Source organism: Protomyctophum bolini, assembly GCF_963924005.1.
Source record: "Protomyctophum bolini genome assembly, chromosome: 1".
Taxonomy (NCBI): Eukaryota; Metazoa; Chordata; class Actinopteri; order Myctophiformes; family Myctophidae; genus Protomyctophum; species Protomyctophum bolini.
The window spans coordinates 28871973-28944061 of record NC_137862.1 but is presented as its reverse complement, the minus strand read 5'-3'; positions in this window follow the sequence as shown (position 1 = coordinate 28944061).

Below are 72089 nucleotides of genomic sequence, written 5' to 3'. Positions count from 1 at the left end.
ACCTAGGATCTTGATTCTGGTGACTAATCATACATTTTCAAGGATGTGGGATACATTGGTACTATTTAGATTTGTCCTGTGACCATGGTAGACATTTTTCAAAATGGCCGCCAACTTTCTGTTATTTCCCAATAACTCAAGTTCTACACCACCTAGGATCTTGATTCTGGTGACTAATCATACATTTTCAAGGGTAAGGAATACAGTTGTACTATTTAGATTTATCCTGTGACCATGGATGGTAGACATTTTCAAAAATGGTGGACCTGCTATTATTTTACCAATTTACTCAGGGAATATTATCAGAATAATATAAAATCTGTGAATACATTTCTTACCAAGAATTTTCTTCACCAATGTTTGTAAAGGTGTCTACTAACATATCCCACATTGGTTTCTATTTGACCACCCTAGGGGCATGTTTGACAGCTGCTGAAAGTTGGGTACCATCAACAACCAATATAAGGCTAAATGTTCTAAATTTCATTATGCTTTAAGTAGCATGTGGCATGTCAAACTAGGGGCTTTTCATGATTCTGGATCCATTCCAAGCATTAGTTTTGCACAAAAAACACTACGTTGGCTAAAAACGGCCATAGCCATCATCACAGATGTGATGAGGTCAGCACATGTCGGCACATTTGGGCAAGTGGCTATGGCCAAACTAGGGGGTCTATGGCCAAACTAGGGGTCAAACTCCTTGGGCTAAATTCGGTGAGGTGAACAGTGAGCAGTGAACAGTGAGCGAAAGACTGAAGACAGAAGATTTGGCTTCAGGACCATCAGGCAGGATGTGCAGACACTGAAGGCATCAGTGTCTTTCTCTGTGTCCCCAGCATGTCAACCAAAGCAATGTTACCAAATCAAAGGAGCCTTCACCTCATGTCACCTGGGGCTGGGTGAGCAATCGTATCCTGTATCTAAACTCACAACTAAATACAGACACTTGGCCAGACTGCCGTTTGAAAGGGTCAAACCCCTCATCCTGATTGGGGAAGACCACCCCACCTAATCACACCAACCGAACAAGTGAGGTTGGGGCCTCCAGGTGGGCCAGCAGCCATCTGCACAAGACTGGGCTGGACCCTGCAGGAAAGCAATCTCCAGCCAAGACAATGTAAGTTGACTATAACAGAGCCCCAGAACACAGAGCTCAGGAGAAGGATGGAGAAACACTGGCAGGAGGCCACCAAGATACAATGCCCCAGAGACCCAGAGTGTGCCACCACTGGCAGTAAGGAGATCAACTGCTGCAGCAAAGATGTCATGAAAGGCAAGTCTCCACCAAAAAAAACCCTGAACCTAATCGGGGTGTCAAGAGACCAAAGTTTCTCCCCCACAGTTCCCTGCAGTGGCCAGTGAAGTCAAACTGTGCATCTGTACCTGAAAGGGGCAAGTCAAAGGCCAGAAAGCCCACCTCCTTTTAATGTCCTGTCAGTAGAAACTCAACCTGCACCTGAAATAAGCCCTTACCTCTCCCAGAGAAAGTTCATCCTTGAAAATGTAATGATTAGTCGCCAGAATCAAGATCCTTGGTGGTCTAAAACTTGAGTTATTGGTAAAATAACAGCAGGTTGGTGGTCATTTTGAAAAACAATGGCTGCCATGGTCACAGGACAAATCTAAATAGTACCACTGTATTTCTCATCTTTTAAAATGTATGATTAGTCGCCAAAATCAAGATCCTATGTGGTCTAAAACTTGAGTTATTGTAAAATAACAGCAGGTGGCGGCCATTTTGAAAAAAAAAATGGCTGCTATGGTCACAGGACAAATCTAAATATTACCAATGTACCCCACATCCTTGAAAATGTATGATTAGTCACCAGAATCAAGATCCTAGGTGGTGTAGAACTTGAGTTATTGTAAAATAACAGCAGGTGGCGGCCATTTTGAAAAATGGCTGCCATGGTCACAGGGAAAGTCTAAATTGTACCACTGTATCCCTCATCCTTGAAAATGAGGTCTTAGTCACCAGAATCAAGATCCTAGGTGGTGTAGAACTTGAGTTATTGTAAAATAACATCAGGTGGCGGCTCTTTTGTAATATGGCTGCCATGGTCACCACGAGACAAATCTGTGATGGCCCCATAGCCAAAAATGTTCCTTAAGGCATGCTCTAACTGTGTGCCAAATTAGAATACTGCCCATTATTCAAAAACAATAATTTTATAGTTTTAGGAACACTTTTGTCAACTCCGTCAGATACACGTCAACTCCGTCAGACACAAAATCTGACGGAGTTGACGTCTGACGGAGTTGACAAAATGGCATTTGTTTTCATCTTAACCCTCTTTAGTACAATGTAGCCATTTTGTTTTTGCTTAATTTTGTTAGCTAAACCTAACCCCTAAACTAAAATAATAAACATTATTTTGGAATTCTTAACAAAGATCATAAAAATGTGCAGACGGAGTTGACATGTAAAAGCTGTGACCACATTGTTATCAACATTGTTTGTTTAAAATATCAAACAATTGAATGCTTGTCAGACCAGGTACTCCACTGTTGCAACAAATATAAATGGGACTTGGAAAAGGAGTCTTCAGGCTAAATCTGTCGACAATATTTTCTGATTAATTTAAGACTTTTAAAAAAACCTGACGGAGTTGACGGAGACGTGGGACGAACATTTGATATGAGATATTTAATAGAAAATATAAATTAAAATTAACTGTGTATATTATTTGCTATGTTGTTGACAATCTACTTTAATTTAGTATGTATATTTATGTGATTGTGACAGTATTAGACACTTTTTTGGCAGTTTGAAATTGTGGCCACTTGCTGGGGACAGGCTAAATACAGGCCTTTTTGGGTACAGGGCCTGCTTTTAACTAATTCAGATGGAATATGAAAACAATTATAATGAAATTAAGGGCATAATAATACACAACTGTATTACACTTAACTTTGCAAGTGCTTTTATTTTTATGAATTAATTTATTTTTTACATAAAATAAGGCTCTTATGTGTGGGACATGTTTTTTCCACTTTTGTCCCTCATCTCAAGAATGAGTGATATATACAGTATATAGCTAAGCCCCGCCCTCTCCCACTTAGACACTCCCACTTGGACACTTTCCAGCCAGGCTCATTCATTTCAATGTAAATATCATGGATTTTACGCATTAAATACTCATTCATTCTTGGAACCAGACCTTCAAAATCTCTTCCAAATCCGTCAACAAGGCCCGTTTTTATCATATAGGAAAACTATTGGTGGAGAGGTTTGTCTAACCGGCAGGTTACAACACTTTTTTGTTGTTTTTCTTCTTTGTAATTTGACATAATGCAATTAATATTATTTTTAATAAATTATTATAATTTTTTTGACATATTAAGCTTTAGATGTCTTGATGTCAAATTCGACCGTAGGCCTATACTATTGCCTATTATGTCGTTAAATCCCTCTAGCGTCTCACATTTTATTTTAAAATGGGTCATGGGTGGTACTGTAAAGTATGTTCAACTTGGTACTGTAGCCTATTACTCATGTTATTTTAACAGGCTATAAAAACACATCTTGCAGACAGAGAGAGCTTTACAATGAGAGAGCTTTACAACATGAAGCCAACTATTAGGGGACTCACTCATTTGAGCCATTCAGTGTCACACAGTGACTGGCAGGCTGAGGCTATACACTGTCAAGCTACACTGGCAGGCTATACACTGACACTGGCAGGCTGCACTGTCAGGCTACACTTGCAGGCTGCACTGTGAGGCTATACACTGACACTGGCAGGCGACAGGCTACACTGGCAGGCTGCACTGTCAGGCTATACACTGACACTGTCAGGCGACAGGCTACACTGGCAGGCTGCACTGTCAGGCTATACACTGACACTGGCAGGCTATACACTGACACTGGCAGGCTATACACTGACACTGGCAGGCTATACACTGGCAGGCTACACTGGCAGGCTATACACTGGCAGGCTATACACTGGCAGGCTATACACTGGCAGGCTACACTGGCAGGCTGCACTGGCAGGCTACACTGGCAGGCTACACTGGCAGGCTGCACTGGCAGGCTGCACTGGCAGGCTATACACTGGCAGGCTACACTGGCAGGCTGCACTGGCAGGCTATACACTGGCAGGCTACACTGGCAGGCTGCACTGGCAGGCTGCACTGGCAGGCTATACACTGACACTGGCAGGCTATACACTGACACTGGCAGGCTATACACTGACACTGGCAGGCTATACACTGGCAGGCTACACTGGCAGGCTATACACTGGCAGGCTATACACTGGCAGGCTATACACTGGCAGGCTACACTGGCAGGCTGCACTGGCAGGCTGCACTGGCAGGCTACACTGGCAGGCTACACTGGCAGGCTACACTGGCAGGCTGCACTGGCAGGCTATACACTGGCAGGCTACACTGGCAGGCTGCACTGGCAGGCTGCACTGGCAGGCTGCACTGGCAGGCTATACACTGGCAGGCTGCACTGGCAGGCTACACCAGGGACATGCAGAGAGTGTTAGAGAGGCAGGGGCTGAAATCACAACGTGTCGCAACACGTTGAGAGCTTGTAGATCAGCGCAAAATACTGTGTTCAAGTTCAGGAGACAGGAGAAAAAAAGCAATTCTCCTGAATGCTGCCTTCCGGCATGGCATGGAAAGGAGAGGAGTGGCATTTGCATTTCTTTCACAATAGTAAATGCTGCATTCGTGGTCTGGAAATGGCAGTTGACTTGTTTTACAGACGGGTAATAAAAGGGCAGGGGCTGAAGCCCCCTTTGATGTCTATGCGTGCACGTCCCTGGGCTACACTGTCATGTGGGACAGGCTCTCATGTGTGGGACCTTAGAGTATATATTAATAGAGACGGAACCCGGAGGAAACCCTGAGGCGAAATGGACATAGTGGCTGAATTTGGTATTGCAGCGCTGGGCCAAACACATGAATGTGCTGGTCCGTTGACTATCATTGCGCACGTTCAATGATAGTCAACAGCCTGCAGCGCGTTCATGTGTTTGGCCCAATCAATCCCAGAATGCACTCTGTTCCTACCCGGAAGGAGTGAAATCGCCTCATGCACTTTTGAGCAACTTAATGCAAGTGGATGGGAGGAGAAACCGGTGCCGTCTCTATTAATATACACCCCCGGAAAGTATTGGAAATGAGGGACTATATGTCCCACGCAAAGGGGTTCATCTCGTCACCCAACCTGGGGGACCCCGGACAACTATAGTGGATCCCAACACTTAAACCCTCTACTCGTAGTACAATAATGAACATTAGTAAACAACATCACCAAAAAGAACCACTCAATAAAAAAAAAAGGTCCCATAGGCTATACTATCGGATAGCAACCACACTGATTTAATACGCATTAAAGAAATCTGAAATGCTCTCTTCTCTGCCGCTATGAACCCCACACAGTTGGGAGGGGGGGGAGGGGGGGTGCACCATTAAGCTAGCCTCCATGACTGTGAGGTAATTTGCATAATGCAATAATTCAATGCCCTAAAGTGCAATTACATTGCTCATACCACCATGCACGAGGAAATGATTTCCCCTAACTGTAGTGTCACAAAGCATCATGTCTCTGGCGCATCACAGAGCAGGACAACGAGAGGGAGCGCATTATGTGCCCTAGCTGGTGGACAGTGGTGGACTGGAAACAAGTACTCGCATTTTGTTACTTAAGTAAAAGTATCCTTTATCAATAGTGCAATGCAGAGTGTATACTCCGTTACAAGTAGTAAACGTCCGGAATTCAATTTGTACTCAAGTAAAAGTGCAAAAATATCGGCATTGAAATGTACTTAAACAAGCAAAAGTACTGTAGAAAGTATGCAGAATGTTACAAATAGCTTGTATATTATATAACATCAGTTACAAATGATTTAATAATCATTTACAGATGTAATATACATGGCTTATTCATGAATAGTTTTACTTCTTACTAATACCTTATAAATGATTTGTAAATTTGTTATAAAGGTTTTAGTAATCATTTACAAATGTAAACAAACAGGTTGTTAATGATTTGTTAAATGTCTACAAACTGCATATAAACGTTTATAAATGCTTTATAACATGGGTCATTACAAATGATTTAATAATCATTTACAGATGTATATAAATGGCTTATTAATGAATAGTTTAATACTTACTAATACTAATTTATTGTTATAAAGGTATGATTTGTTAATAGTCTACAAACTGCTTATAAACGTTTTTAAATGCTTTATAACGGGTCATTATTGTAAAGTGCTACCTATCTGTACAGAGTTACAAACCTGCATGGGTCCATTTTGGAACCCTCTCAAGTAATGCATGTCCTGAGGGTTACTGGACCTCCCTTTGAGAACCACCGGGTGAAACCAACCGGCAGAGGGAAAAAAATACATACCTTCCGTACATTTCTGCACTTTTTTTTGCCTTTGTTTTGCAATTTGTTTTGCCTTTATTGATAGTACAGTATACAGTATCTCCCTTAGAGGTAGGGTGAGAAGTTCAGTCACGTGAGAGAAACTCGGAGTAGAGTCGCTGCTTCTTTGCCTGGAAAGGAGCCAGCTTAGGTGGTTCCTGCATCTGGTTAGGATACCTCTCGGGGGTCTCCCTATAGGGAGGTCCTCGAGGCACGTCCCACTGGGAGGAGACCAATTGGGCGCAGTTGGAGGAAACACATCTACTCACTGGCCTTGGAACGCCTCGGGATCCCCCAGGAGGACGCCACTAATGTTGCTCTGGAGAGGGATGTGTGGAGCTCTCTGGTGGAGCTGTTGCCCCCACAACCCAACTACGGATAAGCGGTTGAAGATATGGATGGATGATAGTACAGTAAGTAGGCTGTAAATGTGCTGTCTGGCTACATTGGAGCCTATGCGTAGGTGCCACCACTGATGTGTTGAATCTCAGTGCCCCGAGGCAGGCATGTCGTCAGCGGTTGGCTAAAGGTCCTGAGGTGCCCCAGAGCGAGGTGTTGTTATTATTATTAGCTCAATGAATGTTCGCATGAGCGCATGCATGTGAAGGCCGCTGCTGAGGACTGCGGAGGATACAGCATATAAGGTGACATGGTCTGCATCTACACACGCACCATGCAATGTTTTGGGGATGTCTGCCAGGCCTTAGCTTGTGGCGCATTACAATCAGGACAATATTTAGTTGGGGGCAGTGTTGTTTTTGGCAGCACATTTTTATTTTAGTTTTAGTCATAGTCTTTTGAATAGTTTTCATTTAGTTTTAGTCACATTTTACTTTTACTCACCTGGATTGTGTTAGTGTTAGTCTAGTTTTAGTCGACTAAATGTCATGAAATTTTAGTCGACTAAAGCTACACAGTGTTACAGTCGAGTAAAATGTATTTTGTCAGGCCTTGATGCTGTCGAAATGACTGATTTTACACTTGCTGAAAATATCAGTATGCACCAAAGTGTAAAATGACTTATATTGATCAATTTACAATTTAGGCATTTAGCAGACGCTCTTAATCCAGAGCGATTTACATTAAGCAAGAGCAAAAAAGCATGGGAATACATCACATAAAAAGCATTTATCATGAATCTTCTCCACTAGTCCCTTACTAACATTTTAGTCTAGTTTAGTCTAGTTTTTATTTGTAGACAAAATTGTCAATAAATGTTGTTAATTGTCAATAAATGTAGTGAAAAAAGGTAGTCGACAAAAATGTTTCGTCATCGTTTTAGTGTGGGCAGAAGTCAAGTTTGAAGGTGCACTCTAATAGAGGCCCTTCAACATGCAATTCCTATTGGGTATGATTGGATGAAAAAATATATAAATAAACAACGGACAACAATACAAAAATCTCTTCTGGTATGTTGGACATGATTGCGTAGGGGTAGTAGTGCATTTCTTTCAACAAGGCAATTCAAAGTGCTTCAAACAAAACACAGAAAGCTTTCATATGAAGTGCAAATGAAACACATTATAGAGGGACATAAACAAAAACATAAAGTAAGCTCAAATAAATACAGATAAATACAAGAATAAGGTACGGTGTGATGGGGCTATAAGATATGACCAAAAAAAACTCAATAAAAGGTATTTTTTGTGGTGCATAAAAACGGAGCACTATATACTACTACCACGTTTTCAACTGTGGAGACATAACGTTGATCTGGCCCAGACCACCCGAGAGGTCTGGATGGTTCACTGCTTTCAAAACCCATTTAGACCTGAGATCAGATTCTACAAAATGTCTTCTAAATCATGACAGTTTTCTGAAAAACCTCTGTTTCTATATCAGTGGTTTTCAAACTATTTCATGTCAAGGACCCCAGAAATAATATGCAATTGGCCGCCGACCCCCCCCCCCCCCCCCAAAGATTTGAGTTAAACACGTTTGCTCTGAAAGAATATATAATAAGAATTGCGCTACATTTTCAAGATTTTTCAAAAATAGATCTTGTAGATCTTAAGCTTGTAGATCTGCTAATTTTCACAGAAGGAGTGAGTGCATTCTCCCTCAGTATGTGGATGTGTGTGTCATCTGCATAATTATGGTAACATCATTCTTTGTTGTTTTCCATAATCTGAGCCATTAAGTACTGTATGTTGAACAGAAGAGGAGCAGACGAGGAGGAAGCTGAATGCTATCCTGGAGGACCCCTCCCGTCCCTGCTACGATGAAGATGAACATATCCACAAACTCATCTCACCTCCACACAACAAAAAAGGCACTTTAGCAGTCCTTTGTGCCAACAGCCATCAGGCTCGATCTCAACAAACCTTGGCCATATGACATATGATGCGAGCAGTTACATCCCATAATTGGTCCTCGATCTCTACACTGGAAATAGCCGGTGTGCAAGTTTGTATTGGCAGATCTGCCAATTTGGCCGAATCCTCGTCTGGTTTTGGCGAAAAACCTGCACTGACTTGCATTGACTTTTGCAGTCTCCCAGACTCCCTCCACAGTCAGAGTTAAGAGATTGAATGTAGAATTGTGTGTAATTTGTAAGATGTGAGGGGACTTAATTAACTGACTAAACTTGTTTTTAAAATTTTAAAGAAAAATCTCTGTGTGCCAGTGATTACCCTCCCCTGGGCCAATGTTGGCACCCGTGCATAAGGTGGCCTATACCCCTGTCCTGGAACATCCGTTACAAACAGCCAGGGAGAGCTTCCACTTAGACACATACTGTATGTAAATAGAGGCTTACCCCACAGAGAGAGAAAGGGACTCTGAGATAATTGTTTGGAGACCCTGTGGGTTTTGAGGGGAGACCTCGAGGGATTAGGGAGACCCCCCCCTGTTGGAATCCCTCTAGGTCACAGTCTGAAGCCTCCATCCCATCAGGGACACATTTTAGAGAGAGTTTGTGTGTGTGTGTGTGTGTGTGTGTGTGTGTGTGTGTGTGTGTGTGTGTGTGTGCGTGCTTGTGTGCGTGCGTGCCTGCGACGTGTGAGCGTGTGTGTGTGTGTGTGTGTGTCTGTGCATGTGTGCGCATGTATGTGACATGCATATATGCAAGAGTCTGTATAAAGCGAAATGTATCACGCACCGGAAATAGCAGATGCACACAGATGCGCTTCAGGTCTGCTATATTTTGCGACACACCATCAAATACGAAGAAGCATGAATGGGCTCTATGCACAGGTGTTACCCATGATACTAATTAAAGCTCTGTTCCATTAGTGTGCAGTACGTCACATAACTCTGAGAGTGTATGGTGTATACAAATGGAACCAAATGGACCTGTATAAGTACTCTCAGAGTTACACACCCGTACAGGGCCATTGGGAACCCACTCAAGGACACGTTGAGACCCACTGGTGTAGCATAGTGTTTCCAGTGAGCCAACATGCACTATAGGGTATGCACATGATTAATGATTGGATGGCACATCGAGTGCAGGCAAATCGAGTGGCAAAGTGAGTTTAACATTGTTTAATGTTGTTTAATGCAATCAGATAGGACTCAGATAGGCCAGAAAGTCGTTTTTTGCCACTCAGTAGGCATTCTTGCATAACTTACGGGTTTGCTGATGATGTCACGCGCATACCCTCTATAGCAGCACCCTGACTCTGTTTGACCATGGGTCAAATAGATCAGCGGTAACACCTGTGAATGCAGTATAGAAAACCGGCCCAAGTTCTTTCCAAAATGGCGTGTACGTGTGCATACAGAGCTCCATTAGACTCTGTGAGAGTTTACGGCGGTATACTAGAGACAGTGCATGCTGTGCTATAGCTAGGGGGTAATTGGAATTAGCAGTGAAGACGCTGACCGCAGCCGGCCCTGCAGGTTATCACCTACACCTCGCCGCTAATCGGCTGGCGCTCCCCGTGAAGGCGTCCTCGAAGCTCCGCCGACCAGAGCAGAGGCCTCCTAGTCCATTAACCAAAGGCCAGCGCTGTCGTACCTCCTCTAGCCCGAGGGAGACTGCAGAGCTCAGCTCAGCTCCAGCTATTACGTGAAAGAGGATAGTAGTTCAGCCTTAATGGATCTATTACGGATATGATGTGTTCCATCGTGTGCTTCTGGCTGCGAAGAGTGTATGTATCCATGCCTCTGCTTTTGATTACCCCGGCCACCCCCCCATACAACCCCACACTATATACTGTACCTGCTTCTGCTCACACATATTAGAACAGTAAACACGGGTGATTTCTTTTTCACTCTGACAATTATATTTTTGTAATTTTCATAATGTTGCTGATGTCTGAGGTTGGTGCGTCTTTCAGTATATCTCTGCTGTCCAGAGGAAACCTCATAACTCCAAAATGTTCATTTTTCAGAAAATTTATAAAACCTTGTATTTTTTAAATGATGCAATACTGCCTCATCAAAGTTGGTGTTGTGACATTATAGATATTGTCAATGACTTGCATGAGAAGGAGAGAGGTGGTGGAGTTAGTTGTTTTAGCAGACAGTTTGAGGGTCCAATGGAGTTAAGAGGTTTTGTCCGAAGCACTTTTTACTACTTTCCATTGGTTAAATATTTTCGAAACAATACACAGGCGTAAAGGGTGTTTATAGCACTGATTTATGGAGTAAAATGAATTATGGAATATTTTACATTGGGTAAAATAGTGACAAAATGTATGTTTAGTGTTCTAGGGTTAAATGCATGCATTTCCTTTCAGGAAACATGAGCAGGCAACTATTTGTGTTTGATAACCTCACAATTTAACCAAGTTAGCCACTATTTAGCATGTGTAGGTTGTAGGTAGAGATGTCCCGATACTTTATCGGTATCAGAAAAGTATCAGTATCGGCACTTATTTGGTGATATCGGGTCATATCGGTATTGGAGAATATGCACAGGGCCGCGGCGTTGACACTATGACAGGTAAATACAATGTTGGGACATGTGGAGTTTGCTTTTGAGTTGTCAAAACTGCAAGTGCACATTTGAGTGAGGAGTCTGCTATAAACACACCACGAGATATATAGCTAGATAGCTATAAACACAACACGAGATCACAACACTGGTATCGGTATTCTGTATCGGTATCGGCTAACACAACAATTGTGGTATCCGGATCGGATCGGGAACGAAAAAAGTCAGGACATCCCTATTTGTAGAGCTGTCAAACGATAAAAAATGTAATCAGATTAATCAGCTTAAAAAGTTATTGATCATGATTAATCACCATTCGAACTATGTCCAAAATATGCCATGTTTGTCTGTATATTGTTGTGGGAATGGAAAGATAAATGACAGAAAAGGCATTGTAAACATTTAACATACGTGTATGTATGTTTACATTCTTTATAACAAAGAATGTGTGATATGGTGTCCCTCTGTCTCTCACCCCGGTGTCGTGCTCTGTGAGTTGAGCCTCTGATGTGCATTGTGCAGCCTTTTATGGCAATAACCAACTTGTGTTTTTAAGGCTGGATAGTGCAGAGTGGATGGAATTATGGGATGTATGGAGCGGGTCATCCAGGCATGGATTAATTGCGTTAATTGTTTTGATCTGATTCATTTCACAATGTAATTAACTCAGTTAACTCAATCATTTTGACAGCTCCCTAGTATGTTGTCGAGGCAATCTGTGCAGATCCAGGTGCAGACAACATGCTTGCGGCACCACTAAAAGGTGAGGGCGGTCCGGTAGACTTTTTTCTTACATACTGTATGATGAGGCTTTTGTTCCTCGAGGAGACTCAGATTTCAGCTGACTTAAAGCCACACGGAAGGAACTGCCAATCAGTCGTTCACTTTCTACTATAAATACACCTATTCAGCTGAACAAAGACGACGTTAGAGTGGTCACTGCGGAAACACTGCAGGATAAATGCTGTATCACTGGGATTTTTAACATGGCTGACATTTTGAGTGCCTGCGTAGGTGTGTACGCGTGCGTGCGTGCATGCGTGCGTGAATTGTCTGTGCATGTGTTGTGCATATTTGAGCGTGTTTGTGCGTGTGTGCGGCGCGCCCGCGCCTTGAGTAGCAACAGGGGCCTTGCATGGCGGGGAACCCGAATGCGTGACAGCCACTTTCAGACCACAGGGGGAGGGGAGGGAGAGGGAGGGGGGGGGGGGGGGGGGGAGGGGAGAGGAGGAGGGACGGCTGCTCACAGCTTGAAATATTGAGCCGCAGTGCAGGCATGTAAGCAGCTCCTATAGTCATGACCCCTCTCTCAGCCCCAAGGCAATTACAATGGATGGAAACCAGGAGCCCCAGCCAGCCAGCAGGGGATGCTTCTGCAGCAACCATACAAATACAGAGGGATTTCCAATTCCACCTCTATCCGCGTGTGTTGGAAAAACACATTAACGCATTCTCCGTAACAATATATGTTCATTAAGGGAGGTGGGGAGCCTCTGTCAGTAATAAGAATGTGTTTCTACAGCTGAGCGCACAATGCAGTGTCAGTGTGCGGCATGCTGAACAACCTTTTACACACAAGGAGAACAGGACAAAGGGGTAGAGAGGGTATAGGGGGGGGCACTGACTAACCGAGGGGTATATACGGATATAAAGGGGTGCAGAGTTACAGAGAGTAACATAGGGGGTATTACAATTTACAATGTATACATTAATAAATTGTAATACCTATACCTTTAGTAGACGCCATTTAGCAGACGCTGTCTTGATCCAGAGTGACTTACAGTGAGCAAGAACAACACATGGTAATACATGATAAAATACATATAAATAGTCATCACGAATCATACGTAAGCTATCATCCATCTAACAGTGGGATATATTGAAACTATACTATACGATTGGGAGTGAGCTTCTGCAGTTCTGATTGCAGTGGGAAGTGCATTCCATAGTTTTGGAGCCAGAAGGTAGAAGAGTTTGGGACGTGTGGAGCGTCCAGTGGGGCAGCGACCAGTAGCCAATGGAGGGAGCGGAGAAAGGGGGGAGACGTGTGAGAATTTTGTCTGGTTGAAGACCAATTAAGCGAGCTGCGCCATTCTGGATCAATTGGAGAGGCTTACATGTCCATGCCGGTATAGCCAGTAAGGAGAGAGTTACAATAGTGAAGTTATGATATGACTGATGTCTGGATAAGGAGCTGGGGTGACTCCTGGGTGAGGAAGGGAGGGAGTAGGGAGGGGTGCAGAGAGGTAAGGGTTATATAGAGAGAGGGGCATAATAGAAATACACTTCATAGAAGGGTACAATGGGGTTGGGTACATGATAGCAGGGGTACAGACGGCGAGTAGGATTAGGAGTACGAGCAACACGAGTACAACGAGTAACCCGTAACGTTGCAGGTTGAGGGGTAAAGAGATGAACAGTGAGGTAATGGGTAGGTATGAGGGCTACAAAGGGCTACAGAGCGCTGTAGCACATTGTGAGCTTCAGAGATGTGCAGAGAATGCTAGAGAGCCTGCCTCTCTAGCATTCTCTGCACGGCTGAACATCTTTAAAAAGGCTACTGAAGGCATACAGTATGACATGGATTTCCACACAGAGGACACATTCATTCAACGTAAAAGTTCGAGTCCAGGAGAGTTTGGAAAAAGGCAACTCTCCTGAATGCTATGCGTTCAGATAAGGCATGGAAATGTGGGAATTTGCATTTATTTCGCCATAGTAAATGCTGCATTCATGCTCTGGAGAGGGCAGTTGTTTTACAGACGGGTAAAAGGGCAGGGGCCTGTAGGCTGGCTATGTCCGGGGAACGACACCTGCACGCAACTAAGTTCATATAACTCAGGCTTAAACTTTGCTTCGGAGAGAGAGAGAGAGAGAGAGAGAGAGAGAGAGAGAGAGAGAGAGAGAGAGTGCTAGAGACGGTGGGAGAGCGACGGATTTTAATTTGAGCCAGCTAGGTTTTCATTTGAGGACGACTGAAAATGTAATTTTGCATCCAATATCAATATTCGGATCCCTTGACCAATTATCATATGACATTGGCAAACATGAATTCCTTCCCTTTCATTTGATTTCAAAGACATTATTAGCATAGCCAACACGCTCAGTGTGAACAAATTATCTCGGTTGACTTCATAGCATTATGTGAATCACACAATGGAGGGCTGCCCATTTGTATTTGGCTCTTGCAGGTATAGCGTATATACAGTAGATTAATTGCTGACTGTGACCTTCTAATGATGTCGCGCCTCAAGCGGTGGATAACTTCAGTGGGAAACATAACAGTTTATGCAGTTTATTGTTTGATACGGTGAAATAAAGCTCTGTCTTGTTGTTGGCTGAACCTCTGCATCATCCACCGTCCTGGACACAACAACTTTAACTGTGGTCATCAACAAAAGGCATATTGTATTGCTGATCTGCTCCGATTTACCACATCTTATGTCTTACGTGAAAATAATGTTGATAATTTTATTGTCTCCACCAGGCAGAAGGCATGGGGAGAGAGTATGTTTTGCACTCCGTCCGTCCGTTCATGTGTCTGTCCGTCTGTGAACAGCTAATCTCCGGCACCGTTAACCCAGTCAATGCCACATTTTGCACACACACTCCCTGGATGCCAACAATGAACCGCTGCCCCAACATTTCCAGAACGGCCTGTTATAGCGCAACCAGGAGGCCGACTTTCGAAAAACACAAGTTAAAGTCCGTTGTTCTCCCAATGTCCCCCAACAAAGGGGGACTAGGTTGGCGGAGGGTGTGTAGAGCCCATTAGATAATTGACACAGGGGTGAAAAATGGGTTACACAATCGTGAAAAAAAAAGAAGATGGATGGATGGATGTTCAGTTGCTGGCATCAATGGAGCAGAAGGTGGCAGACAGACCCTTTGCACAGATGACCTCTATAGCCTCTGTCTTACCAGGGGATGGCTCACCTGGTAGGAGTGCATATACCACATAAATAAGGCTATTGCCCTTCCTATAAAAAAGGCTATTGTCTTCCCTAAAGCTGGCCTGAGTTCAAATATGACCCAAAGCACCTCTCTCTCTTGCGAGCTCGCGCAAATGAAGCAAAAACGCTGAGAATAAATAAATAAATAAAAAGTGTATACAGTATATGTTTTAATTGTTGCTGTAACGTCTGAATAGAGCTGCAGGGAAAAGGAGGGGTAAAAAGTCAGCGCAGGCTGAGGAGGGTGAAAGTCAATATATAGACAGTACACAGAACAGTAGGAGTAATTAAACAACAATGCTGTGTAATCACTATGATTTACAATGAACAAAGCTACACTAAGGGAGGAGGTCATATACATGCATGCTGAATGGGTAGGATTTTTGTTGCTCTCCATGGTGCTGAAAAGCAGCAGCCTAGCTGCCTCATAACTCATTTAGGCCTGACGTCGACATTTAAAAACAAATTCTTCTAAATCATGACAATCTTCTGGAAAAAAAAAACCTCAGTGGTTCTCAATATTTCATGTCAAAGACCCCAATATTGTTGTATGTAATTGGCCGCCGATCCCCATCTGAACATATGGTGTTCCAGGGACGTTTTTTATTTATTTGTTTGTTCTTTTGTGGCTTTTGCCTTTTTTTTATAGAGGGACAGACAGTATAGGCTGACAGGAAATGGGGAGAGAGATGGGGGGAGGTGACATGCAGTGAAGGCCGTCGGGATCGGGAGTCGAACCTGTGGCCCACTGCCAGACTTGGACTACGGGCCAAGGTGCCTGGACCGCTGAGCCACGGCCTAGGCCCAGAAGTAAAGATTTGAGTTAAAAACTTTCGCTCTGAAAGAATATATATTTCAAATTTACGACAGATTTTCAAGATTTTTCAAAAATAGCAGACCTACAAGCTCGTAGCGTGGCACTGATGAGCTTGTAGATCTGCTATTTTTCAGTTGATAAAGCATAACATAATGCTTAAAACACCAACAGGGATTCCCGTCCAGAATGGGATAACATATAAAGCCTTGTGTATGTGGATCAGTAGCAGGCATGATTAGGTCATCACGACTATGCTATACTTATGCGTAAACAAGCAGAGGTATTAAGGCGGGGGAGAGAACAAACAAAACAAGTGATCCGAGGTACAGGGGAAAATAAATAAAACATAATGAAATAATGGATTTGTGAGGGAAAACATTAAGGATCTAGGCCTACGCTTGTAAAATAATCCGTGTCAATTTAACGCTGAGAGACTCTGTACACATGGAACCAAAGGGTGAATGTTTTGATTCCATTTGAACAATATTGGTGTCACTCCAAAAACAGACATTAAGAAACAGTGCTGTATAGTCTCTAAATCTTCCCAATACAAAATACCTCAAATTATTGCCTCTTGAGTGCTGTTAGTGATCAATAAGGAGTCAAGGACACAACAATAAGGGCCTTTCTCTGCCCCACCCCTCTCCCATTTGTTTATATTGTGTTTAGGATCCAAGATGGCTGCAGCACCAGGAGGGGGTGGGGCTGATGTGAGCGGGCGGGGTCGACATATGCCCTTACTGGGCTGCATTCAAGACACTTGCCTTGTGTCTGACACCTGACTTGTGTCTGAACACAGCTTTGATGGATGTGTTCTGCCCCCCATCCCCCCCATCAAACACAATGTTTGGTCAAACTATATGGGCTTCCATTGGAAATGCATTGGAGCAGCCATTAAACACAGACACAAGACAGGTGTCAGGTGTGAACACAGCCCAGTAAGGGCATATGTCGACCCCACCCGCTCACCTCCACCCCACCCCCTCCTGGTGCTGCAACTTGGATCCTTACCACAAACAAATGGGAGAGGGTTGAGCCGAGAAAGGCCCTCATTGTGTTTTATTCTAATTCATAATTGCAGGTGTTGTTTAACAGTAATAAATAATATAATTATTTTGCTGGCCATTAAGACCATACCATTCAACTTATAACTTTCTTTCTTTCTTTCTGTTTGATTTGGCCATTCTTCTGGCACCATAGTTGAGTTGGAGAACCCATGCTGTGTTTTTAAAGCGGGGAGTGGGCAGTCCTTGTCGCTTTGCATTCTGTTTGCATGTATTGAGATAGGAAAGCTGAGAGGGAAGGCATAGGAGTAACCTCATGTTGTTCCTGTTTGAAATTGCCTTAAAATACATAATTTCTATCTCTGGGGGCCTCCTGGGGGCACTGGGGAGCACTCTGTAACTATTATTCAAAATAGTGCTTTAAAATGAAAGTTCTAAAGCTGCTCGTCAGGAGCATGTAGGGCTTCAGAGTCTTTCTCAAGGACATTTCAACACTAACTCTGGGGGAGCCGGGCCGGGATTGAACTGGGGCGCTCTACCCCTAATGGCTATATGTGTATCCTCCCCCTCCCCCTGCTTTTAAAGCTTATTGATACAGGCTCGCAGTGCACTCACCCACCACCCACACTTGCCAGCACTGCGTACGTGCATGCATGAGTGCATCTTTTTCACCTGACAGGGGGGGTTCCCTGGTTGGACGTAACACGTGGAAGGAACACGTTATTCCGACCAGTTCCTTTCCCCTCCATCAGGCACCCCGGCTGGCCAGGGGGAGGCAGTATAGAGAACAGGATTACTGCATGATTTTTTGGGGGGGGGTTTCTGTGAGTGTACCTGTACCTTAGGGGACACGAGGAGAATATGCAAACTCCACACAGAAAGGCCCATTCGCCAACCCCTCCCAGGTTATGGGCCGAGCTGGGGTTACATTTTTACAACATTCCGTTGTAGGTCTTTGTACCACTGCCCTCCAATCTCACTTTTTGGTGGTGTTCCGCAAAAAGGTTTATCCTTGGCCTTTCATTATACTCAATAAATATCCAAAACGTACCCCACACGCCCCATCCCGCTCCCTCAGGTCCAGCGATGCCGGCCTCCTTGGGGTCCCTAAACAAATAAAACGCCAAATCCTGGGGCGACAAGGCCTTCTCTGTGGCCGCCCCTACCCTCTGGAATGCTCTCCCCAAACATATCTGAGATGTCCCCTCACTTCCTACCTTCAAATCTGCTCTGAAAACCTACCTGTTCAGAATCACATTTCTGAACAGGTAGCTGATGTGTTTTCTTGTCGCGCCCCCCCCCCCTGGTCCCCACACATGTAAAGCGTCTTTGAGTGTCATGAAAAGCGCTATATAAGTCCCAGATATTAAAGTATCCAAAACAAATCTTAGAATAATTGGAAACACAAGTTTACCCTGGCAGGTCCCTGGCACAAATGGGCTCCCCTTACAATGGAAACATTTAACTGGCCCACAGAGAGGAAAGCAGCACGTTGTCAGGATAACCACCTCTGTGTTTTTAATGTCAGTTAAAGTAAGGAGACGGTTGTGGCTGCTGGGCGTATTCAGGAGGCTGCAGGGAGAAACATGTCAGCGCTCACATCAATACACAACAAACAAGTTGTACCGCCAGCCAAGCTCAGACTGAAGAGCCTCAGCCTCAGCCTCTGCAGGCTGAGTAATGAGCCCTTGAGAAAACATAATGCAGAGGAGAGATGAGAAAGGAAATTGGCATCTCAGTGTTGAATATCAAGTGGCCAACTCACAAGAGGGCTTGGTTTCTGCAAATTCACTGGGAAGACGCGCACTCATGAGCGTGCACACGCTTGTTCGTATTGTGTGAGGGCGTCAACATTTTCAGACAGCAACTTTATGAATGTCATTTGTTAAGAAAAAACAACCCAAAAAAAAGAAATGATGAAATAGTCATATTTGTCAGGTGAAACAAGCACCGTCTCTGTTGTGCATCAGTCTGTTCTGTTGTGCATCTTTTTTTTTCTTCTGCTCTCCAGTTCGCTCCGTGCTGCAGTGTTGCAGAGTGTGGTCTGGGCGCAGACTTCCACCGTGTGCGTGGCATAGCTTAACACCCCGAACACCGGGGTTATTTAATCCATTAAATCATAGCGCCCAGCTATTTATAGCAGTGGAGCACATTTAGCGACGGACCGGATGCTATTCCGGATGTGGCTGAAGTAGCTTGATGTATAGCCAAAACACTCTCGATCCAATCACCACAACGGGGGGTATGATGAATTCTAACACGACTAGCGACGGGATCTCGGTGGGCCGTCTAACACTTAATCTTTTCTTAGAATTGGACGGAAAGATTTAGATCAAGAGTTATTCACGTTTTAAGCTTTTCGATCTCGGCTAAAATGGGGGGGTGGACGATGACGTCCCACCGGAAAATAACATTGAATGTTGCGCGATGCGATCGCTTTTGATAGCACTGGGTGTTACTAATTGATTGAACGGAGAACTCCGTCCTTGCCGCTCGGGGTGTTAAGAGGCAGCCAATCATGACTACAATAGGTTGCTATAATACGCGAGTGGCTGTTGGCGTATGGGGTAAGACTCCTATTGGCTTAGGCGGCGGATCCATAGGATCGGATAATAGGGTATGCATATGCCTAATAACCCAATTCTGTTCTCTCCAGCAGTAAGTCCTTTACACGGACAATAAAACAAAAGTGTGCAGTCACGCGGCTTGTCGTTTAGTCCTCATCTTCTACTAGCTCTGCGCCTTAGCACTCAGCTAGCTTACTGCTTTGCTTGGTCTACAGTTAGCTGCCACGTTCAGGCCAGGGTTGCTGATCGCCCTGCTAGCTTAGCCTCCCTAGTGCTACTAGCTTTCAGCTTCCATCTTTAGCGAGCCCGCTGCTTAAAGCGTAGCCGTCAGGCACCCTTTCCCCGTCGTCTACGCTACCTGCCCCGCTGTTAGCCCTGTTAGCTAATCCTCAGCTGCTAGGCGTTGATTTTAGCGTCCCCACCGACAACAACAAGCAACCACCGTAGCCGGGTTACGACGCTAGCGTACCGCTCAGCCGAACGGCGCCGGCTACTAGCGTTCTCAGCGGGAAAGATATGTTACGAACGTAAGTTACGTTTCGTAACTCTAGTTCTAAAGTTTCGAACGTACAGTAAGTTACATTTCGTAACTCTAGTTCTATTAAGTCAACTCCATCGCACATCATGGCCACCGGCGGTGACGACAGTGACTTCGACCCCTCCCCCATGGAGGGGGACATTCATATATAATAATATATATAATATATTAATATTATATATGACCAATATTATTAATCCACGTGTTAATGATATATATTATATTATTATATATAATATAATATATATAATAATGTATTGAATACATTACATTATACATTAGACATAGGGTATCGGATCGATACTCTGTATCGGCAGATACTAGACCCCCATGTATCGAAATCGGTATCGAATGCCAAAAAGCCGGATCGGTGCATCCCTAGTTATATGTCAGGTTTCACCTTGACAATAAACTAAATAACTTTGTAGATCATCCGGGGTGTTTACCTGCGTTGATAAACACATGGGCGAGTCAAGCCAAGTCAAATTTATTTAGATTTCACACGAGGTCAACTCAACGTTAAAAGAAGAAATCTTTCCACACAACACACGCATGCATGCACGCACGCACGCACGCACACACACATGTGATATTTGATTTTGTCCAAATCGCCCAGAATATTTGTACAGAAGTGCAGTAGCCTACAGACACACATTGTGAAATATCCGCTATGATCAACAGCTGCTCAGATTGAATCATCCGATATGGCGATGCCACTATGTCTATGGATTAGTATATGTACACTGCATATGTTTTATTCATCTGTCCTGTTGTTGAAAAGGCCTTCGCCCTAGAGACCAGCAACCAGATAATTGATTTATGACAATCCACCACCCAAGACCATCCTCCCATCACGCGCGCACGCACACACACACACACACACACACACACACACACACACACACACACACACACACACACACACACACACACACACACACACACACACACACACACACACACACACACACACACACACACACACACACACACACACACACACACACACACACACACACACACACACACACACACACACACACACACACACACACACACACACACACACACACACACACACACACACACACACGTCTGCCAATCCTGCAAATCATCCTAAAGCCAGTGTCTTGACAGCTCCGCATATCAGTTCTAGGAGGCTCGGGAGAGAAGAGATGGTTTTAAAATGTCCAACCACTGTGCTTTGTCATGTGTGACATCGTGCGAATGTGTGCAAGTGTGTCACCACAGTTTGTCTGAGATGTTAAACACGGGGTGCTGTTTCGGTGTGTTGTGTGTTGTTTTAAGTGGTAAAATGTTCAATGTGTTATGATTTGTTTTGTGATGACATCCCCAGTGCCTGACACTGAGCGGTCAAGGCCACAAGACAAACATGCAACACCTGCAAATAATTAGTTTGAAAGAATGTGGTTTCTAAACACATTGCATTTTAGATCATCCGGGGTGTTTACTTGCGTTGATAAACACTGGGTGAGTCAAGTCAAGTAAATTTAATTTATATAGCAAATTTCACACAAGGTCAACTCAACGTTCGAAAGAAGAAATCCATCCACACAACACACACACACACGATATGTGCGTGCGTGCGTAGGGGGGTGAGGCGGGCAGCAAGGCAAGCGAGGCGAGAGGAGAAACAGACAGGGTAGGCCTACATCTTTATTTAATTCAGGCAGGTGTTCGTTCTTTATTTATTTAAGATACAGTACAACACACCAGTTTGGCTTGAAAGTTGCGTGTGCGTGCGTGTGTGCGTGCGTCTGTCTGTGTCTGTGTCTGTGTGTGGGTGTGTGTGTGTGTGTGTGTGTGTGTGTGTGTGTGTGTGTGAGAGGGGGGGAGGCGAGGCGGGCAGCAGGCAAGCGGGGAAACTTTTGTATTGGCTTTTTCCATCATGTAACTATGGTTTCCATACGTTGTTTGGTCGTATTGCAGTTGTGCATGTCGCAAAAATGAGGGTGAGGCTTGATTTCATAGGGCGTGCCAGATTGATTTCAGCTGTCACATGTATCACTGCTAGGAATTAAATTTTGCGATCACTTTATAAATGCCGTGGCGACGTGAGTGTACTACAAAACAGACGCTCGAATTTGGGGCAGATTTTACACTCCATTGATAAATGAGGGCCTAAATGCACCTTCCTTCACCACAGATTTAGATGTTAATCTACTGTAGGGGCAATCAGGAGAGCTATCGACTCATACTAGATATAAATTACAGTAAAACTGATTGATAGAGAAAAAAAGATTGATAAACTGGGAGTTATTGGAAGAGGAAAAAGAAGAGGAGCACCAGATAGTTTGAGCTGGTTGTAAGCTACCTGTATATGGGTTGACATTGAAAGCTAGAGTTCAGACCAACCTCAGCAGATAATGCTGCTGCAACAATCATTTGGACATTTCAACAAGAGCACATCTAGGTAACAAATAACTTCTCTCTGTACTACATACATAAAATCAGTACAAAGTGGAGATGAATAAAATAATACTGTTGCATACCGGGTCTTGTTTATTGTGTTTTGTCAATATTAATATCTCTGAAATAAATTCTAGTCTAGTTGAAGATTAGTTTTTCTATCAAATTCTAAACCCAAATGCTGTGCAGTGACCTAAACCCAAACAATCTATCAATCGATTATCATTCCCAGGACACCATTTCCAAATCTCATCCACTGTTTTTCAAAACTCGAAACACATTCTCACCTGCTATAACACATTTTTGCACTGGGATACAATTTGTGTTGCAAAATGGTAAACACCATTTTTACCACAATACAGGCAGCGAAATATGAAAGCAACCACAACACAGTTGTCATTGCTTGGACACAACAACTGAAAATGATTCACACTTGTTTCTAATGTCGTTCTCAAAGCGGGGGTCCATGGACACTCTGGTATCCTTCAGGGTGTTCCAAATGGACACGTATACAGGTCTGTAAACCTTTAAAAAAGTTTAAAAAAAACGACCCTCACAGGTCCATTTGGCTCAGAGTTATGGGAGTCCTTGAAAGTTTGGGAACTACTAATGAAAACAAGAGCCATACTGTAGAGCAGGGGGACTCTCCCACAGGCAGTGGAATTGGCTTGTGCTGCCTGACATAGATGTGGAGTGTTGTCAATGCTCGGTCCAACACACCGGAGGGTTTCCCACCCTAGCACCTGGCACCATGTACGTTGGCATGAGAAGTGGACGAAGTCCTCCGGGCTGGACTCAACACAACAACGTGATGCTGAGGAGGTACAATTAATCTCTCATTGACTTTCATTCTGTTTATTTGCAGACATTCAATACTGTATTTGCTTACAGGGCTACACCCAGTATACATCATTGTAGCAATTAGTTCCAAGAGGCATCACATGACACTTTATGCATGGAACTGAGATGGGGCCTGCTTGTTCATCATAAGTCCTATACTTATAGGAACAAACGATCTTGAGGCCACTAGCCTGCAGAGAAGGTACCATGTACCATCGCCCTGATGGTAAAAGTGAGTTATGGCAAACTGTTTGGACGAGGCATATAACCGTTATTTCTAGTGTTTCATGTTGTTAAATATCTTTGTTTGTGTGAAGAAAAAATCTAATTAATATTTACATTCATTAACATATTCGTCTTAGCTTTTCAGGACAAACATGATAAGATGACATGCAGGCGCTGTTGTTGTTTTATCCTCACTTGAATGTAGAAAATACCCTGCCCTCTATAGTTAATCAATCACAGATTGTATTTGTGATGGTACGGATTCTTATTTAATGCTGCGGGTGATTCGACTGTGTGACAAGACATTCTGACGGATAAATGGCATAAGAATATGCTCCCCCACCCCACCCTCCAGTCAACGTTTCTGACATGGTCATTCCACGTCGCGCTGCTTGAAAAATGAGCCCCGCAGAGGCAAGTAGACTCGCTATGAGATTGCACTTCATAACAGGCGAACGGCACACAGGGGTGGAATTTCCACTGTAGGGTTATATGGATTTTCCAGTACATCACTGATAGATTGCACTAATATAACCTCAATAAAGAGTTTGAGAACAACTTTATGGATGTTTTCCCTTCTGCCGCCATCTCATTTCTCTCGCTTTCGATATGTGCTCGAGATGATTTGTCTGATTTTTCTTTGCTTACTTTGTCTAGCTGTCACTCATGGGAGGGGGGTGGGGGGTGTGGGGTGTGTGTGTGGGGGGGGGGGGGGGGGGGGGGAAAGTGCATAAGCACACTCGTTATATGGGAAGTGAACCGCCATGCCCAAGCCTCATTCCAAACTTTCACAATTAGACGGGCCGCCCAAGCAGCTCATTATGACACGGCGCTGGCACCGCGCATAAATGTCGGAAGAGTTGGTCTTGCAGTTGGAACAACTTTCAGACTGAGTCAGCACTCGGGGATACATTTAGAAGTCACGGTGGGCTGTCACCTGCTCTACTTTTGATAATGAGTGGGAAATATATTGCTCTCAGTCTTGCTATGCTTGTTAAAGACAGGACATAAGGTGTACCTAATTAACCTGACGCAGTGTATCCCAAACAGTGTCAGAACTATATATATATATATATATATACTTATTTTTGAGGGGCTAACTCATTAGAGCATGCAACAACAAATTAGCGCAAAATCCCCTCCCTCCCTCCCTCCACCAATGTCAGCCCTCTATGTCTACTGTGTGTGACTAACTGCCACGCAATGACTCTTTGCACCTTAATTCATCTATACCAATTACAGGACTAATGTCCTTAAGTATACTAGAGAGGTGCCCCTTGGGACTGGCCTACATGGAACGATGCAAGTTGGAAATGATGCCCCACCCAGTTATGTCTGTGTTCCTTTTATGCCCATATGGAGTTCTTTGTCAGGCATGCCCAAATATGGAGTCAATGCAGATGTCAGAACAATCATTGTGATGTCATGCCATGCTTTTTGTTATTGCTTAATGTAAATCGCTCTGGATCAAAAGCGTCTGCTAAATGACTAAATTGTAAATTGTAATTCTATGTCAAAACAGGCCAGCTCCATGCAGAGATAAAGGGGTGATCAGGTCCAGAGCCCAGGCAGGCAGAGGCTTTTGTGCTGCTTCTGGACAACCGGCTATCTGACGGACTCGACACCTTGCACTGCACTCCCTGTGGGGGTGTGGAACGCATGTGTTGAATTTGAAGTCGGTGGGGTGAACGGTTCTCACGTTACGTGGAAACGTCTTAACGAACCATTCACCAACCTTAATCCGGTTGTTTTAAAGCACCCCTCACCAACCTTAATCCGGTTGTTTTAACGCACCCCTCACCAACCTTAATCCGGTCGTCTTAACGCACCCCTCACCAACCTTAATCCGGTCGTCTTAACGCACCCCTCACCAACCTTAATCCGGTCGATTTAACGCACCCCTCATCAACCTTATGTCTAAGCAATGACTCGTCTAAACTAAGTATGCACCCCCATACGTACACACAGAGACATGGTGCATTTATATTAGGACGATACACAGCGGCTGCTATGCTCACGCAGACGCACATACTTTATACTGTACTGTATATCTTATCTCAGGTAGAACTGTATGTGACCCTACGGTTGTGCCATTTGTGGCAAAAACTTGTGGTAAAAAGCGCTCAAACTTCCTTTCTTTTCCTGCATGATCCATCCCCCCCCCCTTCTTCCCTTCCCTTTCCCTCTATGTTTTCTTGGACAAAATGATGACACGATGGGAACCATGCACAAAAATAAATTCCATGCACTTTACTATTTTGAAAGATATTTTAGAACTAGAAAGAGGCAATTCTGGGAAATTGCAAAGTGTGATTGCCTACATCGCAGCCGTCGAAAATGGAATCGCTTTTGGCTCCGCGTTGATTAAGCCACCCTCGACACGCGATTCAGATTTGGGACGGATCGGACATTCCGTGCATGAGTTGTGGCGTTTTGCGTGAAATAGGCCCCTCCCACTAACTTCGGAAGACGATTACCGCCGAACGATACAGAAGATCTAAAATCTGACTGTGCCGTTTTAATCGGATAGGTCCCGAGATCATGTGTACCGATTGTTGTGAGATTTGGACAAAATCTGTAGGAGGAGGAGCAAAAAGTGTGTTTTGAACAAAATTCAAAATGGCGGGAAATCTATCTAGACGCAAATGGGCGTGGCCTATATGGGGAGATGCGTCATGACCCAAGGAATCCAGGGAAAAAATATTTTTGATTTTACGACCTACGGTTCAAGAGTTATACCCAAACACGTAAAGTTGCCTGTTATAGCGCCACCATGAGGCCGACCGGTATACTTATAAGGTAATTAATTTTAGTAATTATGATTAATCTCTCCTCCAAGTCTTGTAAGTATAGCACTTACGGTCTCAGAGGAAAAAATACTTGAAAGTGAGTTTTTGCATTTTCCCATTCATGTCTATGGGGAAATTTAATGCACTAATTAATTCATATCAATTAAACTATCCGACAAATGTCTTAGCAGTTGATACGCACACGATTCCCGATGTAGCCCGTCGTTTTGACATATGGCTCGAGTGCGTGCGACAAAAACTGTGGGAGGAGTAGCGTGCCAAAATAAAGTTTATCTAGTATAAAAATAATAAAGGAGAAATAAAAGTGCAGTAAAACAATAGTCTGATTGCCCTCAGGGCAATCACACTAATAATTCAAATATATCCGATGTACAGGCTCACAACATGTAGCTGTATATATTGGCTAGTTGAACTATTTTAAAATGTTTTAAGATAGTAAAATATGGCATAAAGGGTTATATAGGCTGTGCCCAAGATAGGGCCAAAGCCAAACAACAATGGAAAGTCATATACTGTAGCCTACAGCCAAATCCTCAAAATAGCAGATCTACAACACATGGCACTGTGATTGGATATGAGCTTATAGATCTGTTAATTTTACTGTTTTTGCACATTACCGTTACACAACAGTTTGAAGCTATTAAATAACCAGAAAAATCAATGTAATCAATTATAAATAAATAAAAAGCTATTCACATGTTGTTCGCATCAAAACAAGAACACACTTTTGACACAATCTAAAATGTAAGAATCGCCAAAGAAAGGAATCGATAGTTGCAGCAGCCCTACATATAGTATAAGAAGTTGGGGCACAGAGTGCATTTGGAGGCATTTTAAGCACTGCAATAAAACAGGCTTGCCTCTTGGTAACCCGCACCACATTTCTCTTTGACCCCGAGGGGCACCAAGGTCTCCAACGCTGGCTGCTACCCGCTGAGCTCATCTCCGAGTGGCCTAACCACTCATTTCCAGTCCCAGATTCCACTGTGCCCCCACTCCGACCTGGCCAGTTGGAAACCCCCCCCCCCCCCCCCCCCAAACAGCCTTCCATCGCTCCTTCCTGCCCTCCGCCCCAAAACCACCCGAGGGAACCATTCAATCACCTACGACCCAATCCATCTTTTAATGATGTTCAGACACACCAAGGCCCACCTGCTCCCCCGAAAAAGACCGCTATATTCCCTCATTCTGGTTACTACACACATGCCAACATTTTGTGTGTGTTATACGTGTATTGCATGAGTGTGTGTGTGTGTGTGTGTGTGTGTGTGTGTGTGTGTGTGTGTGTGTGTGTGTGTGTGTGTGTGTGTGTGTGTGTGTGTGTGTGTTTTCTCTCCGGGTGAACAGATGCACGTACATACACATCACCTGCAGCTTTCCCTCTGTTGCCTGTCTTTGGAGACCATGACCAATTTTTGGTTTGTTTATGAGTGCATGCTGAGTGAGTCCGGAGGAGACGGGCACCATGTGCCAGGAAACAAACATATGGTGCTGCTGGGGACACCAGACACCTGCTGCTGCTTGGACCTGCGAGAACCGTTTCAGAATCATTATAGGAATTAATCCATTCTGCACGGGAACCCCTTTTGGTGTTTAAAAGCATTGTGTCATGCTTTAGCTATTGAAAAATAGCAGATCTACAAGCTCATATAGCTCAAGCTTGTAAGTCTGCTATTTTTGAGAAATCATGAAAATGTGGTGCAAATTTGGAATATATATATATTCTTTCAGAGTGAATGTTTTTTAACTCAAATCTTTGCTTCTGGGGGTCACTGTAACAACATATTTTGAGATGGGGTACGGTGGCCAATTACATATATTTTTGGGTGTCCTTGACATGAAAATGTTTTAGAACCACTGACCTAGAAACATGTTTTTTTTTCTTCAGAAAACTGTAAGGATTTAGAGTCCTCCAGTTCTAAATGGGTTAAAGGAACTTAATGACTTCAAAAAACTATGCAAATCCATTTCCTGGGTGGATCGCCACATGGGCACCCCACATTTCTGATGCAACCGATGTGTGTACACGTGTGTGCATGAATAAGACAGAGAGGGAATGAGATACAGAAAATAAGAAGTCACCCTTCATGCACGTGTACGACGTGCACCTGCATGGATTCTGAGCGTATTATACGAATATTAATGGTCCTGTACACCAAACGACTACTACAGGCCATGAGCACATGTCTGCAGTCTGCATGGGATGTTGAACAGGTGGGAGCTAGGAGGATGGAGGCACTACGTACGTCCTCCCGATGGGCAGTGGAAAATAGGCCATTAGAAAATAGCCGATCTACAAGCTCATAATGCATCGCAACGGCACGCATTGTGAGCTTGTTGATCTGCTATTTTCAATAGATTTTGTTCACATTGAACTTGTGAAATGGCACATTCTGCACAATGAGTACTTTTAGTATAGGCCTACTTTAAGTACATTTTGATGCCGATACTTTTGTACTTTTTACTCAAGTACATTTTCAATTCCGTATACTTTTACTTGTAACAAAGTAGTTTTAAATTGCAGTATCGGTACTTTTACTTAAGTAAAACAATTGAGTACTTTTTCCACCACTGCCGATGGGAACCTCCGCGCTACAGGGGAGCCGTCGGTACAAACAGCACAACAGCAGTGACAACACAGAGATGGGTGATTTGGCTTAACAACTAAATTGGGCGAAAAATGAAAGCCGGAAATATCGGCAATTCTAAAGCTTGCTGGGGTAAAAAATGAATAAAAAAGACATTCAGTAGACCTCCACGGCAGCACAGCTGTGTTCAGAGAAAAGCATACACAGATACGGTTAACAATTTTGGTTAGGAAAATATTACATAATTGGTGGAAATAATCAAGTTTGTCTTGCTTTTAATCATGAGCAATCATGTAATTGTAATCAGTGCCAGTCAGTCGATAATGAGAATGGCTTGATGGTCAATGTCCCATAATTAGTGTGATTGCCTATAGGCAAGCAGACTATTAGTATTGCACTCCAGCGTTTATATAATTGAAAATGTTTAAATAATTTAAAAACGTTTAAATCATGCAATATCTCTCTATTCTCCCCACCCGATTGGCCAGCGATTCTGAACTCTTCCCAGGCATGTGTGCGCTTTGCCCTCATCTGATTGGACAGTACGGTGCCATCATACCCAACTCAACTCTACTAATTGAACAATATTCCTATAGAGATATAGGCAACCACACTCGCAATTTTGCAGGATTGCATCTTTCTAGTTAACATTTTGAGGTTGAGTCCGATTTCTTATACGTTGTGAAATTCTTAACCTCCGAAGGGATATATAGGTCTAATTGAAATGTGCTTGGAGGTGCACTATATGGGGTGTGGCTTGAAGATCTTGTACAAAAGACTGATTCTGGCCTACAAAGCATAAAGTATAGCGTATATGGCACCCCATATCTTTCTCTAGCTCCAGATGATCCCTGTGCTTTAGACCCGTTGTTGACCTGTCTGTCTAGCATCAAATGCTGGGTGAGTGAGAACTTTCTCAAGGTAAATGAGGATAAGACAGAAGTTCTCTTATAATCGGCTCTAGTCAGCAGAAAGAATCAATAAGCAGACTTGGCAACCTGACTGTAGAAAGTAACAGTACAGTAAAGAACTTGGGGGGTCATTATTGATTCTGAATTGAATTTTGCACATTAATCATGTTACCAAGATTGCCTTAACTTTTTTCACCATATAAATATTGCACGACTCTGTCATTGGACGATGCAAAAACGCTGATCCACGCCTTTGTATTTTCAGTTTAGCAGACAATCTTATGCAGATTGGCATGAACCATAGCCTAGTGCAGGGGTTCCCAAACTTTTTTGGACCAGGTACCCCTTTTGGGGTAGATATTTTTCCAGGTACCCTCTCATCCTCGCAACACGGATAACAATATATTTACAACCACAAGCAGTGTTTCCTGCAGGAAAAAGCTTTGGCATGGTGCTGGGCACAGGCCGCAATTTTGATTAATTAATTAATTAATTTGATTCATTAATTAATAAGATTAATACATTAAGATTAATTTGTATTATTGCTCTTGTATTGCTATTGGAGACACAGGGGGGACACTGGGGGACACTGGGCAGGCACTGAGGAGGCACTGGGGAGACACTGGGGAGGCACTCAGGGGCACACTGGGGAGGCACTGGGAAGGCACTCGGGGGGCACACTGGGGAGGCACTGGGGAGGCACTGGGGAGACACTGGGGAGGCACTGGGGAGGCACTGGGAAGGCACTCAGGGGGACACTGTCTAAATGTAGACGTCTAAATGTATACGTCTAAATGTAGACGTCTAAATGTAGACGTCTAAATGTAAGTTTGGGAACCACTGCTTTAAACACTTTAGCACTTTATGAACATGAACAAAATAGATGGGTCTTCCCTGGAACTCCCTCAGGTACCCCTGGGGGTCCCCGGACATCACTTTGGGAACCACTGGTCTAAATGTATACAGACGTCTAAATGTAGACGTCTAAATGTAGACGTCTAAATGTAAGTTTGGGAACCACTGCTTTAAACACTTTAGCACTTTATGAACATGAACAAAATAGATGGGTCCCCCCTGGAACTCCCTCAGGTACCCCTGGGGGTCCCCGGACCCCACTTTGGGAACCACTGGTCTAAATGTATACAGACGTCTAAATGTAGACGTCTAAATGTAGACGTCTAAATGTGTACGTCTTCTCTTATGGGGGTCCCTGGCATATCTTTTCAAATGGGGGTCCACGGGCTAAGTATAGTGTCAATTTGGGGGTCCTTGACATGAAACAGTTTGGGAACCACTGCTTTAAACACTTTAGCACTTTATGAACATGAACAAAATAGATGGGTCCCCCCTGGAACTCCCTCAGGTACCCCTGGGGGTCCCCGGACCCCACTTTGAGAACCACTGGCCTAGTGAACCAACGCCAGACTGCAGAGAAAACAATGTATGCTTAAAGTAAACTAATGAGCTTGAGTCTAAACAACAAATGCTTTCTAAATATTCTTAGCATTTGTCAAGCAAACATAAACCTAATCAACAATGTGAACAAAAAACAACATCTGCATTATATAGTAATAAGAATCTATTAAAATAAAAATCACAACCGTGTGAACTGAGGGGCGCTAATTTATTACAGTCTAACTCATGTTGATTAGGTGATGTAAAACAAACGGTGCCAACACAAACATTAAATGCCATTAACAATAAAGAGACAATATGACGTAATGAGGGACAATATGATGTAATTTTTCCCTTCATTGTCAATGGTATTGAGTTTTCAGACTGTGCTGGGAAATGCGGAGTGAGTCTTCAGTTATGACTGTGAGGGAGAGTTTATTCCACAGGTTAAGAGCCAGGATGTTTTAGGGAAGGATCAACCCAGAGCCATCTAACAGAAGAGTTACGATATAGTTACGCACGCATGCACGCACACACATATGCAGTATGCATATGCCCAAACAACCTCCAAATTTCAGTCATAGTCATGGTTCGCAGGTATGGCATTGGACCAACCAGTCAAGCAGCTATAGGGCTTTATAGTATAGTATATAGTATAGTATTCATGTATGTACAGTATATGATAAGGACTGTGCAGGGCTCCTTAATCCCAAAGGGGGATTTCTGTTCCAGCTTCACCTGGCTGGTGGCTGCTCCGTTGGTCATGATTGTGGTCATTGAGGTCTTTGTGTTTAGATTTTTGAGATGCTGTTATTTATGACATTTCTTTCCATTCACGGAATATAGATTAACATAGATCAGTAGGCAGATATCTCTGTTCCTCTGGCTATACACAAGACTACTGCTACTGTACATGGATTTAGATTTATATCTCGACCAGAATCCTTAAGCGTAGGCCTAGATATATGAACTATATAGATGCACCTTTTACCTTGTACGTACTTTATTTCTTGTACACTGTATGTATGTTTTTATGCTTTGTCTCTCGTAATGTATACCGGTAGTGTGCTTACTCACTTCCTGTCTGTTATGTTTTAATGTATTGTGTGGGGACTACCGATTCAATTTAAACTTTGCCAATTCTGTCGTATATTTATGTTGCATATTTACGTTGCATATTTACGTTGCATTTTGTTCGTAATGTTCATGAATATGCTTGTCCCGTCGAAATAAATGAAGTAAAGTAAAGAATCCCATATCACAGTAACATTGCTCCCTTTATAAGTAAATAAATCAAAATGGACACATACATCTACATGCCTACGAGCACATTGTCTGAAGTCACCTCAGCACGCCTTTACAATCTCATTACACGCTATTACCTACATAGCGATTGCACTGATTAAGCATTCATGACTGCACATACTGCATACCGTATACCTCGACGTGGATGCATTTTCCTTATAGCATAATATTATGGCAGGTGTCAGAAGCGTATAGCCGTAATAGGTTTCCCTCGGAAAGCACGCAGGCTATACCTCATGTCACATTATTGCACCTCGTATACAATAACAACGCGTCTCATTATGACATCAGCGCCAAGGGCAGAATTGCATGAGCTGTGCTTATCGGCGTGCAGCTACAGTAGGCGATGACGTCAAGAAGTCCTTGACACTCGTTCCTATTAGGCCAGGGATATAAATGAATACATATCCACTCTCCCTTTTGTTCCAGCCGTGTGTGCAGCTGTCATTAATGTGATTTTCAACCTTTCCCTCCTGTTCGAGCCCCTGAAAAAAAACATGAAATGTTAAGAGCTATTGTGTTGGGCACTGCGAACACAGGAGAGAGGATGGAGGGAGCGAGAGAGAGAGAGAGAGAGAGGCGTGTAGCCGGGACACACAGAGCAGTCTCCTTCCAGGACACACTTGGTATGCACAGTGGGCGATCGAGGGAGGCGGCGGGGGCCTCTGCCACAAATTTCCTCACATTTGTTCGCGTTTATGGTCAAACGGAGCCACATTTGCATCCAGATTAAAGCAATGGAGATGGCGGAGAGGAGATTGTTTATGTGGCAAAATGTGCAGAGCAGAGCCAAATTAATGAATGGAAGCTAGCCGACTGATCACAGAGTGATGAAAGAGAGTCACAATGATGAAACAGAATGGAATATATAATATACTTGCTCGTTTAACATTTAACACAGTTGTCTGCGTGGCCATTAAAGCTCAGGGTGGTTATGATCACAGCCCAACAACTTGCAACAAGTGACTGGCGAGGAAATTGGGCTGTCGCGCGCTGTTTGGGACAAAGTCGCTGCTAGTCCTTATTCTGTGTGTGCAGCTGTTCCAATGTTAAAGGCAACAAGCACTGTACTGTACTGTACTGTACTGTACTGTACTGTACTGTACTGTACTCAGTGGTGGAAAAAGTGCTCAAATGTTTTACTTAAGTAAAAGTATAAATACTGCAATGTACAAAAGTATCTGCATCGAAAGGTACTTAAAGTAAAAGTGCTCATATTCCTATTAACAAGTTCAAAATGTGTACGCAATCTTTTGAAAATAGCTGATCTACAAGCTCACAATGCGTCGCATCGCGACACATTGTGAGCTTGTAGAATGGCTGAAATCTATATAGGTTTGAAGTGGTTGTATGTTATTTAATCAAAATTAAAATATCCAAAGTAAAGTGTTCAAATAAATGTAGTGTAGTAGAAGTAAAAGTATTGGAAATTGGAAATACTCAAGTAAAATACAAATACCTCAAAAGGTGTCTTAAAGGGATAGTTAGATTTTATGAAATACTGAAATACATTAATATAGTGGTTGCAACTGTATTAATTGATTGCCAGAGTCCCGTGGTGGGTTTTCTGCTCTGGTTTTGGTCAATATTAAGTAGTTCCGGTCATTTTGTGGGGGGGAATGGGGCCACGCAGTAAAAGTAAATTAATTCACAAAACTAACGTCATTTGTATTGTTGACCTATTACTAAAATATTAGCGCAACTTTCGTTCAACTTTGACCCCTCTATCATGGACCTATTCTTTGGGCTTATTGATATGGACACAAAAAACATAGTTCCGCGTGATAGAGGGGTCAAAAATGAACGAAAGTTGCACTAATATTTTAGGGCAATCAATGAATACAGTTGTAGGCCTGCTATATTCGCCGCACGACAGAGCATAAATTAGGTATTAGGCTCTTCTGCGATATTTGCTGTCACAACCTCTCCTCCTCTGTCCTTCCTTATAATGCGAATCTGCCACTGATGTGGAACCGGGCTATTTTTGGTCTTGCTCAAGGAATGTTTGTACAGCAAATCAATGGCTACATAACCAAACAAACATGATCGCTAGGCAAATATTTGAGCATGCAAAAAAGACCGTGGGTTGGTCTGCATCTCTGAACACACATCCCTTGGAACCCGGGGAATAATTAGCTTGCCGGGGATGTTTGCCCTCTGATTTATTGCGGTCCTAAAAATGCCACCGATCACGGTATGGTGAATGAAGTGTGTTGAAATTGCTCACCGCCTTCTTAAGATTGCACAAGACAAAGAGTCTATATAAGCCTATATCTAGCTACAGAACAACGCAGTTTGAAATCGCCATCCTTAGATATACTTAACCACTGACAGCCATGGGGTCTTTCTATATTTTGGGCATGTCACTGTAGGTAAAACAAACATCAGACCTGTCTGAAGTGAGTGGTGCAACAACGCCCCCTGTTGGTACCCTAAACATACATACGGACATACAGACAGACATAGGGCGGGACAGACATTGCTGGGGTGGCTGCACCACAGAAACATCTAAAATGGTGACAAAACCAGATCTACTTGAAAACTCACGTGTCCCAACATATTGCACCGTGTCCCAACATATTGCAAAGCAAAGCATTGTGAGATTGTAGCGGGGCTATTTTCACGATTCATTGACAAACTGGGGTTAAGTAGTTACATCCATCCATCCATCCATAAACTGCTTATCCGTAGTCGGGTCGCGGGGGCAACATCTCCACCAGAGTGATCCAGACTTCCCATTAGTGATTTCCTCCTGGGGGATCCCGAGACGTTCCAAGACCAGTGAGTCCATGTGTTTCCTTGGTCTGCCCCGGGGTCTCCTCCCAGTGGGACGTGCGTCGAGGACCTCCCTAGGGAGACGCCCGAGATGTATCCTAACCAGATGCCAGAACCCAGTGTGACCCAGTGTCAATTATCTAATGTAATCCTGGGCACTACACTCCCTCTGCCAACCTGGGGAGAGCAACGGACTGAGGAGTCCAAGCCGCTTCTTTTCACCTGACAGGGAGGGGTTTCCCCAGTTGGACGTATACGTGGAAGGAACACCGGATTCCAACCAGTTCCTTTCCACTCCATCAGGCGCCCCGGCTGGCCAGGGGGAGGTCAAATACAATCAGTTGTACATTTTTTGAGACCAACGTGTCAGACAGACAAAGGGATGGAACAGACATACTAGCATTCAAACCATGTGACTCCCATTGGAAATGCATTGAGGCGGCCATGACACTCCCAACATGCAAGACATAATGGCTGTATTTTGTGTGTCTTAAGTACCAAGTCTTATTACTTAAGACCTGGAGGCGTGGTCAATGCTCTTTGGCCACTCAGAATAGCCAAATGGCATTGATCACGCCTCCAGGTCTTAAGTTAAGTAATAAGACTGGTACTTAAGACATGCAAAATACAGCCATTATGTCTTGCATGTTGGGAGTGTCATGGCCGCCTCAATGCATTTCCAATGGGAGTCACATGGTTTGAATGCCTAGTACTTAAGACACGCAAAATACAGCCCAATGTGTCTTGCGTGTGTCTTGCGTGTGAGTGAGGCCTTAGGCCCAAACCACACCAGCTGCAACTCCTTGCAACTACTCGCAACTCCTTGCAACTAAACAAACCACACCAATGCAACTCCTTGCAACGGCCATTGGGAATAATGTTTGCAAGTAGTTGCAATTAAGGAGTTGCATGTTGCAAGGAGTTGCATGGCGACCCTCTGATGTGGTTGGGGCTTAACATCTCCACTGCTACCATCCTACAAAGGGACATACAGTACAGTACTGCATGTGCCACTGGTTGTGAATATCTCAGACACTTTGACACTATTGTCCTATGGTAACATTGCTGATTGTGGCTATTCAGCATGCGTGACCCCTCCATGTGATTGGTGCTAAGTGCAGCGGTTCCAGCATGTGGCGAATCCGCTCAAAAATTCACCCCTCTAGATTGGCTTCCGCAGTGAGAGGGGCTTGAGGGGGCTAAAGGCCCGACGATTGATTACTATTGTTAATCAAGATTCAGTTCGATACGCTCTGGGAAAAGAGCACTTAATAGCCCAGGCATGCTCCATCAGCGACAGGACTTAATTTACACTACTGGGATTATTTGGCGAGTTTAAATAAGTTCCTTTTAACTATTTATAGGCTTCGTAATGAGAACCAGTATGATGGGGCAGTGGTGAAATCAGTCTGCCAGCAGAAATTGGCTTCAGAGAGGCAGCGCTATTTGTCATGATGGCTAGTTAAATATAGTGAGTAAGACCTTTAGTAAATAATTAAACCCACCCCCAAATTATACTTTAAAGCAATGTGACACACATTGATTGCACATTTCTGAGCCACTTAGGATATAGTTTGCATTTAGCACAGATTTTCAAACATACAATGAATGACAGTAGTCCAAAGCAGTTCAGCTGCATTACACTGGGATTAAATTTCCCATTAAATTTGGAGGGGCAGGCCCTCATTTTCAATGTAGCCGAATACAGAACACAAATCAACACATACAAGTCAGCAATTTACAACAGAAATCTTAAATATACGAATCAGAAAACATATGATACCAAAACTAAAGAACTATAAGAGATAGACAGATAATTAATTAAAACAATTACAATTTTGAGCAAAAGTGCTGGAAATAATTTCCCTGAATTGTCCCAGGGAAGGCAGCGATGTGATTGTTAAGGACTTCTGGACCTCATTCCAATCAAAAGGAGCACTAACAGAGAATGCGGCTTTGCTTTGCGTTAGCAAATGGAACCTTGAGGATCAGGAAGTCAATAGAACGGGTTTGATAGGTACTTGGATTCTGATCCAACATAGAGCAAATGTAAGGGGGTACCATTCCTGAGATGAGTTTAAAAATAAATAAATACCAGTGCTTGTCACGCGTCTCGGACAGAGAGGATAAGCTTTTGTTCCCATAGAGTGTACAATGATGGGTACCGTAACTGTCACCAGTGACCCATCTACAGGCAGAATGGTACACAGTGTCGAGGTGCTTTAATATGGATGGAGCAGCAATCCTGTAAATATTGTCCCCATAGTCTAAGACAGAGAGAAAAGTGGCTTCAAGAATGCCACAGAAGAAAAACAGTCTAAGTCCACACTATTTATCCATAATGTATAAATGATAGATAAGGGGTCAGGACAACAAGGCCTTTTCGTGGAGGGGTCAGCACGAATTGGACTTAGACTGGTTTTCGTCTGTGGTACTATTTACTTTTTACAGGATGCCGGAAAGCAAGCTTTGTTTCTATATAAAAACACTATTTTTGTCTTAGTTTGCATAGTGACAAGATTGTTGATGTGAAATTTAAATGTAAAGTTGTCATCTAGCCAAATGCCAAGGTACTTCTGAGACCCTTTCAATTGCAGAGCCATTTTGAGAATGTAAGGCTAAGTTGTCATGGAAGGTGGTTTATAGCCCTAGTGAAGACCATGAAGGCTTGGTTGAATGCTTGATTCTGATTGTTCAATCGCTGAATTCAGCTGTGAGTTATGTGTTGATAATGACCGCTCCGCTCTATAACAGACCTCTGCCTAATCAAACCCTCTGAGCTCCAGCTGCGCGGCTGTGCCCCGCTTGATTGACTGCTGTTTCCAACATGACAGCCATGTAAACACACACACACACTAGTGACACGCAATGTAATTTACAGCTAAACATTGCTCTCAAAAATGTTTTTGAAAACATTTGAGCGAGAAATAGACGAAGCAGTGTAACATAAATCATTGCATTTGACGTTACATCCAAAAATTATGTTAGGTTGATCGAAAAGGTATAGGATGAAGCTCAAAGCTTATTAATGCCTATCCTTTGTACATGTGTGGTTTAGGTCATACATGCAGGGCAACTGGCGGCCCGGGGGCCACATCACCAACATCACTTAATGTGGCGCATCGCAGTGCGGCATGTTTTGAGCTTGTAGATCGGCTATTTTTGCTATGACAGTAATATGTAATGTGGCCCTCTGGAGTGAGTGTGGACATATAGTGACCCTCTCCATCGTCAAAGTTGCCCACCCCTGGTTTAGGTGATGGTGCCAAGTGACTTTTTTGTAAGTCGGAAACATGATATTTGCATACAGGTGAAACCGTATGCAAGCACAAGCACAAACTTTTGTATATGTGGCCTATTGAGCCATTCGGCCACGCCCCCTTTTGAGACGATTTAAATACGTCATTTTTCGCCACTTGTGATGTGTGCAAAGTTTCCTGATGGGTGGTGATCCACCTGAACTGAAGCCGCACCCACAGCTGTAGTTGTATGATAATGGGGGAGGGGCTGACAGTGTGATGTGTCACTATATTACCTTTTATTTCATTGGCCCGTTTGACTGTCAAGGGTTCAGCCTTCAGGAAGAAACCCTAGATACAAAGTTAATACACCATTGCACATGCATAAAAACGACTCCAGGGTGTCTAATGAAGTACTGTCACCTCATAGACACATGACAAACTGGAAAAATACAAAAATTGTGGCACTCCCTCTTTAAAATCTGCTAAATGCCTAAATTGTAAATTGTAAATTGTAAAACAAATGAGAAAAATCACACCTGTGTGAAGTGAGGGCACTCTTATCATCATGCATCATAATACATCACATCATTCTGGCCAATCACAATTTGCGTACTCACTTTTGTCTTCAATGTTTGTGTTTGTTATTTTACACAAACACTCAAAACTAGTCATAGGGGCTGCAGCAAAACAATGTTTGTGTTTGCTCAAACACTCAAAAATGGCCATTCAATGTCAATGGCATTCAATGTTTGTGTTCACAAAAAACCTCAAAGCTGGACATAGGAGGGGATAGCGCCCCTCAAAAACAGTAATACTTATGTGCAGTTGTGCACACATGGATACACAGCATTAATTATTACGGTACATTGCAACAGATGGACATATTACCTTTCAACAACTTAAACATCAGTTTGAATTGTTTAATTTGTCCCTTTTAACATACTGCATGTACAACTATTGTACCTTGTCGAGAGTTTAATATTTAGAGCTGCACCACCTATGCATATTCTTCTGTCCAGATGGCTTGAGAGCATGACAATAATATATCTCTGAATGCTTCTCAGTGGAATACCATTTGGAGGTCGGCCTTGAGCTCATCTAAATGTGTGAGATCCACAATTATTGTAGAACAGTGCAGTGTTGGAAGAATAGGCTACTCACATGTTTTACTTAAGTAGCAATATCACAATCTAAAAATACTATAGTTAAAAGTAAAAGGTCTATACTGTATATTCCAGATGTTATGTTAAGTAAAAGGTATATATTCCAGATATTACTTTATGAGTAAAAGTACAAAGTATTGGCACTCAAAAGATTTGTGCTGATCTAGCTCACAACGTGTTCGTAGATCTGCTATTACTGAATACATGCAGTTGGTAATGTACGTTTTGTATAATCTGCAAAGTATCTATCAAAAGTGGATATTTCCCTCAGAAGTGTACTGTGCATCACTCTGGTTAGAAGTTATATCCCTTATGTCAGGGTCCTTTAATGTTAATTCCACTGTAGGTCCAGTACTGCCTGCATGCACGGCCAAACACCTGACAATATTGTTGGAGTTACTGTTAACCGGCTCTGGACATTGGGTCACTTATCTAAAATACATTATTTTAAACTTTAAAAGGAGCGTAAACCATTGGAGGACTTTTTCTTTTTCTTTTACCAATACCACAGTCTAGAATTACTCTGTTACAAGTTAAAGGCCTGTATTTGAATTACAAAAGTGAAATATTATTAAATTCCAAAAGTAAAAGTACATCTCACAACATGCTATTGCTTTTAAAAGGTTTTCAAAAATTGTCTAAATCTTTCAGATAAAGCTTATAACATGTCACAAAGAGGTTATAAGTATCAGGTTTTACAGTTATACACGTCACAGTATTACAGGTAAAAAATAAATAAGTGGGTGAAATTTGCTATAAGCCTACACTGCATATTTTGTTGCACTAAAAGTAAATGAGCAAGTAACCAACTTTCCATAGTTTCATATCAGTTTAAGGTTTCTATTGGCTAGAATGCACATAGAGGCATTTTATTTGACTTGTGTCAAGTGTAAATGATATGTTTTCTCTCTGTTTGCCACTGCCTTTCATCTCTTCACTGTGTTAATGGTTTTTTAATGAATTTTGCTTTGTGTTTTCATTGTATTTAATGTTGTAATCCATGTTTGATTGCTTTCTTGGCCAGGGGTCCCTTAGAGACGAGGTTTAAAGCTCAGTGCGCCTTCACCTAGTTTAATTCATGTTTAAAAAGGAATCCATCCAGTGACGGCTCCACCCCTCCGAGGGCCCTGGTGCTACGTCAGATCAAAAGGCCCCATGTGATTTGTGTAACACAATCAAGAACGACACTTTGTGCATTCGCTCGCAAATCCAGTGAATAAACGCGTGTGTGTTCATTCACTATCGCCACTGATCCCATAGAGTCCAAAAAAATGGCTTGTGATTGGTTGTCAGTGGGATTAGAAGCACTCTGCTGTGTTCGTTTTGACTGCACGCAGGCGGTTATATGCCCCCCAACACTACATGCTCCCTAACTCTAACCTCATTCTTAACCATGCAGCCACATGATTGCCCTATCAGTTTTAACCAGCCATGTATCAGTTTTGACCAGCCACTAATCATTTTAACCAGCCAAGTATACGTTTTTGGCAAAAGAAAAAAAAAGTACCGTAGTCCATGGTTGTTGGAAAAGTAGTAGCAGGATTTGAACTCGGGAGCAGTGTTGAGCAATATTACTTAGTAATATGTTTACTTTATTTATTATTCTTTGAAAAAGTAATAATATTACATTACTTATTACTTGGAATCAAGAGTAATATTATAGTTACATATTACTTTATATTACCCGCAAAATAACACAATCTGTTTAGCCAGCTCCTTTTTCAACTGAATCCAATTCATTGGATAAGAAGTCTCCAATCAGCCAAACAGAATAATTGCAGGATATAAAACATAATATTCAACAGTCTGTCATTTTCAGCTGCATATTCCAACAATCTGAACTGCACACACAGGCTGCAAAATCTCACAACGGACAGTATATTGTATACCGTTTTAGGCAAATATTGATATGTTACTTATTAATATTACTTTTGCGCACCCCCACCTGCAAAAAAGGATCCTACAACAACACAATATGTTTAGTCAGCTTATTTTAGGACTGAATCTAATTGTTTTGAATAATAATATTAAGAAGAGTCACCAATCAGGCAAAAGAGCTAGAAAATAAAGCAGCAATCTCTCTTGACATTTTAAATAAAATGTTTTCTAACGGTAGCCAACAAATCCAGAGTAATATGTAATATGTGCTATTTTTAGTAAATAGGCATAATATCACTGTTTTGGCAGAGTAATACCTTACTTTACTCGTTACTGGAAAAAGTAATAACATTACAGTAATATGTAACTAGTAACCCGTTACTGCCCAACACTGCTCAGGGGTGTGGGTTTAAAGTCAAATGAAGAGTCCAGCAGGTTAGCGAGGTGGCTTTGTATTAGAATGTGAGAAAGCCCCGCCATGCGGGCGTCCCACAACCGGCTAGCCGGCAGTGTAAAACAAGCGCTCCCTATAGGAACTCGTCACCTACAGACACCCAACACCATTTTTGAGTCTCCTCCCACGAGGGGGGTTCCATCACATTTAAATCAGACGGTGACCTATGAATATACGGTTTTGACGGAAGCACGAACAGCTGTATGAAAATGTCTCGCACAGTGCCCTGCAAGCTGGCGGCCGTTGTGGGGCTTAATTAAGTGCCAGTAAGTTCCACTGTTCATTCATGCCGATGGGAGAATGCATGGGGCTTCCACTTCCTGGGCCACTCGCTTTTCTGAAAGGGGGCGGGGACTGCGGCGCTCTATAGGCTATACTGTAAAAAATCCTATATGTCGAAAACTGTTACTCTTCAGGATTCGAATTCAAAAACAGCAAAAGTAGCAGATCTACAAGCTCATTATGTGTCTTCACGCCACGTTTATACTTTCTTGTGGATCTGCTATTTTGATACTTTTGTGTTGCACAGCTATAGTATAATGAAGTAGCGCGTTAATTTATGACAAAACAAAAAAAGTTTTAATATGGAAATAAGACTTCTGCCTGACAGCAACAAAATGTGAGTGAGTGTTTTTCATGTCAGAGGAGGTATAGTATAGGACTTATATAGGCCTACAGCGACTGGCTCTCCTGATCTGAGAAACATGGCTGTCTGAACTTTAATGATGAACCTTTTTCATCTACTGCAACATGCTGAGAAAAACAAAATGAAAACCATGAACTTAATTATGTTAGCTTCATTAATTTCTGCATCATCTCACCTCATCTCTGTTGGGCCTGCAGTTTCCTCATGAGGGAGAGCTGTTTGCTATTTAACGCTACATCTACTGATTATGTAACTGGAGTTATAGGCATCATTACTTTTGAACCAGCCACAGCGCTTTATTCAAGCCATGGCAACACCGTTGGAAAGTGGTTAAATGCACTCATAGTAATACTGCTGCTTCTCTGCCCACTCATGTCAAGTTTGATGATTGCTCGGTACACCGTTTTGAGGATGAGAATAGCTAGGGTCCTCTCCTACTTTGACCATGAATTGTTTTCATTAATCATGTTTATATCATGCCAAATTAATCATGCCATGCACTTTATTTTTCCATCAGTGGTTTCAGTGTGTTTGGCATTATATGTCATTGTCAAAATGGCTAAAGGTTCGCAGTGCAGTACAAAGTGATGCGATGTGAGCTTTTAACCAATGCTATAATATTTTTGAATAGTATAATATATATATATATATATATTGCAAATGTTTGGAAAATTCTGAATAATAATATAACATTTGACATAGATCTTCTCATCAGTGCCCATACCCGAGGCGGGGTTGGCGAAAGGGCCTTTCTGTGTGGAGTTTGCATGTGTCTCCCTGTGTCCCCTAGGGTAGATACCCTCACACATGCAGCAATCCTGGTCTCTAAACTACCTGATGGAGGGGAAAGGAACTGGTTGGAATAATGTGTTCCTTGCACACGCTACGTCCAAACAGGGAAACTCCCCCCTGTCAGGTGTAAAGGAGCAACTTTGCACTCATGCATGAAGGAAGCATGAGTTCAAGTCCGTTGCTCTCCCCAGGTTGGCGGAGGGTGTGTAGAGCCCAGGATCACATTAGATAATTGACAGAGAGGTGAAAAATGGGTTACAAATTTGTGGGAGGAAAATTAATTCAAAGTGAGACTTTTTTTTGCTGTGATGTTGGAACCTGATTGTAACCACCCTTTGGGAAATCAAAGTTCCAGACTAATATCTATACGCAGTGATGTTAGTCTGCCATGCCAGGCTAGTGGTCCGCGGCCATTGGGGGTCCTTGACATGCAAGGTTTGAGAATCACTGACATAAAGTACACAGCTGTTAATTGGGTGTAGCGTGAATTCGGATTTTTAAGCGGCGTTTCTCCATCGGTTTTCCGAAAAACACAGCCGGTGTGCAACCACCTTTACTTTTACGGTAAATGTTTAGGACTGTGTTCTTTTGGCAAATACGTTTAACATTTTTGAGTGCCTCAAAACACTTTTTTCCCTTTGTGGACAGACATGGCAGGCAGGTCAGCAACGCCCCAAATCAGTCCTCATAACCCGATGTTTATATGCACACTGTGTGTGGTTTAACGTCTTGAATCCAGAGCATCCCTTTTCTGGGAGAACATTTGCCGAAAATCTATAAGCTCACAACGCGACTCGCAACACATTGTGCTGTGTGCTTATACTGTAGTTCAGCTATTCAGCAACGAGATGTGTTGTAGAGGGGGGGGGGGGGGGGGGGGGGAGTACAGAGCCAACTCAGGTCTATTTTAGTATAAAAGGTTTGCGAGGCTATAAGCCCGCCACCATCACTGTGCTTGGCTGAGTACACATCCAGCCCCTGTTCCACTAGGAATTACATCACGATATGGAAATTGAATACTCTCTAAACGCCATTTCATGTTTTTAGATGATGGTCACAGCACTCATCACATTCTATGTGATAAAGTTGGGTGGTTTTCTCGCTCGGAGAGACATGACAGGCATACATTATGCATTCATTTATCTGGCCTCTTGGCCTCTGCCATCTTGTATCACATTTTTGCTGTATTGGTCCTCAGGGACAAATCATGCTCAATCTAGTAATAATCGACTTTATGGAGCTTGGAAAATATGTTATCATGCTGTGATCGCCTGTAAGTCTATAAAAAGCACCCTAAAATGTACACTTAATATTGGAGAATTAAAATCCTGGATCACTAAAGCCACTTATTTGCAACCACTATTTATCCCCTTCCAACTCATTTGTTTCAATACCTATCACATACATAAATGATACGTAGCTTGCGGAGTTAGTCAAGTCAAACATACTTGAGCGGCTTCATGCTGTGCTCAAGGTAGCATAAAATATACTCGAGGGGTTAATATGCTGCATTACTATGTGGGTGTATTCAGTGTTTGCAAGACCAACATGTATTTTGCTGATGTGGCAGTCAGCTGACCAATTGCAATGGGCAGGGCATAGACTGCATGCTTCTTCCTGCCTTCCTTCTGCATATGGTTCCTGCATGGTTGTTGTTATAATGTGATGTTTGTTCCCACCACCACCTGGTGGGCTCTGTTTTTTCTGTTCCCCATGGGTTGTTATTGTATAGCTATATCCCCCTTAATATTTAATGATGTTGAAAAATGTAGCAGAGCCGAACGCCAAATACAATATTATATGCTCACTTCTCATTCTATAATAAATATTGGTTAAATCTATTCGTGATCTATCTGACTGAACACCACATTATGTATGCACAACATGTCGAGTACTACAGCAACTATGAGGCTATTTCGTCCACTTCATAACTGGATACTGCTCTAATTGCTAATTCTTGACATAATAACACAGCTAGGTCCTGTCTTGCAGTTTTCACTGTGTAAAAAACTTCCTTTCAACTTAAGCGCAGAGTGGGTGACCTTCATTTAATTAGCAGCTGACAGCAAGGCACTCGTGATCTCTCATGAATGTTGCATCAACACGCCGTGCCTCCCACTGTCTCCTCTTTCTAAACTGACACTCCAAATTTCTATCTCTCACGACCAAAAACACATTCATTCTAAATGCAAATTATTTTTGAAAGTACTCTTTTAAACAGTGGTCCATGACCCGCCCTATAACAGCTCCTCTCGCTAATGCCTAAATTAGACTTCATGGCATAACGGTGTCGCCTACAGTATACCCATGCAGTGGTGGGGAAAAGTACTCACATGTTTTACCTAAGTAAAAGTATCAATACTGCAATGTAGAAGTACTCCGTTACAGGTCCAAATTTAAGTATCATCATCAAAGTGTACTTAAAGTACCAAAAATATAAAGTGCTTAATGCAAAATGTCCCATTTCAAGTTTTCAAATATATAACGAATCTTTTGAAAATAGCAGATATGATCTACAAGCTCATAATGCGTCGCATCGCGACGCATTGTGTGCTTGTAGATTGGCTATTTTCAAATTGCCGGAATCCATGGCTGAAGTGATTAAAACTGTATCTGTGCCAAACGGTGTATATCTCGTGGAAAGGTATTAAGGTCACCTGGGCCATCCACGAGAAACACGAGATTTGAATAATATGTGTCGCTCTCGGCCTCTATCCTTTTATTACTCTATGGTCCATACTCTCGCCGCAAAGCGGGTTCCTATGGGCTATAGTTCCAAACATTGCTCCTATGGCTGGAACTATCCCATTGAGATATGAGCACTTCCGCATTCCATTGTTACAATGGGAGTCAACGCTAGTGTTGCCACTCTCTTATACTAGATTACTCTGGTTTACCCAAGCTTTTACAGGACTAACCACGTCTGGGGTGGGTGGAAGTGACCCGTCTATTAGCCTATGCCGTTTTTGTGGATTCCTCTGGCACTATAGCATGGATGTAATGTATGCTATGTAATAATAATAATTAAAATGTACAAAGTAACTAGTAACTAAAGTACCTAATTGTCGTGGAGTAAAAGTACAATATTTGCCTCTGAAATGTAGTGGAGTAGAAGTAAAAGTACTTCACATTTGACATATGTATAAGTAAAATACAAATACCTCAAAATTATAAATAGGTACAGTACATGTAAATGTACTTAGTAACTTGTGCCTACCGAACATATATGATATAGCAGATCCGCGGATGCGACACGGCGGCTCGCGGCTTGCGGAACGTCTATGTTCGCCGCTCGCACGGCAAAGTATAACATCAGGCTCAAACAGCCCCGGCTGCTGCACTGCACTAAGCAAGCTGGGGTTTGGAGGACAACTGTGACTAACAACCATAACAAAGTGTGGAGATGTCATGTGGAATGTCTACTGGTGAAATGAATAATCTTACCCAGTGACTCACTCCCCCATATGCCTGTTAGGGTGTGAAGTCATCGGGCACAGCTGGCGGGCTGCGCCCTTATCGGAGACACATGCATAAACATGATGCTTTACACACCAGGAGAGCTGCATGCATGCAAAGTGACAAACATCAGCAGTATAGACTGCATGCTGGACTCGGAGTTTCAGTCTAATTTTGTTATTTTTGTGCTTTTTAACCCATTTTGGAAAGAAATGGGTTAAGTGGTGCTCAATCTTTTTCATGTCAAGGACCCACAGAATTATCTCTATTGGGCCATGGATCCCCATGTAGTTCCAGGGACCCCCCAGAAGCCAATATTTTAGTTAAAAATTCTCGCTCTGAAATATACTGTACAACAGTATTTAGAAGAACAAAAGAACGTGTGTAAAAACTGCAGTGTAATTAAAATAAAATAAAAATCACACCCGTTTTCTCCAGAAACTGGCTGTATCAAATATGAATGGACATCATTAACAATACACAGCCACCCCGCTGACAGAAAGGCCGGGATGATCGGAACACAGTTCTTATATGAAGCGACCTAAATTAATTTAATTTCACTGCAAATAAAAAAACCTGTGTACTGGCGCCCTCTACTGAAAGTGACATCAGACTTCGGTGCTCTATAGCGCCCCTCAAAAAAAGATAAAAATAAGAGAAGAGACACTGAAATTATAACCCCTTCGACAAAAGCAAGCAACATCTCCACCTCAGAAGAGCACAGTGATCATCACACTTCCTTTCTCCTTTCCTGTGACATCTGTTCCTATTCGATCCTCTCTGCTCTTACATCTTCCTGGCACTATTCTTATTCATCTCCTCAACCCTGCCTATAAGCAGGGTTGAGGAGATGAATAAGGAGGGCCAAAATTGCAGATGTGTAATCCTGCGTTCTACCTGAATGTTCACAAGATTCTCAATGACAGGTGAAAATGATCAGCCCGGTCAAATGATTCAAACTCGCAGTGGTCGACAGTCACCTACCGTACTGTACATTTCAAGTATCAAGTATATCAACAGCTGATACTTGAACAAAAATACAAACTACACCGTGTGTGTGTGCGTGCATGCGTGATTTGGTGGTTGTGCTGGGAGCTCTGTCCAAAATGGACAGTTATTAAAAAACACATCCTGATATTTGTGCTTTAACAAGTTGAACCTTATAGTTCATTGACTGGGGTCAATAAGGCTAAAAGGATAACACAAAACAAGTCCTGGGAGCTTGTTTCCATTGTGGTCCTATAGGCCTATATGTCTATTCAATTAATCAACATAGCATAAATAAACAAGTAAGACGCGTGAACGCGGGAAGCGAACGCAGCTGTTGTGGCAGTCTGTTTACTACTGTGTGTGTGTGTGTGTGTGTGTGTGTGTGTGTGTGTGTGTGTGTGTGTGTGTGTGTGTGTGTGTGTGTGTGCTAGCGTGCGTGCGATACAGCTGTGCCCTCTGGTGGCGGGCCGGTGGTGTTACAGCGGGACAGACAGACACACAGACACACAGACAGACAGACACACAGACAGACATGATCTGCAGGGTCTCATAGTTAGTGCTCACTGCGTTCGCAATCACTGCGTTCGCAATAACACAATAATACATGTCATCAACAAATGCAAAACACTATTATGTACAACGGAGAAATGGCGACAAAGAAAGACACCACTTTTCTATCGGAATTTGCACATTGCATAATCTTCAGTATCCCAAGTTCATCCTACATAATAAGGACACTGTACGTCTTCAATATTAATAAAGAGAATAGAACTAAACAGAACAAATTGATTTTAGCAGAGATAACTATACAGGATGTGTGCATGATAACGTTACATGTTTATGGAGATTTCATGGTTTAGTCACGCATGAAAGCCCCCATGCTTCCTCGGGACAATGAATCAGCTGTGGGTTTTGCCCTTGATTATCACTTGAACTGCATCTGCATGGGCAGAGCGGTGAATGCATGCATATTTCAAGTAGAGTTGTCAGAGATTGTTTTTGGTGAATCCAAATGACAGAGATTTCTGAATTACACCAGTGATGAAATCAGGATAGTTAGATATAGACCTAGAGGATAAACATGAGATTTGACCCCTTCACACTTCACTTTTCCTCCGGAAAAGCTTTTTTTTTCTCCCATTTGCCTAGAGTTAAAAGAGTTGCACCAGCCCCCAGTTCACACTTCACAATTCATGGCAATTCATGAAGTGCCAATGGCAGGGTCTCTGAAACTTTGAAATGTCACATCTGTAGACCGTATTTTTTTTCCTGGCAAGCGTTGGGACAAGAACCCAAAGGCCAACATCCCCTAAGGGCAAAACGGAGCTCCAATTGAGGACCAATCTCATTGTCTGAGGAGTCAGACTTGAAGTAATGGTCATATTCTATATGTAGTTTTTGTTATGCAACGCTAATAACGCCCTATAAAAACAATGCTTGAATTGACAGGTTAAATAGAACCTGAAAATAGCTTGTATACCTATTTTCAGCATGTAACCAAGTGCAAAATCAGCCATATCGACGCCATCAAGGCCTGCCAAAACACATTTGTCTCGAAAAAATCAACTGTGCATTCAGTCAACTAAAATCTTAGTCAATCAAGTTAATCAAAGTTATACTGTAGTTTTTATTTATAGACATGCTGTAGATTCCCCTATACACTCACTGTAACACCCCCACTCCAAGAGTGCATGTTTGTGTGTGTGAGTTCCCTCGTTTTCTTGCATTTACTGTATGAGTGTATACTTTAAATCTCAAGGTCAAACTACATAGGACGATGAATAATTTACCTTCGGTGGTCCTGCTCTCTTTTTTATAACTAATTTACTCATTTGCTGTGGTCCTTTACCCTTTTTATTTGTTTTAGGGTCCTTCACCTTTCTTAGTTCCCTATTTACTCACTTGACAAGTAAATGTTGCCAAACCAGAGGGGAACAAATAGCCATTACCCTTCATATTGGCCGCTGTCTAATGCCTACTGGTGTTTTAGAACTGGGACAACAACCAACCATATAGCCTCTAGGGATTTTAACCACATTCCTTAAGTCATAAACCAAATTATGGATGTTAATGCATTCGTTATATTCCTGTTAACTGAACAGCTAGGAAAACTACCAAAACTACCAAAAACATATAATATCAACATATAACATAATAAAGTATAGACATACATGTAAAAGTATATAATATATATATATATACACACACACACACACACACACACTTACATACGCGCACGCGCACACACACACACACACACACACACACACACACACACACACACACACACACAGTAAACCTTGCATGGTCCAATATCTGTGTGCGTAGATGTTTTGAGTAGAGGGTGTAAGCTAAGGTCACCTGCCTCTCTCTGAAAGCCAAACACTTACATTTCAAGTTCACTCTGATTGGTTGATGACAAAAAATATAATTAATTAACAATCAGACTTTGCATATTATTGAAATGTTTGAATAAGAATTACGTGTGGTAAGGGGTCCCTGAGGGAGTTCCAGGGGGTCCCCACCTAAATTATATTTTGGAACCAAATGGACCCTTATGGGTCTGTAATTCCGAGAGTGTACAAATGAAACCAAATGGACCCTCATCGGTCCATTTGGTTCCATTTGTACACTCTCAGAGTTAAATTAACATTGATTTTACAATATAAATTGGGGGTCCCAGAGATAGAAATGCCATTAAATGGGGGTCCGTAGCCTAATGCATGTCAACAAGCCCAAAGTAACAGATCTACAAGCTCACAATATTAAATATAAAAGGTATTAAAGTTCAATCTGACTTGCCTAAGCCTGCAGTGCAGACACTGTGTTACATGCATTTGTCAGAATGGACTAAATTATTATATTGTTTTAATACAGAATGAGATCATATCGGTTATCGGCCATTATCGGCCATAACTGCAATCAATTATATTGGATATCGATATGGCCCAAAATGTCTCATTGCCTAGTTATAATACATACCACACAACACAGTAGGCATACACGGCGCCTCATAAAACACAACACGTGGCTTAATATTAAACCATCTGGCTTATTTAAACACACACAAAGTCATGACCAATTTATTATTTACGTAACATAATGATAATAGACAAACGCATTCATATTATCTCATTGAGGGGCTGGGGGGCACCGCCATCTCAGCACCACTATAGCCTATACTTTATGTGGCTTTGGTCCAATACGAAGGAAATATACAATTCCATCACATTTCACATTATTTGTGTTCTACTCAGTGGGCATTGAGCATTGGCATACAGAGTGAGGCAGTAGATTATTATTATTTTTGTTTTACTTTTCCAACATTTTAGAGGTTTATTTGCATTTTTCATTAAAGAAAAAAGGTTTGACTTTCCCCTTCACTGAACGCAAACAGACACTAGTTTGAAGGGATGGATCAAATGTGCCCTGTGGTGGGCAAACAATGGCCTGCACCATTCTATGAGATCTGAATCTTTGTCTTTCTTTCTGAAAATGCTGGTAAATCAGAGTTAAGCTACCGGTATTCAAAAGACACAAAGGGGGTTTTACTTTTCATTGTATTTGTTTGTTTCTTTTGAACTTGGAAATTATTTGAATATTTGAATATTTATCTTTATGTACACTCCATGCCCCCGTCTTGCATGGCATCCGTGTGTGGAAATGTCCCCAGAGTGAATTATCGCACCTCAGTTGTCTTATAAGAGGTGATGTGTGAAAATAAATCAAGGCCAACTAACTGATTTAGCGAGTGTCCCTGGGGTTTCTCTTAATCCAATTATTTGAGCGCACTTAATGATTGTAATCCAGTTCCTGCTATGGAAAGTTAATATTCCTCTGCATTTTACACTTCAACAACTGCTGCATTGCAGAGAAATAACTGAGTTAGTAGGTAATGTCTATCATCCATCGTTTTATCACACAGAAACAAGGGTGCAATAAGCAAGAAGAAGAAGGAAAAAAGAGATGGGGGAATTTTCTTAACCCCTTAAATCCTATTCTTCGTACAACAAACAGCTAATCTACAACCTTGTGAGATTCTACATCAGCTTTTTCTTCTTCTACGATACGATACTTTGTCAGCTTGCACTGAATTTTGTTTTGCGTCCATGATGTCACCGTTCAAGATACAGATAAGACATAGACAAAGTAGCCTACAGTACATTACAAAAGTATAGACATTACAGGACAAAAATCACAGGAACAGATGGGAACAAGAACATCTGGAGTCTGGTTTAACGATTTTGTTTTAAAAGCAAGACAGACTGATGGACAAAATAGTTATTTGGTCTGTTTTTCTTATATTTAGGGACTCTAAACCGCCACATGGAGGGCAACAGTTCTTCTTCTTCTTTATAGAACATCTATCAATTAATTAATGGGTCTCTTCCTCTTATGTTAACCACTTTATTGCACAACATGTTCTGCAACATCACACATCACACTGTGGCACTTTGTGCTTTGTAGATCTGCCATTTTCACTATTTGAGAAACCTTTCTCTTTTAATGCCCACAATTGGTATCGATAATGAATGGTTTATTTTGCTAAACTATCAATTATCAATTAGTTAATTTATAATGGATTAAATGTCCATTACATTATATCGCTGTTGTCGGGCAGAAACATTGAGTTCCTTTTTTTCCGAAAATCAAAGCCTATAGCTACTTCATCATACACGAGTGTCACACAGAAGTAGTGCATAGCAGATCTACAAGCACACAACGCCTCGCAGATGCACACAACGCGAGGCGGTGTGTGTCTGTATAGGCTATTTTTTAAATATACTTTTAAAATCATAATAAAAAATTGAGTGGTTTTGGACATACAAGGTTTCCACCCGACATTGCAGAATGCGTTGCAGTTCCACCGTTCCATCTGCAGTGAGGGCTCAGGTGTTAAAGGACGGTGCAATTCAACAAGACAATTACAACCCTATCACCTGACCAATGCTCTGTGGGCCTGTAAATTAATGTCCTCAATTATTTCACTCCTGGCAAGAATCTTTCAATAACTGCCAACCTGTTTGTTTTAATTATTTTTTTCTTCTCCTTCCATTTTAATAGATTAGTTTAATGTCGCATAATGTGAATTAATTAATACACAGCAGCAGCACGGCAATGCATTCTCTTTGTAAAATCCATTCTCGCTATATGTGTACTGTGATGTCCTGAACTTGTGTTAGTCTCTCTAAACCAGGGCTTCAATGTTTTTGGCTCGGGGACCCCCGGAGATACTTTGGCCATGTATTGTGACCCCCTTAGTGTTCCAGCTTGGATCAGTCCAACTATAACATAGTATATACTTTAGGTTCATATTCATGTTAATGTCATATTATGAATGATTAAAATCGTTGTATTTTGCCTGTTGTTTGGGGACCCACTTGCAATACCCTCACAGCCCACCAGTGGACCCAGGCCCATGGGTTGGATTGGAAGAACAAGGGGCTCAGAGAGTGAGTGACACAGACGCATAATGGAATTATGTTCCTGCATATTTCAAGGTCTGAAACACATTTTGATAATGTGCACCCGAAGCGTACCGGAGTTAACCGGGCCTTCATAATCTGCTCCACCTAGCTGGGGGGGGGGGGGTTCCGGCCACAATATTATTATTTTTTGGCGATGGAAATGCTTCAATCTGGTGCACTTTGAGAGCAAAATCTATAAAGAACTATTAGATTATTATCATCTTTACTGAGGCAGATTTGAATTTTGATTTTATTTTTTATCACATAACGGCCAGCAACCACGTAGAGTCTGTGGGGGCCACAGCCCCCATGAAGACTCCCAGGGCCCCTTTAGGCCCCCATGAAGATTCTCTCTCTCTCTCTCTCTCTCTCTCTCTCTCTCTCTCTCTCTCTCTCTCTCTCTCTGAATATATCTAATATATCTAATTACTATTGATCATTGAAAATGTTGACACAATTTAAATCTTTACTGTTGAACGTTGCATGCTGAAATGTTGAAACAAGATGAGTGAATCATGTTTTCTGAAATCGTACCGCTGTGTTTATTACCAATCTGTAAATAAAAGTACCAGCTAAAACAACAACTTATTTGTTTGGGGGGGGGGGGGGGGGTGCGGGGGAGGCGGGGGAGGCGGGGCTGCGGGGGGGGGGGGCCTTGAGGATTGATCAAACTCTTCGGCTCTGACGGCCAGCCTAACAATGAGCTGCAGACAGTGCACGAGCAGGCTGGACAGTCACACACACACACACACGCTACAGTGTGAGCTCCCCGTGCCCCGTGCCTATATCCTACTGAGTGAGAAACCAATACCAATGCCATTGCTAAATTAATATTTGCGCTAATAACTTCATTCACAATTACGGCACATCGGCCTAAATCGATGCCAGCTGCCACTGCATGGTGCCACACAATCAACCTCGTAACAGCAGTTACGGTATGCAAAGAAAGATCAAGTCAATAATTACCAAATTAAACGCACGGCAGCCCAGCCAATATTTCAAGACAGACATATATGTTTGTGGAAATAAAATGCGCAGCGGCAGATCCATCAATATAAATTAATTTGTTTCACTCACCATTTTGACGTGGTTCACCTGAAGACAAAATCCATCCTCCTGTCCGTTTGGGTGAACTTTTCAATGGCCCGGTCTTTGTCCCTGTAGGTCATAAAGCTGATCAATCCTTTTCAGATCCAGGAGAATTTGTTTTTCTGTATGCACAGAAAAGAACGCGGCCATGGAAGACAGGTGTGAGAGGAAGATTTTGCATTAAAAAAAAATTACACCTTGAGATAAAACTAAATTATTACATGTGCATAAGTTATGCACATTTTCATACACTGTTATGAAAAGCGCATCGGGGACCCTTTCCTTTGGCTCGGACACCGTTTAGTCCCGAGGCCATAACGGGTGCACCATCGTAACACTGCGCTACAAGTTTATCTGTGCATGCATATTCCTCCAAGAAATTAAGAGCCAGGGTTGCAACCTCTGCTGCTGTTTTGCCCCCCGACACATCCACATATTTAATAAACCTCTCTTTTACGACACTGTCTGTTACATAACGAAGAACAATCGACAGCTGTGCAGCAATGCTCACATCTGACGTTTCATCCAGCATTAGAGCTACACATGACGCGTTCCTTACTTCTTCTTTAATTTCGTCATTCATTCCCAGCAGAAAAGCTTCTTCCGTTAAACCGAGCCAGTAATCCAGGGGTACCGTTCCCAATTGCTAGCCTGTCAAATGTCGCTCGTAACCTACAGGGCCTTTGATGCCTGGCTGATTTCCAGTCCTTCTGGGGTTGGGCGGCCTTTTTTGATAATGTCCATCTTTTCATTGAATTTTTTTCTTGAAAAGGGAACTGTTAATAAATCCGCAACAACATCGACGGTATCATTTGCTTCTGCCATGTTTCATTAGTTTCTTTACTACGGGTATGCTTGTGTTGTCTTGACTCTTGCTTGATAGTTCGCTACGGAAGCCGAGGGGCAAGATCCCTCTAGCATACCTTGGCATCTAAAAGACTACGCCCATTGACTACAGCTCCAAATGTGATTGGCTGATCAAACTGTCACTCCACACCTGGGCTCCTGTTAAAGTAGGTCATGCTAGAATACCCTCGATGGAGGAAAGTCTGCCCAGTGACTTGTGAAAAGAAATCTCCGATTGGCTGTTATTTTCTCCTGTACAAAAACGCTCTAATAATGCGCAGTGAATGGGGCGAAAACAACTATGGCGAGCGAAACAGTGCGGTTTTAACAGATTAGCGACACAAACTATTTTAATACATTTGATACATAAAAAAAGTACATTTTAAAATTAAAAATGTCTTTCTTCTGAGGCTCACAGGGCCTCTGAATACCTTGAAGGCCCTGAAAATTCGCCACTTTATATAGTGGAATATTAACATGAATGTAACATCAATGAAAGAAACTTGCACTTTACTTTTTACTTTATTTGTTTATTTGGACACGACAATGCATATTAATGGACGCCACATGGACGTAAATACACCGGATATAGCACAGTTGCTCATTTTCATCCGCAGTCCTCACACGAAACACAAAGCAAAAAACAGAGTCAAACAGTGGAACACATTTACATACATTACATAGGGAACACAGCATAAAAAATACACCTAAAATAATCATGAATGGTTGCAGCTTTGGTTTTCAAGCAACCATTTTTTTCAGATTGCAAAAGACAGTAAAAGACAGCATAGTCAATTTGAGTGAATATGTATTATAACAGGATCTTTGACTGCTGTGTTGAACTCCTGAGGTACAGAATAACCGTCTCATAGCATGCAGAGAATAGTTTAAGTGTCTCCATTGTAAGAACATTGATGTCTTAATGTCTGACAGTAAAATAGATTCATATTCAGTGGGCATCACTGCAGCTGTGACCTTTAAGACACTGTTTGGTTGCAGAGTTCAGAGTTGCACTTTCTATATAAGGACGAGGATCAATAGAGCCAGACGCAGGAGGCCTCACACAATTTCCATCCTACAAATACAAAAGAAAAGAAAGGAACAGAGAGAGTGCAGTATTGGGGAGAACAATAGTGTCTAACCTGACACTTAAGGTGGTTGCACACTGGACGCGTTTTTCGGAAAACCGATGGAGAAATGCAGCTAAAAATCTGTATCCGTAGTATTTGCACTGTGCCCTTCTTTATCCATTGTGTAACAGCTGATGATGTGATAGGTGGAAGTGGGTGAGCATGCTATATTTGTATATATGTATGTATTTGTATATTTGTTTGTATCTGTGTACTGTATGTTTTGTGTATTTGTGTACTGTATGTTTTTTTGTGTATTCTGTTTGTTTATGGGTCCCTCTTGAAAATAAGATGCTGCATCGCAAGGGGCTGTCACTTCAACAGAATTAAATCTGTTTTATTACTCCTATAGCTAGAGGGTGCTGCATTGCTGCTTGCCTATCGGGCCATGGCTCTTTAGCCGACCGGTAACCTACCTGCCATAGGATTTATATGTCCAGGGTCCGTCTCCCGGCCGAGCCTTCACATTGGTTGCAGCGGTGTGAATACCTCGGCGTTACAGACCTATTCCGGGTAGTCGACAGCAGCACGTTACCTGACTGGGGGGACCTCCACCCCAAGGCACATTTTGGGATTTGTTTATAAACATTTGGGATTTGTTTACAAACATTTGGGATTTGTTTATAAACATTTGGGATTTGTAAGTCTCATGGGGGGGGGTAGGACCACTTCCAGTTGACCTGTAGTAAGTCTCATGGTCGGGGGGGTAGGACCAAGTCTCATGGGATTTGGGATTTGTTTATAAACATTTTGGTATTTGTTTATAAACATTTGTGATTCGTTTATAAACATTTGTGATCTGTTTATAAACATTTGTGATTTGTTTATAAACATTTTGGGATTTGTTTATAAACATTTGGGATTTGTTTACAAACATTTGGGATTTGTTTATAAACATTTGGGATTTGTAAGTCTCATGGGGGGGGTAGGACCACTTCCAGTTGACCTGTAGTAAGTCTCATGGTCGGGGGGGTAGGACCAAGTCTCATGGGATTTGGGATTTGTTTATAAACATTTTGGTATTTGTTTATAAACATTTGTGATTTGTTTATAAACATTTGTGATTTGTTTATAAACATTTGTGATTTGTTTATAAACATTTTGGGATTTGTTTATAAACATTTGGGATTTGTTTATAAACATTTGGGATTTGTTTACAAACATTTGGGATTTGTTTATAAACATTTGGGATTTGTAAGTCTCATGGGGGGGGGGTAGGACCACTCAGGGCCGGTTCTAGGCATAGGCGAACTAGGCGGTCGCCTAGGGCCTCAACCACTGAGGGGGCCTCGTCACAGGGAGAAGATTTTTTTTTTCATGTATCCCTTACATGGGCTACTGGCCACATGTGGCCCCCACCTAGCTTCTTAATTTTGATCTCAAAGTGCACCAGATTGAAGCATTTTCATGGCAAATTTACAATTTTTATCCGGCGTGGCAAAGCAGGAGGGGGGGGGGGCCTCTGTATAATATGTTGCCTAGGGCCTCAAAAGGCCTAGAACCGGTACTAGGATTTATAGGTCCTGGGTTTGCATCCTGGCCCGAGGCTACACTAGTAGTTCTATAGTTCTAATTTGTTGTTAGTGCTGGTAGCAGACTTCCCCAGTACCGCTGATTAGGGCTGTGTCCTCGTATTGTATATATTGACTGTGATGTTGGGTTGACGTCTTTATAGACGGCTGTCTGAGTAATCGGCAGACAAGTATTGAGCCATGCAGTCGATGTGATAGGGACTTCTGTCAATGGTTTATCCAATCCTCTCCAACTATCAATATTAATGTCTAACACGTCATTATTATTATTACTGGAAGTTAATGTTCTATCTCTGACTCAACATGTTTATATACCGTATTCACAATATTATATAGGGCGGTCCTCGAGCACAACAGCTTCATACATCATTCACACATTCCTCTTAAGGAAGTCACCTATGTGAGGACCTCTCCGTAACAGTATAGCCTACTATGTACTATACCATTATAATGCAGAGGCTCTGAAGAAGAGTGGAATTAGTCTGGCTTATTAGCCAGGCTAGAGTTGAATGCCACTGAGACTGTTTGCACCTTCTATTCCTCTAAACATTGTGAGAGATTATGTGGAGTATACATTCAGTTATTCTTTATTCGTATAATATGCAATATCGATCATGTACTGTTAAGTCTTCAGAAGTATTAACGCACCGATGTACAAGGTCACAACGTGCCGCAGTGCCGCTATAGCGAGATCGTTTTTTTTTTGTCTCCTTCATGTTTTGAATAGAGCTTATGAGGTTAAGCTACAAACACTGACTGCACAGTAATTGGTACTATAATCTGTACAAATTGATTGACACAGACACACACAGACACAAGCGCGCACACGGGCGCACTCACGCGCACGCACGCACGCACACACGCCCCACACACACGCCATTTCACTTAACTTTGGCCCATCTATCACATCTTGGGAATTAATCAATGTATTTATAATGGCCCTCAAAAGCCCTGTGGCATCTCTCACGGCAATGCAACCAAATAGGATGCAAAGCTGTGATCCTCAAAGTATTTCCATCAGAGGAATAATGTGGTCCCAGGGCACCGCTGCAAACGCTTGCCCCGAGCATTAGGCACAGATAATTTAAACACATAAGCAGGTTCTTAGTGCACCTTAATCAATGCCAGCGGTGTCTTTTCGTCGGGAGAGGAGGGGAGGGGGGGGGGGGGCAATAAAGAGATAACACTGGTATAACCTGGGGACTCGCTGCGGAAGAAATATGGAGCGACGAAGCCCCTCTGGGTAATGAGAAACAAAACTCCTGACAAAGACTTCTCTCCTCCTGGAGTTTCTGCACCGCGGCAAAGTCACATAATGAGCAAGATCACGTTGCGCACCTTCGGTGCATAAGGGGAGCTTCGCGGTAGCATGTTTGGCACAACAACAAAAAATATATGGTGCAAGATTTTTGGCACCACACCACATCAAAGCCTGTAAGAGAAGTTTTGAAATGAGAATACTATCCACCTGTTGGTTGTCCGTCAGAGGACCTATTCTTACAGGAGGCCAATGTCTGACCATGTTTGACCACTACTGACCACACCTCCAATGTATTCTTTGCTCTCGTTGTGTATAAGAGAGATAAATGTAAAGGGCTCAGGAGGCTTGCATACGTGCAGTCTCCCTGGGCTGGTGAACCCTTGTATTAAAAAGTATCATTGTTTCAGTCCACTCTCTGCCCTGTGTATTTCTTAATGACTCTGATATGAGTTCTAAAAATATCTACTACAAGCCTGATTGGCAGTTGGGATGTTAGGGGAACTATAGTCCAAAGGAAGAGCATAACCCTTTGAACAGAGATGTTTTGGCACACAGGCTAAATAATCAGGGATATGCCTATGCATTGACCATCAATAAGTCAAGCTCAGAATCAGCTTTATTGTCACATCACAAGTTTGAAAAAGTGGGTGAAATTAGTTTTTGTCCATAGTTCCCATGGTGACATTTCTCCAAGATGACAAAGAAGGGAAGAGAGAGAGAAAGAAAGTTTGAGTGCTTTTACCACAAATGCACAAATATAGCTAGGCTTCCAGATATTTACAAGCTTTTGCTACGAGCGGTGCAACTGAAGGGTCTCTCAAGCTCTATACAGCCGTGCAGCCGACGAGTCTCAAGCTATAACGCTATCAAAGCTAAACGAGCCATCCTGTACAGTATAGCCTACAGGGGAATGGACAATAGCATTATTTGGCACAAAAACAAATATTAATGTTATCAAATCGGACCGTGGCAACTGGGATATCTCTCCAGTTGAAAATAATATTCATTTTAGCACAGACAATTGGCATAATTATGGCCATCCTCTCCGGTCTACACAAAGCACTCAGAACTTTTCATGATATTGTCACAGCTGAAACTAAAAGACCATAATAAAAACAAAATAACTGGCGCAGACAAGTGTAATTTCACACAGCATTGAAATAAAACAGGCCCACAAGCGTAATTGAAAGGACCCCCAAAGTGAAATTCCTCAACACAGCACTTCCTGCCAGAGCCCAGGTATTGGCAGGGGGGGGGAGGGGGCTTCCTCCCCGTCTCCCATGAAACTGATATATGAAACCATTTCCCCAAAACCAAACATGCCCCAAAACATTATTAGTGCCATTCCCTCTTCCGTATTAAGGCGAGAAGTGCTGAAGGCAGATCGGAGAGAGCCTTTCCACGGTGATGAAGTGCCTTCCACCTCAGGTCTCTCTCTCACATCACAGAGGAAATGTGGGAGATTTATCAGTGCTGGCCGTCGCCAGATGCATTCTGTCTGGAAGAAGCTCCATTGCAGGGAGCCACGTATACCAATGCGCAATGAAATCCTCAGTGTTCATTTTACTCTGAGAGATAATGCTATCACAAATGGAACCAACTAGACCAGTTATTTTCAACCCTTTTTATATCAAGTTACATTATTTATTCGACATTTGAGCCACGGACACACCATTTAGCCATTTAGCCTCTCAGGCCCGAAAAGTTAAATATTCCCAAAGTGGGTACCCTCTTCCAAAAATATTTTGTTGTCGTTGATGAGATGTTGTCCACAATTCCATGCTGTATTGATGTGGTACCATTGTAGGAGAGGCAAACGTTCAAAATAACAATTCTTCTACATTCTATAATGTTGTGTAGACTGCTTGTAAATTAAGTAATGCAGATGTTTAACAATAATGTAACTCTTAAGAGCGTACAACGTGTGCATCCGTGTGTGCGTGCGTACAATGTGTGCATCCGTGCGTGTGTCCGTGCGTGCGTGATTGTGTGCGTGCGTGCCTGCGTGCAGTCATAGTTCATTACAATTGAAGCATTTGTCTTGACAGACCCAAACACAACACAATTAACTGTTTTGTCCAATGTGCTTGCACGCAGAAATACACACCAGTCAGTCAACAACAGTTTGTTTACAGAGTTTATCTAGTAGATAACTGCAAATCAACAGAAATTACAGTAGGCACAATGTGTGTGTAATTAAAAAACTGTTGAAATGGAATATGAATGGAACAGACATTGCTATACCCTGTCTCGGGGTGCGGCTTCTTTGGAAAAAGATGCCTTTGGGTATTATTTTTTCTACTATAATTGTGTCTTGTGTTATTTTTCATGTATTATAATTGTATCTGTGCTTTGGCAGATTTCTTGTTTGCCCTCCCTTGACCTTTGTGAGTTGGCCGCTCATAAAGCATGCCCCAGTATTCCCCACATCCACGCGCACATCACCTCCTGAAACTAAATGATTATGGCGGGGTCACAACATTTACCCACTCCAACAGCAATTATAGGCTTGCTTGGTGAAAACCCAAGAACAGATGGAGCCTTATAATTAGCATTGAGCCTCATTCTTATTTCGTCACACAACAGTGTCTCGTGCCGGAAATAGCTGATTTACAAGCCCACGACACGTTGCAGATGCTACGCGCCGTGGGCTTGTGAATTGGCTATTTCTGGTGTGTGACACCGACAGAGCATAATTTGCGTTAATAATAATATTATATATTCTAGGCTGGTCAGATTTGCCAGTTGTCGATCAAGCATTGTTATTCATCGTGGATTGTACATGTTTTTCCACAACAGCCATATTTGCAAGAAATAATTGGGTAAATGGAGGTGTAACCAATTAAACTAATTAAGCCTCTATTTATTTTAGTGTAGCCTTTCCAGCGAGCACAATAGCAGCACCACGACCTGAATGGAACAAAACCTTAATTATTATCATTGACAAATGCCTGTGTCCACGCACCGCATGTCAAAGTGGTTGCATGTGAAAACAATTCTGTTGTACATGTGAGTTTTATTTCAGTTTTAGCATTTCTTTTTTAATATAGTGCTATAAATAGATAATCAAGGAATATGCATGAAATATCATGCACGCAAGCAAGCTAGCATTGAAGCAAAATGAGCAATTAAGCGCATCTGTAGGTTGAGTGAATGCAGATGAAGTCATCCTTCATCCGGGAGCCTCCCGTAGCTCCGCCAGCACGCTCACGTCTCCCAATCTGATCCCCTCTCGCCGGGAAGCATTTAATTTCTCCTTTCGGCTACAGTGACACTTCAATCTCTCCCCCATAATTACACGTTATTAATGTCGTGTAATTCGGCGAGAGACAACCTTGGACCCGCAGTGACACTGTTATTGACGTTACAGCTGGCGAAGCTCCTTCCCTCTATATGTCTTCGACGGAAAGACCACGGCTAATCATGGTCCAATTAGACTTTTAACCCCTTTAGGACGAGGACCACACCTTTGTCGCTTTAGCGTTTTAACCACTTTAACAATCATGTTAAACTTTAGCTGTTGAACAATAGATCTACACAGATCTATAAAAATCTTTACAGATCTATAAAAAAAAAAGCAGATCTACAGGCTCATAGCGCGGCACTGCGCTTTGAGCCTGTAGATCTGCTTTTTTATTGTGAAAATGTGTGCAAATCTTTTAATATATATTATTCACTGGCATTCACTGGAATGCTTTTAACTCATATCTTTGCTTCTGGAGGGGGGGGGGGTCCCTATAGCTGGAACAACATACTTTGAGATTGGGGTCCACAGCCAATTACATAATGCTGGGACATGAAATTGTTTGAGAACCACTGTCATAGAAACCTAGGTTTTTCAGAAAACTGTCGTGCTTTTAGAAGACAGTTTGTATAGGATCAGTTGTCAGGTCTAAATGAGTTAGTCCACCCCTGACAGCGCTGGGACTCGCCGGGCTCTGCCTACCAACACAACAATGGGAATATTCTGTGTCTTATACCTACACACAGTAGCCATACCTATACACACAGTAACACATTATGTATCTTATATACCTACACACAGTAACCCATGTCTTATATTCCTACAGTCAGTAACCATTGTCTTATATACCTACACACAGTAACCATTGTCTTATATACCTACACATAGTAACCCATATGTGTCTTTACCTACACACAGTAACCCATATGTGTCTTCAGTACTTACGTGAATGTACTGTATATACTTAGTTACTTTAAACCACTGGTTATAATGATGTTTTACAGTTCTTTTTTATTTTCTTTTAATTTATCTTTTTTACGTGATTTGAAAATTCCACTCAGTGCTTTGTTCACAGTAACATTGACTGTTACTGTTTAACGCTGAGGGTGTAAAAGAAATGTATGCACTTATCAGTTAAATTAATACTGAGGAGTCTTTCTAAACTAAAGCTTTGAAAAGTTCAAAGCCGTCATTTCAATTTAGAAAGAAGAAGAAAGTGAAATATGAAGTAGACAAAATATACAGAGATGGCCATGGACGAAATAACAATAATACGTCAAGTTTAAAGGATTTTTTTGAAAATGATGGGTTACAAATTGCTCTGTCTACACCTTCCCTATACGCTTTCCTAATAGTATACATTTAATATTTATGGTCATATTATTGACCACTCATTTCCGTGTCAAAAAGATAGTTTGTGCAGCACAAGCCGGCATGTTGATGACCTCCTGAGTGTGAGCTCAGTGCAGATGGAATCATCCCCTCTCTGTAAGACAAGACATCAATAGTGAATAACGGCCAGAAAATGTTGGGTAGTAATTATGTCTAAAGGAATGAACGTGCAGTATTTCAAGATAACCTCACATTTCCAGGAAAGATATAGCTTTGAGCTATGCGGTAGGTATAAAACATTGAATTATGTGGCTCCAGGGTTCCCGCATGGGATACAGCGTGGCTCCAATGTGTATATCTCAGACTTTATGTGGCCGAGCTTGTGACATCAGTCTTCTATGACATATCTATGGAAGACTGACCCGACCACATTTGGGCAAAAATATTTCCAAGCCCGAGCGGAGCTCCGTTGACTTCAATAAATAAATATATAACCACCACCTCGGCCCTAATTTCACTTCAGACCCAAAAGAGAAATTAGGTGCTCTATTTTCGTCCATGCTAAACCCCTTATCCCTAAACTACTTTGCCTTTTTTATCCATCAATCCATCTTCAACCGCTTATCCGTAGTCGGGTCGCGGGGCAACTCCAGACTTCCCTCTCCAGAGCATTAGTGACTTCCTCCTGGGGCATCCTGAGACGTTCCAAGGCCAGTGAGTCGATGCAATCCCTCCATCTGCACCTTTGTCTGCTCCCAGTGGGACATGCATCGAGGACCTCCCTAGCGAGACGCCCGAGAGGCATCCTAACCAGAGCTATTATCCAGAAGATAATAGACGGAAATAGAGCCCTAAGGGCTCAATTTTCGTCACCGCTAAACCCCTTATCCCTAAACTTATTTGCCTTTTTTTCTTTTTTACTATTTTGCAAAACATTTTTGAATAGTTAAAATGGCCAGTCTACAAGCTCACAACTTGTCAATGTAGATTGACACGTTGTGAGCTAGTTCAACTATTCAAAAATGTTTTTTAAAATAGTAAAAAAAACTTTAGGGATAAGGGGTTTAGTGGTGACGAAAATGGAGCCCTATATGTTTGCCGTCCCGCTGCATTGTGAGCTTGCTATTTCCACTGCTTCTGAAGAGCATCAGCTAAATTGTAAATTGTACAGAAATATAGAAATATCTGGCGCTGATCGGTGCACGCACACACACACACACACACACACACACACACACACATAGTGACCCTCTTATAGACGGATCCTCTTGCAGAGCCGCACGTTGCAAAAACAAAACAAAAAAATCCATTGTTTTACGGGCCGGAGAAATAGCTGTGGATGAAAGATGACATTCTGACATTCTGTGATAGCTGGGTTAGCTCTGCTGTTTCACCGTCCTATTATAAGGTAATTGAGGCATTATTACATTCTGAAATTGGGTCAGTTTTTTATCCTGGGAGGAAATATTTAACAACACAGCAGCAGCACACCTTTCCTATCACGGGGAGATCGCTGGCAAAAACATCCTTGGAAAGATGATCGATACTGGGATTCACAATTGATGGTCGTCGGGGGTCATACGCCCAAAGACTGTTTCAACAATCTGGTGGTTTCGTTTGAAGTGCATTTGTGTGACAATACCCCATGTTAAAATGTGACAATACCCCATGTGAAAATGTGACAATATCACAATACCCCATGTTAAAATGTGACAATACCCCATGTTAAAATGTGACAATACCCCATGTTAAAATGTGACAATACCCCATGTGAAAATGTGACAATATCACAATACCCCATGTTAAAATGTGACAATACCCCATGTTAAATGTGACAATACCCCATGTTAAAATGTGACAATACCCCATGTGAAAATGTGACAATATCACAATACCCCATGTTAAAATGTGACAATACCCCATGTTAAAATGTGACAATACCCCATGTTAAAATGTGACAATATCACAATACCCCATGTTAAAATGTGGCAATACCCCATGTTAAAATGTGACAATACCCAATGTTAAAATGTGGCAATACCCCATGTTAAAATGACGCAATACCCCATGTTAAAATGTGGCAATACCCCATGTTAAAATGTGACAATACCCCATGTTAAAATGTGACAATACCCCATGTTAAAATGTGACAATACCCCATGTGAAAATGTGACAATACCCCATGTTAAAATGTGACAATACCCTATGTTAAAATGTGACAATATCACAATACCCCATGTTAAAATGTGACAATACCCCATGTTAAAATGTGGCAATACCCCATGTTAAAATGTGACAATACCCAATGTTAAAATGTGGCAATACCCCATGTTAAAATGTGGCAATACCCCATGTTAAAATGTGGCAATACTCCATGTTAAAATGTGGCAATACCCCATGTTAAAATGTGGCAATACCCCATGTTAAAATGTGACAATACCCCATGTGAAAATGTGACAATACCCCATGTTAAAATGTGGCAATACCCCATGTTAAAATGTGACAATACCCCATGTTAAAATGTGGCAATACCCCATGTTAAAATGTGACAATTACCCATGTTAAAATGTGGCAATACCCCATGTTAAAATGTGGCAATACCCCATGTTAAAATGTGACAATACCCCATGTTAAAATGTGGCAATACCCCATGTTAAAATGTGGCAATACCCCATGTTAAAATGTGACAATACCCCATGTTAAACATTGCAGTGTAAACACTATGTAAATGTGAATTCCAAGCTACTCCAAAAAAAAACTATACATGTTTAATGGCACTCAAGTACTTTGAGTAGCAAGAAAGTAATCAAAATATGAGGCAAAGGGCATAACGCTCAAAGTGGGCAAAACAAAAGATATGCACGTTCCATTCATTTTCTTGAGACCTATACTGTATTATTTTGGTATTTGGCATATTTTAGAAAATAATCAAACACAATAACAAAAATAATAATGCAACCACAAACATGCTCATGCATGCACAAAATGCTTCTGTTTTAGAGAAAAATGCAGGTATGTGGCACGCAGTTTTCTTTTTCTTCTGATGCACCCCCCCATCCCCCACCACCCCCGCGGCTACGCAATTGCAATGTACTATCATTTCCAACACCCAGTGGGCTTGGGAAATACATCATGTAACCCCGAGAGCCTCTAAACATACCTGTGCACTTTAAGGCTAGACTGCATGAAATAAGCCACTCTATGTGTAAATGGACTGCATGGTGGACACTGGTAGGTACTAAAAGCTAGAATCCTTCCCAGGCAATTTCACAGACTCTCGACAGAGGTGCTTTGTTTTCTACGTGTATATTTCAGGAACAATGTCATGAGCGTATACGCCCCCTAAAGTTATTCAAACAACAAGCAACGTACACACACCATGTCGACCAGGCAGAGCATGCATGCATTGTTTGATAAAGCATGAAAGGTTAAAACAAATGGAGATACAGGCACTCAGAGTTTAAAAATCACACCCGTGTGAAGTGAGGGGTGCTCTTGTCGTCATACATTATCCAATAAAAATAATAATATAGGGTACTTCGGGGTGTTAAAATAATATGTTTGGCATAGGCTGTTCCCTCTTTTTAAACTTTGAGTGCCTGGATCTGCCATATTTTATGTGATGTCTTATCTCGCCTGATCCAGAAGCACCTTTTAGTATTTGAACTTGTCTCCTCTCTGCCTCAAAGCATGAAAGGTGTTGTGCATTATCTGACATCGACAGACAGACAGACAGACATACAGGTCAAATCAGTTGACAGTCACGGTCCTTTCACCTCTGCAGTAGCTTATATCCCAGCTGTCTCATAAGCCTCCACAGCTGCAGCAGAGCAGCCTATGATGACAGCCCATTGCTGCATGCTCTGCAGGTGCGGCCGTAGTAATGTCACTCTGACACAGTCTTAGACACACAGTGAAAGTTGAGTCGTCTGTAATTAATACAAAGCCCTTAACCCACTTTTTTTTGAGGAGTTAATTCAGACAAAAAGTTCCATATCTTTCAACTGCACATTTTCCTTGTTCACTGACGGCAAAAAAATATTAAAATAAAAAAGATTTACAAAATACAAATAACTAATGTACTAAAGACAAACAAACCATCATCACTATTAGAAACCAGTGTTTCACATCAACAAAAACACTATACCAACTTTACCGTTGCTAATTGATTATTTACATTTGCCTATTTCAAAATTATGTTTCCCTCATTTTCTACAATGTTATGCAAATATGCAAATCACTATAATATTAGACACAAAGTGCCTGGTGCTGGGTGTCACAGTCACAGACTCTGCCTGTCTAGCTCTTGTAATTACTTACGCAAGCAGAGCGCGCAAGTAATCATTTCGCTTGGTCTCTTCGAAGTGAAGCCAAGTTTTCTTCAACCGTAAGTCTGTGCCTGGTTTGCTGGGACCAGTTACAACATTACGTCATCCTTGAGAGAGTACATGGTGTGTATATGACGTAATGTTGTAACTTGTAACTTGTAACTAGTCCCAGCAAACCAGGCACAGACTTACGGTTGAAGAAGCCAAGTTTTCTTCAACCGTAAGTCTGTGCCTGGTTTGCTGGGACTAGTTACAAGTTACAAGTTACAACATTACGTCATATACACACCATGTACTCTCTCAAGGATGACGTAATGTTGTAACTGGTCCCAGCAAACCAGGCACAGACTTACGGTTGAAAAAAACTTGGCTTCACTTTTTGGAACCAAGTAACCACAGTATACTGCTAATCAAATTACAACTACATACTCTGTATGTAGTTGCAAGTAATCATTTCGCTTGGTCTCTTCGAAGTGAAGCCAAGTTTTCTTCAACCGTAAGTCTGTGCCTGGTTTGCTGGGACCAGTTACAACATTACGTCATCCTTGAGAGAGTACATGGTGTGTATATGACGTAATGTTGTAACTTGTAACTTGTAACTAGTCCCAGCAAACCAGGCACAGACTTACGGTTGAAGAAGCCAAGTTTTCTTCAACCGTAAGTCTGTGCCTGGTTTGCTGGGACTAGTTACAAGTTACAAGTTACAACATTACGTCATATACACACCATGTACTCTCTCAAGGATGACGTAATGTTGTAACTGGTCCCAGCAAACCAGGCACAGACTTACGGTTGAAAAAAACTTGGCTTCACTTTTTGGAACCAAGTAACCACAGTATACTGCTAATCAAATTACAACTACATACTCTGTATGTAGTTGTAATGTGATTTGTAATTTGTAAATCTGTGCCTGGTCTGCTGGGACCAGACTACACAGATGACCATATCTCTTACGTCATCACTGAGAGCTAGTCATACATATACACACGTGTACTCTGGTCCCAGCTCTCAACGATGACGTAATGTGGTATCTGGTGGGACCAGATTACACAGATGACCATTTCTCTTACGTCATCACTGAGATACAAATCCAACTACAGATTTCGGAAGTATTTTAGATCATGTATATTTCAACAAATTTGAAAGTATTATTACAGAAATTGAAGTTAGAGACACATATTACTCTGATCATGATTTAGTATTAATATCACTATAGTACAAAATGAAATACATTTAAAACAATTGACAATTTACAATAAGTAATAAAATAATTATACTGTATAATATATTTTAATTTATATTTTCAGTTTATATACCTTTTTTTTTCATCACATTTCTGTAAAAAAGTAGTTAGGTAGCAAATAGTTACACGTAATGATTATACATTTCAAACGTTCCTTCACAGAGATACTGAGATGTGATAGTTTCCAGCGGTCGAAAGTACTTGCGCGCTCTGCTTGCGCACTAGTAGGCCATTTATGGCCTACTAGTGTGCAACAAGCAAGTATGCACTCGGCAGAGTGCAGTTCTAGTTCTATGTTATGTTCTAGTTGTTTTGGTTCTATGTTGTCTTCCCCAGGTGTTTCTCATGTGTAATCACTAATCAGCCCTCCTGTGTATATTAGTCCTGTTCCCCAATCAGTCCTTGTCCAGTCATTGTTTGGTGTCACTCCTTGTTCAGTTCAGTGTCTGTGTTGTTTTCCCAGTTATTTTATAATAAATCACCCATCTTGCATCTTGAACTCTGTCTGCTTGCTGTCCTGCATTTGGGTCCTCACCACACCACCGGAACGTGACACTGGGAGTCTGGTGCAAGTGCAATGCACAGGTCCTGGACCTGGTGAGAGCAGGAGTGGACCTGGTGAGACTTAGGAGGGGCCCGGAAAGGACTTTTGTTCTAGTTACCGTAGTAACAGCAGTTTTTCCCAAACAGTGAGTCAGACCTCGTTTTGTCGCGGCTGGACCCATTTGTATAAAGTAAACATCCCTTATTTCTGTTAATATTGTGTGTGCATGTGAGAGAGAGAGAGAGAGACCTCTTAGAAATAATGATGTGTGTTTAGTTTACACTCCTGAAACAGTTGTCCAAGTTAGACAGAGTTCACACACATAAATGTGACTCACAGTGTTCTGTACAGGAAGGTGCTGCGAGTAGCAGGCCGCATACCTGTAGATACAGTACAACAGTGGTGGGAAAAAAAGTACTCAAAGTAAAAGTATCAATAGTGTTATATAGAAATAAACTCCATTGCAAGTGAAAGTCCGGAATTCAAAATGTACTTGAGTAAAAGTACTAAAGTATTGGCATCAAAATGTACTAAAAGCACCAAAAGTAAAAGTACTTATTATTGCAGAATGTCTCATTTCGACATTTTCAAATGTATAAAAATGGTTTGAAAATAGCAGATCTATGAGCTCACAATGATGCAACACTTTGTGGGCTTGTAGATCGGCCGAAAATGTATAAAGGCCTGAAGTGTTTTCTAATAGCCAAATGATGAAAATCTACAAAGTAATTAGTAACTGAAGCTTTCAAATAAATGGAGTGGAGTAAAAGTGCAATATTTGGATCCGAAATGTAGTAGGGTAGAAGTATTGGACATTGGAAATACTCAAGTGTAAAGTACAAAATATCTCAAAATTGTACTTAAGTACAGTACTTAAGTAAATATAGGCTACTTCGTTACTTTCCACCAATGCAGTGAGTACAGTCATGTGTGATATGGAGAGGTTTCATAACTGGAGTGCATCTCTCTTCACCTCTTGGTGCTCACTGCCTACAGGCAACCAACATTAGAGGCTCATCGATTGAGTCTGTCAGTCACTCACAAGATTTACTGGTTAACCACTTTCAGCTGGAGTCTATTTTGGAGATAGCTTGTAACATTATAGGCAAACATTTCCACAAAATAAATCCAAAAGAGCTCACAGTAAGCTCACAAAAAGAAGGATACGGTTTAGTTGGTCAATGTATGTTAACCAATAATAATTTGTTTTGCAAAATATTTTGAGTTACATCATGGCAAGGTGACTGACAAAACCTCTACAAACGCGGTCTTACCCTTTAAGCACTTTGTTACTTTCAACTAGGGATGTCCCGATACATGTTTTTCGTTTCCGATCCGATCCCTATACCACAATTTCACAATTTCAAAATCTTATTTTGAAGTCCACCGACCAGGAATAGTGTTTATAGCTATCTAGCTATATATCTCGTGTTGTGTTTATAGCAGACTCCTCACTCAAATGTGCACTTGCAGTTATGGGCAACTCGAAAGCAAACTCCACATGCCCCAACATTGTATTTACCTGCCATAGTGTCAACCGCTTACAACCCTGTGTCGAATTGGTGGTTTGACTGGCATATTCGCTGATACCGATATGACCCGATATGACCAAATAAAGGCCGATCCGATGCTTTTCCGATACCGATACAGTACCGGGATATCTCTACTTTCAACCACACGTGTGTAGAATGTTGATTATGTATTACGGGTATTTCACTTCAAAGCATTTGCTGTCGTTTAATCCCATATGTTAGTAGCTTTTAGCAACACAGCTCTTCAATTGAACACCGCCTAAAGCCCTAAACCATCATTCTGACCCATATGTCACAAGTGTTGAGTTCAGAAATGGCTTCACATTATTCTACATTTCGCTGAGTGCCGCAGAAATACAATACTTAAGCAAGGACACATTTGTGCAAGAACAATAAAGCACAACAGCTGGGAATGGATACTGGTTTCAGAGTGATATTGGATTTTCTCCACTCTTAAATGCTTGATAACAGCAGCATCGTCCATCACAGCG